The sequence below is a fragment of the Lacerta agilis genome, chromosome 4 (genome assembly GCF_009819535.1).
Source record: "Lacerta agilis isolate rLacAgi1 chromosome 4, rLacAgi1.pri, whole genome shotgun sequence".
NCBI classification, from domain to species: domain Eukaryota; kingdom Metazoa; phylum Chordata; class Lepidosauria; order Squamata; family Lacertidae; genus Lacerta; species Lacerta agilis.
The window spans coordinates 8,242,838-8,306,885 of record NC_046315.1 but is presented as its reverse complement, the minus strand read 5'-3'; the positions used below and the strand labels follow the sequence as shown (position 1 = coordinate 8,306,885).

Below are 64,048 nucleotides of genomic sequence, written 5' to 3'. Positions count from 1 at the left end.
TGTATGTGTGCCCTGGGTGATTGTTGGGAAGTTGTGCTTGTGCAGATGTCTGTATTCTCCAGGGACAGTCCTGGATTTACAGAAGCTGTCCCAGTTTCTGATTTGATTCTGGAATGTCCCGCTTTTCCTTAGGGCATCCCTTTAGAAGACATCTGTTTGCAAAAGAGAGGCAGGACAGATTTACCAATTTATTCTTTCCTCCCGCCAAAAAATAATCAGGTGAACTTGACAAAAAAAAAACAACATGACTCAACCTTGAGCTGAAAACAGGATGCAGCTGTTAAACGATGAATTTGAAGCACCTTATTTCCCCCAAAGATTCCTGGGAACTGTGGCTTGTTAAGTGTGCTGGGAATTGTAGCTCAATTAGGGGATAAACTACAGTTCCCAGGATCCTTTGTTGGAAAACAAGGTGCTTTAAATGTACGGCATATGCTCTCTGGCATAAGCTTAGTCCATGGGTCGGCAAACTAAGGGCTGCGGGCTGGATCAGGCCCAATTGCCTTCTAGATCCGGCTTGCGGACGGTCCAGGAATCCAGGCAGCCGGCACAGCGCGTGTGTGCGATGGGTTTTTGCGACTCAGCCAGGCTTGGTGGTCAAAAGTGAGGCGGGCGGCTGCTCGTGGCAAGCCCCTTCTCCGTCCGTCGCATGTGCGCAGCAATCTTTTCTTCCGGGGTGGGGGAAGAGGAAAAAGAAGCCACAGTTCGGATTTCCACCAGGAGGGGAAATCCATCTCCCCGCTCCACCTTTGCACGGCCGCTGCCACAACTGGGAAACAACAGGCGAGGAGCTTGGAGGGTTCTGCGCGAGAGTTGTGGGGAGGCCAGGAGAGGGACGGCTCCAGAGGTATTCCTCTCCCCCCCTCCCCGCACACACCCCTTCTCACCATTTGGACATGCACATTGCACACTATGTACCCCATGGGGAACCTTTCCTAAAAATGGTCAACAGCTTTGGGGGTCCCCTCACCTAAAAAAGGGGCGCCGGAGGGATCTTCGCACCACGGCGCCGGATATGCTTAAGACAGCCCTGGGGGCCGACCTGACTTAGCGCGGGCAACAGCTTTTTCCTTCACCCACGCATGCGCAATGCTCTCCAAGGCACCCACGCAAGCGCAATGCTCTCAACCCACCCCCCACCCCGCTTTACAATATATAAATAATAACTGTCAACACGTAAAACGCAAAGGAAGCAGCGTGGGTGTATGGGGTGTCATGAAACTTCCCGGGGGGGGGGGCAAGTTGTTAGACTGACCCCCAGGCAGGAACGAAGCCTCTGTGCCTTCCTAGCTACTCGAGTCCAGGGGCACATCAGTAATATGTGATTGTTCCCAGCTTGAAAACAACACACACAAGCCAGTGAAGGCTAAAACCTACTTTATTGTAGATAAAGTGCAGAATATGTCTCTGCGTAGCCAGCTCAGATATTCAGAGCTGTGCATAATACGTCTAGCATCTCTCAAGCCAGAACAGAAAGTAAAGAATACAACAGTACATTACAATAACATCACATGTGTGGGAAGGCTGGTATGACCAGTGGTTTTCCCACAGTATGAAACACATGACTCATAGTCAAGCTGACCTCGCTGCTGCAGCGTTCGCAGCTCGGCATGTAATAATATCACAACATCGGGGACCCCCCAAAAAAATCACATCTAGGCAACGTTGGGGTTCCCAGAAGGGCTTTTGCCGAAAATGCGGGTCATAATCATGGCAACATATAGTCCGGCCCCCCACAAGGTCTGATGGACAGTGGACCGGCCCCCTGCTGAAAACGTTTGCTGACCCCTGGTTTAGCCCTCTGTGGTTACTGATTCCGGTGCTGAATAGTCATATATTGCTTGTGAATAGATGCGTGTGTCAGAGAGAGAAAATGAACAGAGAGAAATTAAGTTATATACACGTACAAATTTATGCCGTTCTTATTTCTTTATGTCTGCAGGAGAAATTCAGGAATGAAAATTCTCTACTTGTGGCCACAGATCTATCACTATATCACCTATACCGTATGTGGCTCCGTCGGCACGCATGACCATTTTAAAATTAACCCACACAACAAGGAGCTCTAGCAGAATTCCTACTCCCCTGCCCCAGAGGAAAAAAAATAGAAACCAATAATGTTCCTTGGACTGTGCCACGATGCAGCTCTGAGCCTCCCAACACACTAAAAACATAAAATTAAATTTGAGTGTACATCTGGAAAGCTCTTTAGAAAAAACATACAGCAAATGCATATTTGAATGCTGATGGTTTCAAAGACAGAGACATACTAATATTAACAGTATACACGTAGAGGGATTTTTTTTTGAAATGTAAAGGGGGATTTTCTCAGTTAATATAAAGCACACATATACTTAAAAACTCATTACCAAACAGGAAAAAAATCTTTTTAATGGATCAGCTCTGGATATTTTATTATACAAGAGCCATTTCCAGGACACTTGGGGTGAGTGAGTGTGAATGTCTGGAAGCTTTATCACAAAGGAGTTTTTTGTTGTTGTTTTTTAAAGTTGGGTTTTGCCTTGGTCTCTTTGCTAAAACAATGGGTTGGAGCCTGCAATGGAACAAATCCTTAAAAAAAATAAAAATGAAATAAATCAAGGCTGGCTGGGTGTAATGGGAATAAATAAATATGAGGCAATAACCTCCAGAGCAGATTTCTGAAGGAGTTCAGCTCACCACACACTCTCAGTAATCAAACTGCCTTCCATCAGGAAAAGCAGGACTGCTATGACTTCCTCAAATTAGCCTAAGTATTCAGTGGATTATTATTATAATACATTTATTTATATGCCTTTTTCCCTGTCCAAGGACAAGGTGGGGCTTACAGATAAGATCATAACCAATCCCCTTTCTTACCATCCTCTAAAAAAAAAAATCAATCAATAAAAATCAATAATTATTTATTAAATTTGTATACCACCCTATTATATCAGCAGAATATGAAAAACATTATCAAAATGAAAACACAAAATCAATATCCCTTCCTCTCTCACTTCCCAGTGTAGATGTTGGTGTTCTCAGCCCCCTAAGTGTCCAGGATGAGCTTGCTGCGTCCCAAACTTCTTCTTAATTAAATTTCTATACTTCCTTTCATCCAAGGACCACAAGGCAGTTTACAAAATAAAAATATTGGTGAGAGCCTGTTGCGCTTTTGCACATTTTATCGCTCCTCTGCAATGTGGTAGTAGGATGTACGAAGCAAGGCACTGCAAAAGTCCATCACCTTTCTGCTGTCTTCGATCTCGTCTTACTATTGTGTTATTCCTCCCGCTCCGATCATTCATGTCTGGTTTGCCTTTAAAAATCACGGTATTTTCTAGCTCTCCCCCTTTTTCGCCGAACCCTCTCCTTGCGCTTGCGCAAAACCTTCCCGCTTCAGGCTCCTCCAAGGCGCAGGCGCATTTGAATGTCCCGCGACAGAAGAGGGGGTTGGACTCCTTCTATTTGCATAGAAGAAAGCGCGCAGGCGCAGGAGCTCTGCATCCGGGTATCCCGCGGGAGACCTGAGTCCGCACACTTCAAGAGAGACAGACGGAAAGCTCCACAGGCAAAGGGCACCAGGGGTTATGGGAATCATGAGATAATTCCGATTGCTAGTAAACAACGCAAGTGGCTGTACCATATCCTGTCTGCAGTGCTTGCTTTCCTCTTCCCTCCCCGTTCGTTTTTCCTTTTATGCGGTGTTTCTTAGGTTCCTTCACATCTGGTCTCCCTTTTCGTTTCCTTTAAAGATAAAATAAAATCATCGAGTTATGCAGAGCTAAAGAAATATAACTGTGTGGTGGGCATAAAACCTTTATGGTCCAAGGGTTTCAAGGTGGGTGTACATGGTTCTCCTAACCATTTCATACCCACAACAACCCTATGAGGTAGGCTAGGCTGGAGCAAGCTCATTCAGTGAGCACACAAAATCCATTTTTTGAAAAAATAAAACCAACCAATCAAACGCCGGCAGAATTGAAACCATACGCGTTATATATTTATTCGTAATTATTATTCAGCGCCCCTCACATGGCGGCGCTCCGAAAGGAATCCGGAAGTCTGGTTCGCCTTAACCTCTGAAAAGGGCGACTACGAGCGGGGCAGGGGAGGCGTGGCTTGTGTGGAGAAAGGGTAAGTTCTTTCGAGCGCAGTATGGTTTTCGTTGTGCGCACGCGCGAGCGCCTCACCGCACCTGCGCGGCAGCCTCGATGGTGGTTGGTTCCCCGGAGGGGGCGGCGCGGTGCATGGTGGGAAGGAGGCGGGCGGGCGGGCGGCATCGGCGGCAGGGTTCCCTCGCTCTCTTCAGTCAGGGCCGAGGGCCGCGCTCGCGGGGCGTCCGGAGGAGCCGCCTCCGAGGATGCCGAATTTCTGCGCCGCCCCGAACTGCACCCGCAAGAGCACCCAGAGCGACCTGGCCTTCTTTCGTTTCCCGCGGGACCCCGCCCGGTCAGTTTCCTTTTGGGGGGGGCAGGAGAATGGACATCATATGGGGGTGGTGGTCCCACGGCAAAGTAGAGGGAAGAAACCGCGGGCCTGGGTTGGCGGGAAAGCGCGTTCACACGTTACGCAGTGGCGGACACGTGTTCGTCGTGGAACACGTGTGTGCGAGAACGGTAAATCCCAGTCCCTGGGTGAACCCCGCGCATTCTAGCCGTATGCATGTGTTCGCCGCGAACCTGAAGGTTGTGATGCGTTTAGGCGTCAGAGGCGGGTTCACACGTTACGCAGCGGCAGACCCGTGTTCGTCGTGGAACGCGTTCGTGCGAGAAGGTGGAATCCCAGTCCCTGGGTGAGCCCCGCACATTCTTTTTTTAAAAAAAAATCCTTTATTGCAAAATAATTTACACATAGAACATAAAAAACAACACAAACGAACCAGTACAGTACCAACATACAAGCTAGACACTAACAACACATCATTTAACATCAGACACACTTTTGACTTCCGATTCACCTCCTTGTGCTTTTTACACATTATTGGTATTATATACGCACTATTTCTAGCTGTATGTGTGTGTTTGCTGCGACCTGAAGGTGGGGATGCATTTGGGCATCAGAGGGGTGTTCACGCATTTATTCAGCAGCGGACATGGGTTTGCGTTGGGCGAGGGTGAAATTTAGCTCCCCCTCCCCCATACTTCTTATTTTCACATAATTCCTCTGGGTGCAGTTGTTTTGCTTCGGATCTTCTCAGAAGGTGAAGATACAAGTATAGATTTTATTGTTATCACTTTATGCCCCCTCAGCTCAGCACCCTATGAGGGGGAACTGTCCACAACGCCCTAGACCCAGTGCTGCTTCTTCACACATGTGATGGCCATGCTCTCAAATGCAGCTTCCCAGATGTGTGTGCAGCTCTTTGCGTCCAAGAGTAGGTTCACACGTATGTGGCTGGTTGTGGGGTGCATGGTCCTTGATTACTTAAGGACGGAAGAAACCTGCAGCCCCCTCTGTAAAGTTAAAGGTAAAGGGACCCCTGACCTGACCATTAGGTCCAGTCATGGACGACTCTGGGGTTGTGGCGCTCATCTTGCTTAATGGGCCGAGGGAGCTGGCATACAGCTTCAGGGTCACGTGGCCAGCATGACTAAGCCGCTTCTGGCGAACCAGAGCAGCGCATGGAAATGCCGTTTACCTTCCCGCCGGAGCGGTACCTATTTATCTACTTGCACTTTGATGTGCTTTCGAACTGCTAGGTTGGCAGGAGCTGGGACTGAGCAACGGGAGCTCATCCCGTTGCGGGGATTCGAACCGCCGACCTTCTGATTAGCAAGCCCTAGGCTCAGTGGTTTAGACCACAGCACCACCCATGTCCCATCTGTAAAGTTGATGGACTGCAAAAAAAACCAACAAAAACTCACCTTCTGTGACCACTGGTCATGCTAGCTGGGACTGCACCTATGACTTCAGATTAAAACTGCAGAGTGGAAGGAAAGGAGGGCCTTTTTCAGCCTCCCCACTTCCAGCTACTCTCTGAAGACTGGGGAAGAGATCCTCTTAAGACTATTAGGGGCATGGGCAGGGGAAGGACTAGACCATGTGAAAAATGAACATAATATTTTATCTGCAGTTCATTCATTTTCAGCTTTGTATATTATAAAAAAGTGCGGCTAGGCATTCCGTTGTTGCGCCCGTAACCTCGGTTTAAAGTGCCATTTAAGCTCCTAGCTTTCATAATCTCAGTTTCTAACACTGCCTTAGGGACATGTTTTGCTCATGACAGTACTTCTGTCACTTGAGCAATCATATTAATTGTCTATATATAATTAATTCATCTTTATTTATACCCTACCATTTTCCCTGACAGAGAGTCAACGCGGCTTACAGTTAAAATAAAAGCAGTTGTCTTTCTGTACCACTTTGTCCAGCATCCCTTGACTCAAACCCACAACCCTGGGATTAAGAGTCCCGTGCTCTACTAACTGAGCTATCCCAGGATACACATGGATATATTGCTGTTCATTTGAGAATAGCTTCATGGGTGTCTGTGTGTATGCTTCTAGACGCTCGTGGGCAAGTTCACACATACAAATATGCACCCCACCTGCTCGATTACTGCATACCTGAAGGACACATTCACACATATAGGTGTACACAGATTGATTACCGTGCTCCTGCAGATAGGTTTTCCTGTACTCGTACGGCTGTATGCTTAAGGGCAAGCTCATAGATACGGTGATACAACGCAGAATAAATATGCACCTAAGGGCAGGTGTCCCACATGTACAGAGAATCATACCGGACCCTGCTTAGCTTTGCAAATGTGCCAGTGGTTTCACTGCTGCAACACTACTCCGCACAGATTAGTTTCTTTTGGTTGTGTCCATTGTTGTGCTATGGAACATTTTTCATCAGCGCAGGGGTTTTTGCTTTCGCAATGTAAGTACCCCGTCCTTCCCCCTCCCTGTGCATCCCCCTAAATCTGTTAAGAGTTCCCCCAATCCTCTGGAGCAAATTTGGATTGGGGGGGAATCGGATCCATGTGCTGAAGGGACACAGTCATTGGGTCCCCATTTAGGAGTGAGTTGATTCCTCTATATCCCATAGATGCCAGAAGTGTTATTATATATCCCCCCCCAAAAAAATGGCAATTTGTATTTTAGCTGCTGTGAATATTGTGTGTGTGTGTTGTTGTTTTTTAAGACAAAGCAATAATTGATTTTTGGTTCTCTTTCCAGTCAAGAATATTTTGAAACCATTTAAACACATTTATCAGGAGACACTTCATGAATTAGAGGTTGAATAATTGGTTGTAAAGGTTCACTTTGGTTTCTCAAACCACCTTATAGTGTCATGGTCTTTAAGACAAAAAGAATTTCCACAGCTGTACAAAATAGCAGGTGTGGTTTAGTACAAAAATCATATATGTAGTTCGTTTTACACAGATTTAGTTTCACAGTCGAACCTTTCCGAGATGTGGGCAATCGTCCAAAACATCCGTGCTGAGCTGGCTCCTTAGAATATGTTGTGCATGTTTCATAATTGCTTTTGTTTGAAAATTTCAAAATCTGTCAATCCAGAAATGGCATAATATGTGTGACTTCATTAGGATTTGAAAAACTGCACAGGTACACCTGGATCTTCTTCTGATTTACCCCCCACTCGCCTCAAAAACGTATTGATCATTCTTGTTATTGGATCTACTGTTCAGAAATTATAAAATTGTTCCTTAGAGGGCCATTTGGCAACAAGAAAATAATTGAAAATGTCATGTCAGCATCATAGTTCTCTGGGATACCTTCCTGCCATTAAGCCATTGCTCATTCATCAGCAGGTGCAAGATGGAAATAAATTCTCTCTTGAGATGCTTTCCTATTTCTATACTTTTCTCACAGGAGGAAGGAACATTATTTGAGGCAATGAACAATGAGACCGAAGCCTGTTTGTTTATTCATTCATACATATGTTCCACCATTCATTCCAGTGAGAGCTTTTTGCCCCAGTGGTGTGAGGTTTTAAGCAAGGGTTGGTTTGTGCTTCATTCCTCTTTCACGAAATTCAGGTGGTTAAAGCTGACTGAACAACAGAGCTAATTCCAGACATTGACTTTGAAAGTGCATTTTTACCCTGACCGTCTTAACGGAGATTTTTGTTTAAAAAATGAAGTTGGTGTTTCCTAAATTTCTGATACCCGTGGCACTACTTTCTGCATTAAGAATGAAGCGAATCTCCAATTTTAACCCTTCCCAAAAGGTTTACTTTTATATCAGCCTTGTAAACAAGCTGCCAAAAGTTACTGTCCCAGAAAATGGACTCATTTCTGCCTTGGGCCTGGGGTTCCTCTGCCTTACCTTCATGCAATTCCTTGTTCCCTCTGGCTACCAGGTGAATGCATAGGTCAGGCATAGGCAAACTCCGGCCCTCCAGATGTTTGGGACTACAGTTCCCATCAGGACCAGTGGTCAGGGATTATGGGAATTGTAGTCTCAAACCAGAGGGCCAGAGTTTGCCTGTGCCTGGCATAGGTATTCTCTTGAGTGCATTAGAGGAAGAATTACCTATCTGACCTGTGAGAAGTCCATACCTTGTGTTTCCGCACCATTCACTGACCTGACCTGATTTATGCGGAGAGGCAACAGGTAGCCTCACCTGAGCCCAGGTAATCCCACTGCTTGCCTGCACCAAACGATCCAGTCATTCCCACTGGAAAAAAAATCACAAGCAACACGCGGCTAATAATGTTTTAACCAAATATTTGTAACATGTATTATTTCACAATTCTTAAACAGAAAATATATAATGGAGTCACAGAGGCAAACGAGCCTTTCAACAGTCACAGTCCTGTAGCTGTGCAATAATGGAAGCTCCAAGCGTAGTAATTCTTAAACAGAAATTATGTAATAGAATCACAGATAATGGAAGTCTGTCACTGTTGCATGCCCAACATAAGGCAATACAGTGGTACCTCTGGTTGCAAACAGGATCCGTTCCAGAGCCCCGTTTGCAACATGAGCAACACGTAACATGAAGCGCTGAATCTGCGCATGTGCGCGGTGCAATTTGTCGCTTCTGCACATGTGTGAATTGCCGAATCCAGAAGTAACCCGTTCCGGTGCTTCTGGGTTCGGCACGTTCGTATCCTGTGACGAACGCAACATGAAGCAATCGCAACCAGAGGTACGACTGTATAGTCCATAAGTGTAAAGAGATAAGCCTTTCAACAGTCACAGTCCTGTGACAATGGATGCTCCAGAACGTGGAGAACGGAACAGTTCTTCCGGATGACGAACTGTTTCGATAGTAACTCTTCATCAGCAGTTAAAGCAGGAAGAACTTCCTGACAGTGAGAGCTGTTTGACAGTGGAATTTGCTGCCAAGGAGTGTGGTGGAGTCTCCTTCTTTGGAGGTCTTTAAGCGGAGGCTTGACAGCCATCTGTCAGGAATGCTTTGATGGTGTTTCCTGCTTGGCAGGGGGTTGGACTGGATGGCCCTTGTGGTCTCTTCCAACTCGTATGATTCTATGATTCTATAAAATGGTACTAACAGGTACATCAAGTAGTAGCACAGGATCAGCACTCACTAAGAAGTGTAGAAAGCAATATAAAGGAGTGGCAGAGTCCTAGTTCCTGCAGAGACTTGGTCGGACTTTTTCTCTCCCCAGAGCCATCATGCATAAATGCAGCAGGTGCTCTTTCGTGGCTTACAGGCACCTCTGAATGACTTTTATCTGTTTGATGGAGGAGCAGCGCCTTCTCTGGGAACTATTGTTTTGGGAGCTGATGACCTGTTATCTCTCGCAGGTGTCAGCGTTGGGTTGAGAACTGCCGAAGGGCCGATTTGGAAGACAAGACGCCGGACCAATTGAACAAGCATTACAGGCTGTGCGCGAAGCACTTTGAAACCTCGATGATATGTAGGAGCGTAAGTAAAAAGGAATCAGTCGGCAGTAATAGTCTCCGGCTTACTATGCGACGTGCAACTGGATTCCTCCTTCCTCCCGCGATAACTTGTGTTGGAAGCAGGAGTTTCGTCCCGGGAACGTCTTATCAAACAAAATGCTTTTTTGTGGCTTGATTTACTGCCTGTTGCTAATTGACAGGCTCTTCCTGCCAGCTGGAATGCGTGGGTTGCCTTCTGCCCTCTCCTGTGCGTGCCTAACCTGTGTGCTTTCAGTGCTTTTAAGCCTTTGCAGGATTACTTAAATAAGAAAAAAATGCAGGGGTGTACTGGTGTTCTGGGAATCGGCACGGTGTGTGTCGGAGAAAAGCAGCGATTGGGCTCTCCCTTTGAAAATACTGGGTTTCCTTGAAGAGCTTTGCCTGGAACTCTGCTGGGGAGAATTCCATCTCTAAAATCAAAATGTGTTTTATGGCCTCAAAAATGTTTTTAAAGTAATATTTTAAATAGCCAAGTGGATCAACTTGCTCATGGGATGCAGAAGCAGCTGGCTTCACTTTTGCTACGTTTGTGTAGAATTTTACTTTAAAACATCAGATGCCTCTCCCCCCCCCCGCCCCTTGTTGGCAGGTAGCCTTTTGAGGAAGGGCTTGCACGAGAATCACATATGCATTCATAAAATTCCCTGCGAGCAGCTGTTTTCCCCCCATGTAAAAATATCCACTAGTTGCCTTTTAAAATCCTCTCTTCAAGAGTGCTGGGTGTGGGGAGGGGAATTCAAAGTATAAATATGGCAAAAGTTTGCTCGCCCCCTTCCTTGTTGTCTCAGAACTCCAGCACAACAAACACATAAATGAAACTGGGACCAGAAACCTTAGCTATTCATCACTTGCTCGTCTGAGAACGCTAGTCCAGGGGTAGGCAACATAAGGCCCGTGGGCCAGATGCAGCCCAATCGCCTTCTCAATCCGGCCCGTGGACGATACAGGGAATCAGCGTGTTTTTACATGAGTACAATGTGTCCTTTTATTTAAAATGCACCTTCTGCTCATGTAAAAACACCAGGCTGGCCCCACAAATAACCCAGAGGTGCATTTTAAATAAAAGCACACATTCTGCTCATGTAAAAACACCAGGCAGGCCCCACAAATAACCCAGAGGTGCATTTTAAATAAAAGCCCACATTCTACTCATGCAAAAACACCAGGCAGGCCCCACAAATAACCCAGAGATGCATTTTAAATAAAAGGACACATTCTACCCATGTAAAAACATGTTGATTCCTGGACTGTCTGTGGGCCAGATTTAGAAGGCGATTGGGCCGGATCCGGCCCTCGGGCCTTAGTTTGCCTACCCATGGTCTACAGCAGGCATGTCCAACAGGTAGATCGTGATCTACCGGTAGATCACTGTACGTCTGCGGTAGATCACTGGTAGATCATTGGTTCCCCCCCCAAGAAGCTGAACAACTGTGGCTCCCCTGAAAAAAGCTCAACATTTTTCCTCCTCCCTGAAAAAACTCAACAATTTTGATCCGAACCCCCTAAAATGGGCCTTCCTCCTCCTTAAAAAAAGCTCAACAACTTTGACCTGGTAGATCACTGCCAGTTTTTAACTCTGTGAGTAGATCGCAGTCTCTTGGGGTATAAATGCCATAAACGAATTTATTTGTCTCCGTGGCCTGGCAGTTCTGAGAATTGAGCAGAATCATACTTAACTGTACTTGGCAGGGATGGATAAGAGTTAACGTAAATCCAAATGCTAAGGTATATAAAAGCAGATTCGCCACATGCTCTCTTGGTGGTTTGCCGTTTTCCAGAGGGCTCCCTCCTGATTCTAAATGAAGGATAGTAACCTGGGGCAAGAAATCCCTCTGCAACTTCCCCGGGAGCTTATTTTTCCCCACTTAAAAGAAACATGCTGTGAAACAATGAGAGACGAAGACTTTTGCTTTTCTCTTTGCAGAGTCCCTACAGGACTGTTTTACGAGACAACGCCGTGCCAACAATTTTCGACCTCACGAGCCATTTGAACAACCCACATAGCAGACACAGGAAAAGAATTAAAGAGCTGGTAGGTCTGCCTTGGACTGAGATGCTACAAATAAGCTGACCAGTCAGTCTTGATGTTTTCTGTTGTGGCTTGAGGTCGAAACAAGTAAGAAAGGAATTATAACAAGACGATATACCCACAGTAGCAGTAAAATATTACTTATTTATTTACCATACTACTGAGGAGGCAGAAAACTGGCTCAAACTTCACATGCTGCCAAGATGAATCCCACCACTGCTAATAGCATCACCCTATTATGTGAAAAGGCGTCAGAAATTTGTTTTGGGTTTGTTTGTTTTGCAATTCAGATTAATTTGCTTTTACCTCCACAACTGTGTCTAAAAAATGGGGGAAATTTGCAGAAGAAAAATAAGGCGACAGATTGAAAAATGACGTACGTCCTCTACATAACCGCAGCCACAAAGACGGAGTCTAAAGTCGTAAAGCATTTTGGCACCTGTTAACATCCTGAGAGAAGTTAGCACCGTTAAGTAATTTTAGAGATGCTAGTTAAGCCCAAAGGGTATATAGTTCAGTACAAGAGGAATGGGAATAGCCCAGGTTTTCTTCTCAGAGTACAGCTTCACTGTATGTTTTGCCGTGTCTCCGGTTGCGAATCTCTTGTTCGTTTTAGCATCCTCGGTCTTGTGAGAAATTGACGGTTTGATGGGTCTCTTCCAAATGAGGGGTTGAATATTTATTTATCGGAATATATATATATATAAAGGCAACAGAGGAGAGCTCTCGTTTCCTCCACCGCCACCTGGGCTGGTGGTGCTCTTAAGGGGCGCACAAGACTTTGCTGAGTTGCCTGTCACTACTGTGGTTGGCACTGACAACGTCCCGTCTCCCAAACTCTTGGGGGTGCTTGCAGAGTGCAGACCGGTTTCTTAGTTTGTGGAAGGAAGGCAGAAGTAGATCAAGTCTCTCTTGCCATTTCTCCAAAACCCAGCATAATATGAGGCACGACCCCCCTCTCAGCACTACCTAACCCCCTGTGGACTTGGAGGGTGGAGCAGGGTTGGGTTTTTGTGCTTTGCAGTGTGAAATATTCCTCCTCCTCTGTGCAGTTCTCTGAACACTTCCAGGAGGTACTGCTATGAAATAAAACCCCATTTTTTTTCTGTAGGCTTCCGAAGCCACGTAAGCAGTTTTATCCCTAATTGACTGGAATATACATTTGGATTCAAAAGACTCCTGCTTATAAAATTAGTAGATTTCTAGTGACTTGTCAGTGGCTCATAGAATGCCTTGTTTTCTCTCTCTCTCCAGAGTGAAGAAGAAATAAGAACATTAAAGCAACAAAAGAGTAAGTTGATTGGACATTTGAAAGAGCGATAACCTCTGGAGGCAATAAGCTTAGCATTGGAAAATATCATATTTTGGTCCTGTTCCTTCAGGAAGCCGCTTCCTCCTTGGGTAAAAGGCTGAATGCAAATGTCCCACATCAATACAATGACTCAATGGCATTGAACACTGTCTGAACTCCTGGGATTGCGACTTGTGCACAATCCAGCCAAGCCCTGTTGGTATCAGTGGAAGAATTTATGATTTTTAAGTCTCCTCTCCCCCTTTAAATCAATGGGATTTTGGCTGAATCGTGTCTGTTGCGCAGTGAACGGTGAAGTGGTCCAAAGCTTTCATACGCTGCATTCTTAGCCATACACCAAGAGTAGTCCTTGGACGACCATGTGGTTGCAAACACATGCAGCCTACAGCAGCCTTTGCAAACCATATATTTGGGACTGCAGTCCCAAAGCATATGGAGGGTACCAGGTTAACATACAGAGACACTCACCAGCCGTGTTAGAAATTCAGATATATAAGCTAGGTGCCAAATGGCTCCTTAAACCAGGGTTACAGTCTCCAAAACAAAGTGTCTAGTTGCTATTTTGGGGCCAGATGGCTCAAAGGTCGTATTTTTCAGTTACGACTTTTGGATTCCTGAAATTCATTCTGATCATGCAGATAAAATATAACGGGTGGAATTCTGCAGGTTGTGTTGTTAGTATGTGAAAACGTTCCAGATCCAATGATCCTCAGCTATACGCCTCCAGATGGTGGACATGTCAGGTTTGCCCTGTCTTAAAGTGTGCAATGGGGCGTGGGTGGCGCTGTGGGTTAAACCACTGAGCCTAGGGCTTGCCGATCAGAAGGTTGGCGGTTCGAATCCCCGCGATGGGGTGAGCTCCTGTTGCTCGGTCCCTGCTCCTGCCCACCTAGCAGTTCGAAAGCACATCAAAGTGCAAGTAGATAAATAGGTACCGCTCCAGCGGGAAGGTAAACGGCGTTTCCTTGCGTTGCCCTGGTTCGCCAGAAGCGGCTTAGTCATGCTGGCCACATGACCCGGAAGCTGTACGCCGGCTCCCTCGGCCAGTAAAGCAAGATGAGCGCCGCAACCCCAGAGTCGGACACGACTGGACCTAATGGTCAGGGGTCCCTTTAAAGACCTTTACCTAAAGTGTGCAATGGGCTTGAGTCCTTCATTGGGATAAGAGAAATTTATTACATGTGTATTTGTGTTCTTCCTAGAAAGCTCAGGACAGTTAATAGGCCCTCCACCGTTGAGTGATTTACAGTTGGCAATCTAAAATAGCCATTAAACATGCAAATAAAAAGAAACAAGTTACATGTATGTGTATACCAAAATCACGTTGCAATATTAATTGAAAAGTATGTGCAGCTGTTAATATTGTTACATATGCAGTGCAGTCAATTGGCTAAGGCAGTACATATTTCTCAGCCATTGTTGGGCTACAGCTCCCATCATCCCTGACCACTGGTCCTGCTAGCTAGGGATGATGGGAGTTGTAGTCCAACAACATCTGGGGGCCCATGTTTGAGAAACAACTATCCAAGGGGTCACCAGCATAGTGCGCTTTCGGTGTTTCGATCTCCAACTCCCAGCAGCCCCTGTCAATCTGGCCAGTTGCCAGGAATGATGGGAGTTGTAGTCTACGTCATCAACGTAAGACAACTGTATGAGCACCACCTAAACCACCCAGCTATCTATCTAAAGACGTTAGAAAACCCGAGACACCGATGGGCCTTTACTAGGGCTTGTTTTAATGCATTACCCTCGGCGTTACTAACTGGTAGATATCTTCTGATCCCAATAGAACAGAGGCTATGTCCTTGTGATCCCAAGGAAATCGAATCTATTAGCCACGTTCTTCTACACTGCACTCTGTATCGAGATTTGAGGAAGGAGTTAATCAAACCCCTGTTAAAAAAATCTACCAGGCCGTTCAATTGAAATGCTGACTAGATATTTAATTGAGGACACCAACCCAGAGCGAACTATGACTGTAGCTAAATTTTGCTATCATGCGGCAAGACTGAGACGCGTCATGACATCAACTAACAACAGCGATAAAGCCGTCCACCAAGCCATAGCAGATAATACTTAAATGGAATTTTCTCCCATTAAATTTTAGCTTAATTTTAATCTAACATGGGATCTGAAATATTTATACTATGTACTATTGTTTTATTTTCTCTTTTGCTGGTCTATGACCATAATAAAGTTTTATTATTATTATTATTATTATCTGGAGGGGGCACCATTGTTGACTGGAGCTCCGATAATGATGAATTGGGTGTTGCTGGCGTTTCCATATTAAATATACCATTATCTCCTCTCCTAGTTGATGAAGCTTTTGAGCAGGAGAAGATGAACCAAGAATCTGTCGACAACGACATGCGGAACCCAGCCTCCGAGGAAGGAGGCGACGAGCCGGTCGACGACGATGTCCCTTTAACGCAAGAGGAGAGGGAAAACAAAGATTACCTTAAATCTCTGTTTGAGATTTTAATCCTGATGGGGAAACAGAACATCCCTTTGGACGGCCACAGCGCTGACGAACTCCCCGAAGGGATCTTTACCCCAGACAACTTCCAGTCTCTCTTGGAATTCAGGATAAATTCCGGAGATGAGGTTCTGAGGAAGCGGTTTGAGACCACGGCTGTGAACCTCGCCTACTGCTCCAAAGCCCAGCAAAAGCAAATGCTGGAGATCTGCGAGAGCTGCGTTCGGGAAGAGACCCTCCGCGAGGTCAGAGACTCTCACTTCTTCTCCATCATCACAGAAGAGGTGGTGGATCTCGCCGGCGAAGAGCACTTGCCGGTTCTGGTGAGATTTGTGGACGATTCTCACAACCTGAAGGAGGAATTCATAGGGTTCTTGCCGTACGAGGCGGACCCCGAAATCCTGTCCGTTAAGTTCCACACGACCATTACCGAAAAGTGGGGCTTGAACATGGAGTACTGTCGGGGCCAAGCCTATATCGTCTCCAGCGGGTTTGCCTCGAAAATGAAGACTGTGGCTACAAGGATCTTAGAGAAGTACCCTCAAGCTGTTTATACCCTGTCGTCCTCCTGTGCCTTGAACATTTGGCTCGCCAAATCTATTCCAGTCCTGGGCATTTCCATTGCCCTCGGAAAGATAGAGGAGGTGTGCACGTTTTTTCATCAGTCGCCCCAGTTGCTAGCCGATTTGGACAACGTCATCTCCGTTCTCTTTCCGAACAGCGAAGAAAGGGGGAACGAGCTGAAGGAGGTCGTGCGCTCCCACTGGACGGGCCGCCACGACACCTTTGAGATTGTCGTGGACCTCATGCAAGCCCTCGTGCTGTGCCTGGACTCCATCAACGACACCTCCGTCCGGTGGAACAGCTCTGTTGCCAGCCGGGCGTGCACGCTTTCCACCGCCCTGTCGGATTTCGACTTTGTGGTCACGGTCGTGGTCATCAAAAACATTCTCTCTTTCACCAGGGCCTTTGGCAAGAACCTCCAGGGCCAGACCTCGGACGTCTTCTTTGCGGCCAGCAGTTTGACGGCGGTGTTGCATTCCCTGAACGAGGTGATGGAGAACATCGAGGTGTACCACGAGTTCTGGTTTGAGGAAGCCACCACCCTGGCCACCAAGCTGGACCTGCCCGTCAAGCTGCCCGGGAAATTCAGCCGTGCCCAGCAAGGCAGCTTGGACTCCGAAATCACCCCGGAAAACTACTACAAGGAAGCGCTTAGCATCCCGACCATGGAGCACATAATTCAGGAGCTGAAAGACATCTTCTCCGAGCAGCACCTGAGGGCTCTGAAGTGCTTGTCCCTGGTGCCCTCGGTCATGGGGCAGCTCAAGTTCAACACGTCGGAGGAGCACCACGCCGACATGCACAAAAACGACCTCCCCAACCCGGACACGCTCTCCGCGGAGCTTCATTGCTGGAGGATAAAGTGGAAGCACAGAGGGAAGGACATCGAGCTCCCCACGACCATTTACGAAGCCCTCCATTTGCCCGACATCAAGTTTTTCCCCAACGTGTACGCCTTGCTCAAGGTCCTCTCCATCCTGCCGATAATGAAGGTGGAGAACGAGAAATTTGAAGTGGGCCGGAGGCGCTTGAAGGCCTACCTAAGGAACACGTTGACCGAGCAGCGGTCGAGCCACCTGGCCCTGCTCAACATCAACTTTGACATTAAGCACGACTTGGATATGATGGTCGACACCTACATCAAGCAGTACCCCGAGAAAGCAGAGGAGGATTTCCCTCCCCCTAACAGTTCAGAAGCGACGGAAGAGACTTAACACAGGAACGGGGCAGTTCTCTGTTGTCTGTTCTGGATATTTGGCAGTTGGGGGGGTACATAACTGAAAGAGGAGTAGCTGGGTCACAGCAAGCATATTTCTGTTTAATTGCTCAGGATTTGTTGCTTCTAGACCCACCCAACCCCGCCCCGATTTACCGTTCCGTAAAGCTTTTATTATTTAAAAGTGCACAGTGTCTGCAGTTGCCGCGACTGCGTCTGCTTTCTCTTCCCCTCCTGCCGTCCCTTACAATACGATGCAGTTTAATCTCTTCGCTTTAGGGAAGCCCAGTTCATGGGTTGCCATACTTCCGCCCAGATAACCAGAAACGCCCTTTGAAAATGAACAAAATTTTATTGGGTTGTTGCTGTTTCGGCTTACGGATCTCCCTGAACCCGACAGGAAAATCTTTTAAAATGGTCTACGTTTAAATGAACTATTTGAGCAGTTTGAGTTGGGTCTAATCCAGGGGTCGGCAATGTGCGGCCCATGGGCCTGGGTGTGGCCCACGAAGACCGTTTTACTGGCCCAGGAGCCATCCCTGAACCGAGCTGCGCACTGTGCTAAACCATCGCGGTGCGGGGACTCGCCGAGCGGCGCCAGAAATTGCATCTGTGCATGTCCAGACGCCGAAAATCGCTTCTGCGCAGGTGAGATTTTTGGCGCCTGGGCATGCACAGAAGCAGTTTCTGGCGCTGCGGACATGCACGGACGCAATGTCCGGCGCTGTGCCAGTCCGGCCCATGGACAATCTCCGTGGGAGTGATTGGGCCCATGGCCGGTAAACCTTGCCTACCCCTGGTCTAATCCATGCCCTCCTAATGTTGCTGGACTCCAGCTCCCATCATCCTTGACATTTGGCCTTGCTGGCTGGGGTTGATAGGCATTGGAGTCTGCGGTACCAGGAGAACCCCGTGATGGCTACCCCTGCCCTAAACTAATCTGTTGTCGAAATTCTTTTATGTGTCTGGAGTTCAGTTCCCCTGAGACTTGTGGGACTTGCCACAACACTGCACAGAGGATTTTGGACAAGGGCTTTTGGCCCCTTCTCATTTCGGTGATCCTATTCTTGCCGTTCCGGAGGAATGTGTCTTTTTTCCAAGGGGTGTGTTAACTTCATCTGGCTGCCCTTGTTTCCCTTATGTTGCATTGACTGTTTGATGGCCCTCTTTGACCTCTCCTCTACTTTTAGGACTGGAAGAGAGCTCTTCACCCCCCAGAAATGAAGCTGTTTTGTAAAAGGAAAAACAACAGAAAACTATATTCCAAGAGCATCTAAGACTGTGCATCGGCCAGACTTGTATCTATAAGTTTTTACTAGCCTCCAGAATATGAATTGCAAGCCTAGTTAGGCAGCAGAGCAAAGAGGAGGATGTGTTCTGTTTTGGTTTGGGGGTTTGTTTGTTTTTTTAAAAGAAAAATGTAGAAGTCATATGGAGATTTTTTTCCTGCTGGTATTTTTTTGGCAAACAAAGGAGACGTTTTTGTATAGTTTTATTTCCATCCAGAATAAAATGTGAATTTGCTATTTTGGTATTATCTGTGTGCTGCAGCTATAGAGCAGGCTCCCTCTCTCTCTGTGTACACAAATGATTGGTCTGTATAGCCGGTTTTATGGGGGCCAGAATAGAGATTCTGCTGATGAAGCAGTGGTTTTTCAAACTCTCCCATCCAGGAACTCTTTGTGTTGGTTCACCTGCCAAGCAAACCCTGAGTGTCTGCCACGGAACTTGTGTGCAGAGAGGATTCTGGTACTTGAGGTTGTGCATTTGATTCATAGGGAGGTACTAGCAAGGCCTGTTAAAAACCTGTGAAGAGCCTTCCTGGATCAGGCCAATGGCCCGTCTAGTCCAGCATCTATGACCAGATCGTAGAATTGTACAGTCATACCTCGGAGGTTGATCAGAATCCGTACCGGAAGTCCGTTTCACTTCTGAAACGTTTGGAAACCCAAGAGCGGCTTCTGATTGGCTGCAGGAAGCCCCGTCGGACATTCGGCTTCCGAAAGAACGTTCAAAAGCTGGAACGCTCACTTCCGGTTTTCGATGGTTCGGAAGCCGGAACGTTCGACTCCCAAGGCGTTTGGGAGCCAAGATACGACTGTACAGTTTAAAAATAAAAAGTGTGATTCTGAAGTAGCTTCTGGGGAGATAAAATTTGGACAGAAGCATTCCCAGAAAATGGGGATTCCCATAAACAGCTTGTCAGAAGATGCCAGAGGGTGTCAGAGGCATCTTAAAATCTTTCTCCAGAGTCTGGAATCTGGCACTGGGATCTTTGGAAGCACTTTAAAAGAGTTTCTTTGGCATGGGAAACACTCGGCATAAAATCCAAAAGCAACCTGAATGCTTGTGTCACACACACACGCACACATATAGTGTTTATAGATTGCTTTTCAGGTGGACCTCCCAAAGCGGTATGCATAAGATTATTACAACCAGAAACATTTAATTTTTAAAACGGCTGTAGAAGAATGGTAACAGGAAGTTTTGCACCCCCAAAGTGCAACGGCAGCGACGTCCCATTTTGTTTTGTTTTTAAATTCCCGGAGGGGTTGGAAAGAGTTGCTCTCAGCGGTGCAGGTGCTGTTACGTTTTGAAAGTGCTTAGCATAAATCCGAGGATCAGTTTCCAATGTTCTCTGCGTGCTAATTTCCTCCTGCTCCTGAGCTGAATTGAGTGCCATAACCGATTCTCCAGATGCTGCAGAGAGAGTGTTTGGATTTGGATTTGAGTGATCGTCTTGTAAGGTTCTGCTGAATGGGATGGCTCTTTTCACAAGCTGCAGAAATTGTACAGTGGACGAGAAGACACATTTTATTAATTGAGCTATTTCTGGAGCTTACGTGGAGGTATCGTGGGGTAAAGCTCTGGATGGCTGCTAAGTGGCTCCGTGGATGTTTGACAACAGAACAACCTCCAATAGAGAGACTCTGCGAAAATGGAGTTGCGGACAGACAGTTGGAATACCAGAACAGTGCAGTATATTTAGTAGGGTGGACCATCTTTTGTGTGGCAAATGCTATATATATAAGCTAGGGGCCAAATGGCTCCTTAAAGCAAGGTTGCAGTCACCAAAACGGAATGTCTAGTTGCCATTTTGGGTTAAGACTGCTCTAAAGTCTTTTTTTAAAGTTAAATATCTCGCTAGTTCAGAGGACAACCTTGAGCTAGAACTCTGAGAACTTAAAAGTCACTTCATCCGGAGACAGCCCACATATATATTGGCCTATTCCAACCTCTTTTTCTTAAAGGTGACATGGACCGTTCATAACATAAGAATATTATTCACAATTGTGAGCAGGGAAGTGTAGTGGGGGGGGGGTAGGTGAAGACAAGCGACGACAATTAACTAAAACAAAACAAAATGAAAAATTCCTTCCAGTAGCACCTTAGAGACCAACTAAGTTTGTTCTTGGTATGAGCTTTCGTGTGCATGCACACTTCTTCAGTTAGTGTGCATGCACACGAAAGCTCATACCAAGAACAAACTTAGTTGGTCTCTAAGGTGCTACTGGAAGGAATTTTTTTATTTTATTTTGTTTTGACTATGGCAGACCAACACGGCTACCTACCTGTAACGACAATTAACTATACAGTGGTACCTCAACTTACGAAGTTAATGCGTTCTGAAGGCGCCCTCGTAAGTCGAAATCTTCGTAAGTCGAAGGCGCCATCTCCAAATGGCAAAAAAATTCGGAAGTAAAAAAAAAACCGCATTCAAAACTTCGTAAGTCGAGGTATCGCTTTCCCTTCGCAAGTCGGAAATTTCGGAAGCGGCGGCCATTTCTTCGCTTCCGGAGGTCATCCGGAAGTCGAAAAATGCGGAAGTCCAGGTAACACTGTAATGTTGTTCACTGCCCCTGCTCAGGATGCACAGAAAAAGCATTTTGGTTCTGGAAATGCTTTCCAGTTGTGCAGATAAAATATAACTGATATAATTCTGTAGGATGGGGTATTGGTGTGTGAAAACAGTGGCCCTCAGGCATGCGCCTTCAGATAGCGGAGATGTTAGGTGCCGCCATGGCCAATGGAACACTGGGGGGAACCTTTGATCCTCCTGGTGTTGTCAGGCTACAACTCCCATCAGCAAGCATGGCCAATGGACATTGGGAGTTGTAGTTCAAGAACATCTGGAGGGCCAAAGGCTCCCCACACCTGCCACAAGACTTTGCATAAAAGAATAAAAACATTGACCGAATCTGGCAGTTTAAAGCTAAACAGGAGGTAATGTTGGCATCTGAGAGCCAGCATGGTGTAGTGGTTAAGAGAGATAGACTTGTAATCTGGTGAACCAGGTTCGCGTCTCTGCTCCTCCACATGCAGCTGCTGGGTGACCTTGGGCTAGTCACACTTCTCTGAAGTCTCTCAGCCCCACTCACCTCGCAGAGTGTTTGTTGTGGGGGAGGAAGGGAAAGGAGAATGTGAGCCGCTTTGAGACTCCTTCGGGTAGTGATAAAGCGGGATATCAAATCCAAACTCTTCTTCTTCCTCTTCATCTGTCTCGGGAGACAATGGAGGAGTTCGCTTTTGGGGGTGAAGTCAAACTCCTGGAAGGTTGCAGCACCTGTGGCTGTAGAGACTGATATGGGAGAGACGTGTTTTGTTGCAGCTGGGGCAGATGAAGGCGTGCGTCCGGTTGTGCTGCTGTAGATGCACCGGGGAGTTTCTTCTCTGCACACCTCCTAGCAGTCATTTCTCCTCTGGTCACTGCTATGAATGGATGACCTGACTGTCTGTCTCCAGGCATTGCGGTCATCTGCAAGGGATTCCAACGTGGTGGGGGTTGATGTTTCCACCCTTTGTGTCTCATTTGCAGACATCTTTGTAGCACAGAGTTGGGTCGGCCAACAGGCCTGGTGCCTGAAGCCAGCTCCTTGTGGAGTACATCCTTGGGAATCCTGCCAACTTCCATTCTGTGGGTGTGACCAAGCCAACATAGACGTCACTGAGACAGGAGCGCAATTGCAGCACTAAGGTGGTGTTGTAGTTCAGTCATGTCCGACTCTTCGTGACCCCATGGACCAGAGCACGCCAGGCACGCCTGTCTTTCACTGCCTCCCGCAGTTTGGTCAGGCTCATGTTGGTAGCCTCGAGAACACCGTTCAAGCATCTCGTCCTCTGTCCTCCCCTTCTCCTTCTGCCCTCAATCTTTCCCAGCATCAGGGTCTTTTCTAGGGAGTGTTCTCTTCTCATGAGGTGGCCAAAGTATTGGAGCTTCAGCTTCAGGATCTGTCCATGAGCACTCATGGCTGATTTCCATCAGAATGGATAGGTTTGATCTTCTTGCAGTCCATGGGACTCTCAAGAGTCTCCTCCAGCACCAGAATTCAGAAGCATGAATTCTTTGGCAATCAGCCTTCTTTATTGTCCAGCTCTCACTTCCATACATCACTACTGGGAAAACCATAGCTTTAACTATACGGACCTTTGTCGGCAAGGTGATGTCTCTGCTTTTTAAGATGCTGTCTAGGTTTGTCATTTCTTTTCTCCCAAGAAGCAGGCGTCTTCTAATTTCGTGACTGCTGTCACCATCTGCAGTGATCATGGAACCCAAGAAAGTAAATCTCTCACTGCCTCCATTTCTTCCCCTTCTATTTGCAGGGAGGTGATGGGATCAGTGGCCATGATCTTAGTTTTTTTGATGGTGAGCTTCAGACCATATTTTGCGCTCTCTTTCACCCCCATTAAAAGGTTCTTTAATTCCTCCTCACTTTCTGCCATCAAGGTTGTCTCATCAGCATAGCTGAGGTTGTTGATATTTCTTCTGGCAATCTTAATTCCGGCTTGGGATTCATCCAGTCCAGCCTTTCACATGATGAATTCTGCATATAAGTTAAATAAGCAGGGAGACAATATACAGCCTTGTCGCACTCCTTTCCCAATTTTGAAGCAAGGTACTGGGGTTATATTCCAGGCAGCCAAAGTGGGTTGCAGCAGGCGGGGTTAATTTCTTTTGCCATTTTGTTAAGTTCGTAAGCTCCTCTCGTTTCCCCTCAAACAAAACAAAACCCCACCCTAAACTGGTTTGCAACCAGCAACGCATGGGGGGTTAGAAATTAAAGTGGAACAGCTACCTCTGGCGCAATGGGTAATGCAAAACGAGAAGGGAATGCCAAGCACCATCGAAGCGCAATCTGAAAAGCTCCTAACGAAAACCATATTGGCACAGGGCAACTGAGGAGGGAGGAAAACCTGTTTTGGAGTGGAAGAAGAACATCCCATCAATCAACAAGGAATAGATGCATGTGGCCAAAACCTAAGTGGATGCAGGCCTGAAACAGGCAGCTCTAAAACCCTCGACAACGAAATCCCATAAAGATTGGGATGGGAAGCCTGTGACTCACTAGACCAGCCTATCTCAACCTTGGGTCCCCAGATGTTGTTGGACTACAACTCCCATCATCCCTGAACCCTGGTCCTGCTACCTAGGGATGATGGGATGAGACCAACTAAGTTTGTTCTTCGTATGAGCTTTCGTGTGCGTGCACACTTCTCCAGAAACCACTTCTTCAGGTATCTGAAGAAGTGTGCATGCACACAAAAGCTTATACCAAGAACAAACTTAGTTGGTCTCTAAGGTGCTACTGGAAGGAATTTTTTTATTTTTTATTTTGTTTTGACTATGGCAGACCAACACGGCTACCTACCCAGGGCCGTCTCATCCATAGGGGCTAGTGGCATGGTGCGCCAGGGCGCTGGGCCCCCCAGGGGCGACCCCCTCCCCAACCTGCCCCCGCCCCCATGGGCGGGCTGGCGGCCGGGCGCTCGTGTGCCGGCAGCACAGCCACTGCCACCCATGCCACCCTCGCCTCCCGTCCCAGGAGCACTGGAAGGGCGTGCAGAGCCCCGCGCCGCTCCAGCGCCACGCCCCTCATCCCCCGCTCGCCCGCCACCAGGGAGAAGGATGAAAGCAGGAGGAGGCGATTGGTGGCGGCGAGCTGGGCGTGCAGTGATCAGCCCTCACTCCCAATGTCTGCCCCTCTTCGGCTGGTGTGCGCGCCCCGCCTGGCAGGCGGGCGTGATCCCTGGCGGCCGCCCCTCCTCTCAGCGCCGCAATTGGTCGTCGGGGCACTTCTCCAGCCTGCCGCTGCACAGGACTGGAGTAGGGCGCAGGGCGGTGGGAAGGAACCCGAGGGGTCCCGAGCGGGCACTGTTTGCCAAAGGATGGGGGGGCGTGGGGGCGCTGGAGAGATCCCTGCACCACGGCGCCAGATAGGCTTAAGACAGCCCTGTACCTACCTATAACTGGAACTTTTGGGTGCTGTTTCAGTCCTAACAATAGCCTCCCACCCACCACTCCCCAACTGCGGGGATCTTGGAAGCATTATTTTGGCATCGGAAGGAGCCCACCCCTCTGCCTCTCTCCGATCACCGCCGCTTTCCCCCTCTCCATTGACCTGCTCCTTTGTCGGGACACCTCTTGGCCTGCCGGAAAGCGATGGATGGATTTGCCAGCTCTCCTGCTGGGCTCTGCTCAGCCCAGAGCCTCCAGAGACACCTCTCAGCATTATAACTTGCTCTCCAAGACGGAGGATCCGGGCCAACAGAAATTGAAGCTGTTTGATCCAGTTGCGCCGGCTCCAGGAAGGGTTCCCTATAAGATAATTAACTGTGATAATCCAACAGCCCTTGCATTTTATAGGTTTAGTTGCTGGGCAGAAAGTCTGCAGGAGAAACCTATGTTAAAAGCTCCCCTCGGGCGCGTATATATTTTCTGGTCCTCTGCTGGTTCTTGGCCCAGCTAGTGCATGGTTTGTTTAAGCAATCAACCCCCACCCATAATTTATCTCCAGCTCCACTTGTCACTAACATCTCGCCTTCGGTTCTGTTGTACTTTTAGCCAACTTGACTTTGGCTAAAACCATGAGGACAAGTGGTCTATCTGGTCGGTCTGCAATTTATCCGCAACTCCGCAGCTTGGCTCAGTTTAGACGTGGTTGGCACTGTGGTCTAAACCACTGAGCCTCTTGGGCTTGCCGATCAGAAGGTCGGCGGTTCGAATCCCCGCGATGGGATGAGCTCCCGTTGCTCTGTCCCAGCTCCTGCCAACCTAGCAGTTCGAAAGCACACCAGTGCAAGTAGATAAATAGGTACTGCTCTGGCGGGAAGGTAAACGGCGTTTCCGTGCGCTCTAGTTTCTGTCACGGTGTCCCGTTGAGCTAGAAGCAGTTTAAGTCCTGCTGGCCACATGACCCAGAAAGCTGTCTGTGGACAAATGCTGGCTCCCTCGGCCTGAAAGCGAGATGAGCGCTGCAACCTCATAGTCGCCTTTGACTGGACTTAACCATCCAGGGTCCTTTACCTTTACCTTTACCTTTTACACCTGTTAGGTCTCATAACTCTTCAGTATGGACCATAAATTATCTATCTATCTATCTATCTATCATCTATCTATCTATCTATATCTATCTATCTATCTATCTATCTATCTATCTATCTATCTATCTATCTATCTATCTATCTATCTATCATCTATATCTATCTATCTATCTATCTATCTATCTATCTATCTATCTATCTACCTATCTACCTATCTACCTATCTACCTATCCATCCATCACATGGACTGCAAGAAGATCAAACCTATCCATTCTGTAGGAAATCAGCCCTGAGTGCTCACTGGAAGGACAGATCCTGAAGCTGAGGCTCCAAGACTTTGGCCACCTCATGAGAAGAGAAGACTCTCCTGGAGAAGACCCTGATGTTGGGAAAGATGGAGGGCACAAGGAGAAGGGGACGACAGAGGATGAGATGGTTGGACAGTGTTCTCGAAGCTACTAACATGAGTCTGACCAAACTGCGGGAGGCAGTGGAAGACAGGAGTGCCTGGCGTGCTCTGGTCCATGGGGTCACGAAGAGTCGGACATGACTAAACAACAACAACATCTATCTGTCTATATCATCTATCTATCATCTATACCATTCCATTCCATATCACAAGGGTGGGGAATCTGTTGACCTTCCATATAATGCTGGACTCCCATCATCCCTGACCACTGGCCAGGCTGACTGGGACTGATGGGAGTTGGAGTCCAACAGTCACTGGAAGGCCATAGATTCCCCCCCCCCCGACTTGTGCCCTGCAGTTTTCCAGCTTGCTACCCCTTTCGTCTGTGTCAGGAGTTGCTGCAATGGACGTGTGGCTACCCTGTGAGCCTGGACATCTGTTTGGGGGGGGGCAGAGGCCTAGTGACCACCCCCAGATGAACCATAATCCTGCAATTCACAGCTTTTCTTATAAGTTTCTAGCATTTGCAGAACCCACATAATACACATTTTCATGCAGAGAATTTTTTTTTTTTAATCAGACAGATGTGAAACTGGGGAGAAGTCTGGAACGAAGCTGAGATCGACAGCTTTGCCCATTGTTCGGGAGTGTGCATGCCACACCTTTCAAAGCACATTTGAAGCACATTTGTCTGCTTAACAAATTCTGAGCACTGTAGTTTGCCCCTCACAGAGCTACACTTCCCACCAACCCTTAACCAGCCAGGATCTAGAGTCCCCCTGCTACTGCCATCTTAAAAGCACTTCTGTAATGCATCATAGAATTGTAGAGTTGGAAGGGACCCCAAGAGTCATCTAGTCCAACCCTCTGCAATGCAGGACTCTCAACTGAAGCATCCATGGCAGATGGCCATCCAACCTCTGCTTAAAAACCTCCAAGGAGGGAGAGCCCACTATCTTCTGAGGGAGTCCGTTTGTTCCACTGTCAAACGGCTCTTACCATCGGAAAGTTTTTGATGTTTAGTCGGAATCTCCTTTCTTGTAACTCGAAGCCACGGGTTCAAGTCCTACCCTCCAGAGCAGGAGAAAAGAAGCTTGCTCCCTCCTCCATGTGAGATCCCTTTAGATATTTGAAGATGGTTACCATATTTCCTCTCAGTCTCCTCTTTCCCAGGCTAAGCATACCCAGTGTCCTTACAGTTTCAGTGGTTGCTCATGAGAAATCAGCCAAACGCAGAACTTCTAAAAACTAAGTTCTTTATTGTGCAGATATTTACAGTGGAGCTAAAATAAAGACATCCTGCTCATCCCTCTACAGAGTCTGGGAATGTCCGTTTCCGGTTCTTTCTCCAGCATAAAAGGCGCGGGATCCTGAACCCCCTCCTCCCCCCTCTACGTCCTTCCTCCCTGTGAAAACGGGGTGACGGAAAGGGTTCTCCTCCTCTATCCGCTTGGTGCAGAGACTCTCCATCCCTGCCACAGCCCCTGCTCCGACTTCCTGTCTCCATCTCCCCCTCCCCGCTGGAAGAGCGGTCGCTTCCCCCATTGGAGGAGGATGACGAACTGCTCAATGGAGATGGGGGTTCCCTGTACTGCAACCGCCCCGGGAACTCTTCCCGCTGCAGCGAAGGTGGTTTCCTGACACCCAGCTCCTTCAACCGTTCCTCATCAGGCTTGGTTTCCAGACCCTTGATCATCTCGGTTGCCCTCCTCTGCACACGTTCCAGCTTGCCAACATCCTTCTTAAATTGTGGTACCCAGAATTGGACACAGTATTCCAAAGTGTGGTCTAAGGCAGAATAGAATAGAGTGGTACTATGACTTCCCTTGACCTGGACACTAGACTTCTGTTGATGCAGCCTAGAATAGCATTAGCTTTAATTTTAAGAGAAAAGGAAAACTGACTTCAGATAGATTGTATGCCCTTAGGAAAATGCAGTGAAAACCATGTAACAAGGGCACGGTTAAATCTGGTTTTATTAAAACCTGGTTTTCTCCAGGATGGAGCACATAAAAGTGAATCTCGTGCCACCCTTTTTGGTGCCTATTTCAATGCCTCCTATTTTCAAGTCCAAGGGATGCGGGCGGCGCTGTGGTCTAAACCACTGAGCCTCTTGGGCTTGCCGATCAGAAGGTCGACGGTTCGAATCCCCACGACGGGGTGAGCTCCCGTTGCTTGGTCCCAGCTCCTGCCCACCTAGAAGTTTGAAAGCAGGTCAAAACTGCAAGTAGATAAATAGGTACCACTCTGGTGGGAAGGTAAACAATGTTTCCGTGCGCTGCTCTGGTTCACCAGAAGCGGCTTAGTCATGCTGGCCACATGACCCAGAAGCTGTACGCTGGCTCCCTCGGCCAGTAAAGTGAGATGAGCGCCACAACCCCAGAGTCGGACACGACAGGACCTAACAGTCAGGCGTCCCTTTACCTTTATTAGCAAGTCCTCCCGGAAGATCGAAGAAGAATGACTTCATAGTGAAATTTATAGGGGCATTACCTCCACCCCAGAACTGCTAAAGAATAAATACATTTTGCACAAGTTTATTAGGGAAGGGAAAGTGATCTTTCCAAAAGAGAAAGATTTTTTATTTTTTTTACTGTACCGATTAGTGGCTCAATTTCTTTCTTTTCGGAGCCTTCAGAACTCCGTTGAACGCTTTTTATGGTCTCTGGAGGCGAATCGGACACAAGCTCAGCTCGGGAATAAAAAAAACCCTGTGATTTCATTATTATGGCTCTGGAAAGTGCATTCACGTTACCTGAGCCTGAATATATACGTCCTTGTGCAGGAGTTATCTGCATGAAGGATTTAATGGAAAACTTTTTTTCTAAATGGGGTTGAAAAGCCCCACCAGGAAGGTTTAAGATTTTATGAAGAAAGGGTGGTTTATTATTTGCAGCAAAATATTGCTGGTATTAGTATCTGCTAATGGAAACTCAATCGCCCTTTGCCAATATTTCCTGCTTAGCATCGCTGCTATAGTTTCCCTAAAATTCCAAACTATGGGCTTGAAATAGATGGGCCATCAGTATGATTATCAGTGGCGTGCGGCGAATTTTTTCCTGGGGGTACAGTTTGGGCCAGAGGTGCCAGGTTGCAAAGGGCAGAGGGTGGGTGCCCCCCATGTGATGTCTTGATGTCACTTGTGAACACCACACCTTCCTAAGCTGGGCAGGAGGAGGCAGTGTGGTGTAGTGGTTAAGAGCAATCCCATCCAGACTCTCCTACCTGCTCCTAAATCACCTGCAGAGCACCCACAATCTGGTTTTACCGTTTGCCTGGGTCAGGTTTCCACGGTGCAGATGTCCAGTATCGATTCCCTGCCAGCTGCGAAGTTCAGAAGTGTCAGAATTGTGCAGTAACTCTTTGGCACTGTTTGCAGCTGAAGTTTGGAGAGGGAGGAAGAGATTGATTTCAAGATGCAATTGGTTGGGGGATGGATGGCGGCTAACAGATCGAGGTTGAATCCTGACAAGACAGAAGTACTGTTTTGGGGGGACAGGTGGCGGGCAGGTGTGGGGGACTCCCTGGTCCTGAATGGGGTAACTGTGCCCCTGAAGGACCTGGTGTGTAGCCTGGGAGTCATTTTGGACTCACCGCTGTCCATGGAGGCACAGGTTAATTCTGTGTCCAGGGCGGCTGTCTACCAGCTCCATCTGGCATGCAGGCTGACACAATACCTTCCCGTGGACTGTCTTGCCAGAGTGGTGCATGCTCTAGTTATCTCTCGCTTGGATTACTGCAATGCGCTCTACGTGGGGCTACCTTTGAAGGTGACCCGGAAACTACAACTAATCCAGAATGTGGCAGCTAGACTGGTGACTGGGAGCGGCCGCTGAGACCACATAACACCCGTCTTGAAAGATCTACATTGGCTCCCAGTATGTTTCCGAGCACAATTCAAAGTGTTGGTGCTGACCTTTAAAGCCCTAAACGGCCTTGGTCCTGTATACCTGAAGGAGCGTCTCCACCCCCATCATTCTGCCCGGACACAGGTCCAGTGCCGAGGGCCTTCTGGCAGTTCCCTCACTACGAGAAGCCAAGTTACAGGGAACCAGGCAGAGGGCCTTCTCGGTTGTGGCACCCGCCCTGTAGAACGCCCTCCCACCAGATGTCAAAGAGAAAAACAAATACCAGACCTTTAGAAGACATCAGAAGGCAGCCCTGTTTAGGGAGGCTTTTAATGTTTAATAGATTATTGCATTTTAATGTTCTGTTGGAAGCCGCCCAGAGTGGCTGGGGAAACCCAGCCAGATGGGCGGGGTATAAATAAATTATTATTATTATTGAGAAAGTTTGTTTTGTTTCACCGATCTTCAAATCAAATTTTATTAAACGGTCACAGACCAAATCGATCTTAGCTTTCACCGATCTTAGCTTTAAACACAAGAGAACTATTTTTTAATAATAATAATAATAATAATTGTACAGTTCTTCTCTCATAGCACTAGAACTCATGGCCCTCCCATGAAATGGAATAATACTAATGTTTTTATTTTCTACTTAATATTATACAATATACTTTTATTATCTATATAATTTTATTATCTGTTATCTATTTTATAATCTATATGGTGGACTCTTCTTCCTTGTGGGTTTTTAAGCAGAGGTTGGATGGCCATCCATCTCATTTAGCTGAGATTCCTGCATTGCAGAGGGTTGGACTAGATGACTCTTGGGGTCCCTTCCAACTCTAAGGTGCTATGATTCTATGTTGTTCATCTGACTGGGTTTCCCCAGCCAAGTGTTGGAAGATTCAAGAAAGATTAAACAAAGCCCTTCTTCATGCAGCACATAATTAAACCACGGAACTCCCCGCCACTTGGATGGCTTTTAAGGAGGATTAGACCATGGGTAGGTACCTGAGAGTCCCATGGACTGCAAGAAGATCAAACCTATCCATTCTGAAGGAAATCAGCCTTGAGTGCTCACTGGAAGGACAGATCCTGAAGCTGAGGCTCCAATACTTTGGCCACCTCATGAGAAGAGAAGACTCCCTGGAAAAGACCCTGATGTTGGGAAAGATGGAGGGCACAAGGAGAAGGGGACGACAGAGGATGAGATGGCTGGACAGTGTTCTCGAGGCGACTGGCATGAGTTTGGCCAAACTGCGAGAGGCAGTGAAGGATAGGCGTGCCTGGCGTGCTCTGGTCCATGGGGTCACAAAGAGTCGGACACGACTGAACGACTGAACAACAACAACAACATGCACAAGAAAATGACGATAACAATCTTTCAAAGCAAGCAGACATAATAAAATTACCAAACTATAGATAAAACACACAGACTCTCCAAACAAGCAGACATAATAAAATGATCAGGATGCAGATAAAATCAAGGAACTTTGAAGGCAAACAGACATAATAAAGTTACGTGTCTGGTTAGGCGTGTCTAGATGGAGGAGTTTTTCGTAGGGGTCAAAAATGATACGTTGAAGGGGCTTGACCAATATTAATATTAATGTCTTGTTGTTTATATATTTCATTTATGAACTGCTTTCTGTGATGCCTCTTGAAGCAATTTCACAATACGGTAAAAAAAAAACCCCATTGACAAAACAATTGCATGCATACTGTATAAGAAAACAATTGCACATCTGTGAATAAAATTATGCCCATTGCATACCTCAAAACAAATGTATGTATCAGAACAATTTGAAAAATTTCCAGATACTGGCTGGGATAAAATAATAATAATCTCCACTTATTGAAAGAGAAAAATGGAAGAGAAACTCAGGACCTTTAGTTTCTCCTTTTCAGCAAGCGTTGTGGATTGCATAAATTGATTTCCGCCCCATAGAACCATGAGGTGGCAGAATACTCCTAGTTATCGGCTAGGAGTAAACGACTGAGCAAACCAAAGCCCTCAAGATACCTGCATGCTCCTGTCCCTGAGGAAACACCCCAACATATCTCCCTAGTTTTGTGCCCTCCTCTCCAACGCCGGTTGCTTAAAATCTCAAAATCTCAAAGTGGGATCTACAGGTGAAACTCAAAAATTTAGAATATCGGGGAAAAGTCCATTTATGTAAGCAATTGTTTTCATTAGCTACTGGAGTTTAATATATGAGATAGACTCATGACATGCAAAGCGAGATATGTTAAGCCTTTATTTGTTATAATTGTGGTGATTATGGCGTACAGCTGATGAAAAGCCCAAAGTTGAAATTGTTAATTTGGGGTTCTCACCAGCTGTACGCCATAATCATCACAATTATAAGACATAAAGGCTTGACATATCTCGCTTTGCATGTCACGAGGCTATTTTGTATATTAGTTTCACCTTTTAATTTATCTGAAGAAGTGTGCATGCACACGAAAGCTCATACCAAGAACAAACTTAGTTGGTCTCTAAGGTGCTACTGGAAGGAATTTTTTAATTTAATTTAATTTAATTGTTTTTAAAAAAATTTAAAATAGCTTTATTTAATTTCAGACTTCTAAAATACAACCATATCAAATCAACCAATAGAAACAAACAAACAAACAAACAAACCCCCTAAGAAACATATAATCTAGACATTATAATCCACAAAAAATAATATTTGAAAAAACAATCAATCATTGTATAAGGTATAGCAAGTTTTGTTTCATTATTAAGGGAAGCGATATACAGACAATTGGAAGTCAATTTTTAATTGTTATTTATAATTCTTTGCTTTTTTCTGTGTGTTTGGAATATTTTTATTTTATTTTGTTTTGACTATGGCAGACCAACACGGCTACCTACCTGTAACTGGAACTTTTAATTTGAATTACTGAAAGAAACGAACCTTTCCACAATATTCTAATTTTTCGAGTTTCACCTGTATAACGACCATTGCAAGAAGCTTCAAGCCAGAATGTCCCTGAGGGTTAATTCCCATCTTTCGGCTTTCAGTTCTGCCTCAGGTCACAAGAGCCATGGCCGGCTCACCCATGGAGCAAGGGGAGGCGAACACCTAGGGTGGTAGGAGGCACAGGGGCGCCAGATCCAGCCTCCAAGGAATGCATCGCGGCAGCAATGGCTGTGGCACACTTCTTGGACACAGGATCTGCAGCCTAGGGTAACCAAAGGCAAAAGGTAAAGGACTCGTGGACGATTAAGTCATGCCAAAGATACATTATTTCTGGTCCATACTAAAGAGTTGATGAGACCTTACAGATAGTGCTGGATTTACGTATAAACTAAACAAGCTATAGCTTAGGGCCCCACTCTCTTGGGGTCCCCCCAAAAAATGAAAGGAAAAAAAACCCTGGATGTACATTTCCAAAATATAAGATAAAAAACAAATAAAATAAAACCTACACGCAGCAACAGTGTTTTGTGTTGTGTAGGCCAGTGTTTTTCAACCACTGTTCCGCGGCACACTAGTGTGCCGTGAGATGTTGCCTGGTGTGCCGTGGGAAAAATTGTGTTTATTTGATTCCTATTCAAGAGAATTGCTTTATATATAGTCAATATAGGCACAGAGTTAAATTTTTTAACATTTTCTAATGGTAGTGTGCCTCGTGATTTTTTTCATGAAACAAGTGTGCCTTTGCCCAAAAAAGGTTGAAAAACACTGGTGTAGGCTCCTATCATGGGCCCCGCCTGCTAGCCTGCTCCCTAAAATATCACTGGTTTGCTCATTTCTATATATAGGGTGCCTACATTCTGCATGGACTGCTGGCAAGGCAACATGTGCAAATGGCATTAGATACCTATTCGGTCCATAAATTACCATATAGCATATATTCAACAAAAAAAAAAAACCAGTGACCATTTGTTGTTGACAAAGGACAGCTGGACATATAAAGGGCGCCATTACCTTCAGTAGCTTAGGGCCTCATGAAACCCAAATCCAGCCCTGCTTACAGGTCTAAAAGGTAAGGGTAAAGGACCCCCGGACGGTCAAGTCCAATCAAAGGCAACTATGGGTTTGCGGCGCTCATCTCGCTTCCAGGCCGAGGGAGCCGGCATTACTCCACAGACAGCTTTCCAGGTCATGCGGCCAGCATGACTAAACTGCTTCTGGCGCAACAGGACACCATGACGGAAACCAGAGTGCACGGAAACACCGTTCACCTTCCCACTTCAGCGGTACCTATTTATCTACTTGTGCTGGTGTGCTTTTGAACTGCTAGGTTGGCAGGAGCTGGGACAGAGCAACGGGAGCAGGGCCGTCTTAAGTAAATCTGGCGCCCTGGCGCGAAGATCCCTCTGGAGCCCCTTGCACTCCGCCGGGCAGGGCCAGGCGCAGCGGGCAGCCAGAGGGGCAGGGTGGGATGCTGCCAGCTGTGCTCCACCTCTGCCTCTGCCTGCTTGGCTGAAGCGGCGGCGCGGTGCTGCCAACCAGGAGCCCTGACTGCAGCGCCGATGGGAGGCTCGACGATGGCCTCCCTGTGTCCGCAGCCCGAGAAGAGGTGGGTGAGAGCGGTGCTGCCAGCGGGGCTGGAGGGTGCAGGTGCCCTCCTCAGGCCATGGTGCCTTGCGCCAGTAGCCTCAATGGCTCAGACGTCCCTGAACGAGAGCTCACTCCTTCAGAGGGATTCGAACCGCCTACCTTCTGATTGGCAAGCCTAAGAGAGAGGGAGGGAATAATGGTGGCTTCCCTCGGGGTCTCCTGGGCTCTGTACCCACCCGGTGCAATTTTAGAGTGGGTCCCTCCACACCCTGCAATGGCTTTTGTAGTAACCTTGATATGATTTCCCACTTGCTCCCAATGGAGATCTTCATTCCTTGTTCCTGATATAAATTTTCACGCACCCCTTCTTCCCTGGTGGAGAGCGGGATGTGCATTTTGTGGTTTGCCTCAGGTGCCAAAATGTCCATGGCAAGAGCTATGGGCAAACGGCCTCTCGGCATTCCTCCCCCTTGCTTCCTTTTCTGAGGTAAAAACCCCACCACCACATTCTGGGGAGGCAAATTGCCTCAAAGCATTACTGAATAATAATATTCAGAAGGATCCGTCCAATTAAGCCAAACATTGGAAGATACAGGGCAGCCCAAAGAAAACACTCAACAAACACTCTGTGAGGTGAGCGGTACTGAGTTAAACTGTGGAACTCACTGCCACAAGGCGCAGTGGCAGCCACCAACTTGGATGCGTTTAAAAGAGGTTTGGGCAAATTCATGGAAGAGGAGAGGGCTATTGCGGGCTGATAGGCAAGATTGTGGTGCTCAGACTCCACAGTGGGGGGGGGGGGCAGCAGTGCTTCTGAATCCCAGTTGCTGGAAACCACAGGTGGTGAGAGTAGCTCTTGTGCTCAGAGAGCCAGTGTGGTGTAGTGGTTAAGAGTGGTAGACTCGTAATCTGGTGAACCGGGTTCGCGTCTCCGCTCCTCCACATGCCGCTGCTGGGTGACCTTGGGCTAGTCATATAGCATCTAGATCAAGGGAAGTAATAGTACCACTGTATTCTGCTCTGGTCAGACCTCACCTGGAATACTGTGTCCAGTTCTGGGCACCACAGTTCAAGAAGGATACTGACAAGCTGTAAGGTGTCCAGAGGAGGGCAACCAAAATGGTCAAAGGCCTGGAAACGATGCCTTAGGAGGAACGGCTTAGGGAGCTGGGTATGTTTAGCCTGGAGAAGAGAAGGTTAAGGGGTGATATGATAGCCATGTTCAAATATATCAAAGGATGTCATATAGAGGAGGGAGAAAGGTTGTTTTCTGCTGCTCCAGAGAAGCGGACACGGGGCAATGGATTCAAACTACAAGAAAGAAGATTCCACCTAAACATTAGGAAGAACTTCCTGACAGTGAGAGCTGTTCGACAGTGGAATTTGCTGCCAAGGAGTGTGGTGGAGTCTCCTTCTTTGGAGGTCTTTAAGCGGAGGCTTGACAGCCATCTGTCAGGAATGCTTTGGTGGTGTTTCCTGCTTGGCAGGGGGTTGGACTGGATGGCCCTTGTGGTCTCTGCCAACTCTAGGATTCTATGATTCTAGTCACACTTCTCTGAAGTCTCTCAGCCCCACTCACCTCACAGAGTGTTTGTTGTGAGGGAGGAAGGGAAAGGAGAATGTGAGCAGCTTTGAGACTCCTTCGGGTAGTGATAAAGCGGGATATCAAATCCAAACTCCTCCTCCTCCTCCTCTTCTTCTTCTTCTTCTTCTTCTTCTTCTTCTTCTTCTTCTTCTTCTTCTCAGATCCTGCTTGCAGATTTCCCACAGGTATCTGGTTGACCACTGTGAGAACAGGATGCTGGACTAGACGGGCCTTTGGCCAGATCCGGAAAGGCTTTTTTGATGTCCTTCCTGCCTCCAGCTGTGGAGTCAGAGCAGAAGACAGCTTCCAAGGCTCCTAATCCGAGATGGAAGTCCCACGATGTGCGACGTGGGCAGCAGAGACCACCCAGTTTTGCACGCTCCATTGACAAGATGCCCTTTGCTGATGCACGCGAGCCGAAATGAGGGACATGTTGGAACGTACGTAAACATAAGTTTCAGCCCGTCCATTCCCAGCCTCCTTGTGCACCCGAGCTCTCAATGGCGTCACGCTCACTGGCAGAACCCCCGGCAATTAGCGGTGTTTGTCTGAGGAAACTCATAACTCTTCACTTGCCAATGATTTATGAGTTCCCCCTGGTTCCGGCCTTGGCTGGAAAGCAAGAGAGGTTTCCCAGGCAAATTTCCAGTCCGTCGTCCTTTGCTGGGGCTGGGGTGGCGCAGCGGGGGGAACCGTGGACCAGGGAGGCTGTGACTCTCTTCTCCAGCTCTGACAGCCTGGTCTTCAGCCCGGAGAAGCCCGGGGCGCTGTACTTGAAGCCAATTTATTGCCGTGGAAGTCGGAGGGGATGAGATCGACTTAAATCCAAGACCTCTGGCTTCGAGAGATTAGGGAGGCGGTCGTGAAAAGCCCAGAAATCTGCAGTGATGACAGACGGCTAGGCTGAATGTTGTTTTGTCTTAGGAAAATAACAGCAAGAGAAGCGTTTGGTGTGAGGTTTTAGGGGGAAGATCAGCAGCAAGGCTCCCTCAAGTGGAGCAGATGTTGGTTTTGGAGCTGATGACATACCTGCCGTGGAAGAGGAATATATTTTGGGCAGCTGGGTGGTGACCAGGAACACCTCTGTTCAGGACTTCTTGGCCAGAGTTTGATGGCCACCTCCTTTGATTAAGAACATGAGAGGAGCCCTATAGGAACGCGCCAATGGCCCATCTAGTCCAACCTCCTGCTCTCACAGTGACCCATCAGATGCTCCTAAAAAGCCTGCAACCTTGGGCCCACCTGCCAAAACTGACCTTCCCAGCCTCTCCATCTGGTTCTTAGGACCTTCCAAGAACAGGCCTCCTCCCCAGGCTGCATCCCTCACTTGCCCAGCTCTGCAGTCTGTGGGATAACCAGCTTCATATAACCATCATGCTTAAGTCTAGTTGATACATGAAGGGGTTAAGACCATAGAGTAAGTTCTCCTGCCAGGCTTGGCTCACCTTCAGAAGAACTAGGTAAGCAAGTTGTTGTTCCCCCTTCCAGTCTACTTGTGAAGCTCAGCATGTGAAGAAGCTAAGCTGGTTGCTCCAGCCCGGCTGCATGGCTTTCACAAGCCATTCTTTAGTTCCTAGACCAATAATTTAGGAACTTTCACTACTCTAACTAAGCCTAGTTTTACTGCCTGTGCAACGTTTTCCGAATGCTGTATGGAAAAGCACATGAATCTGACCTTTGGAGATTTTGTAAGTAAACCGTTTTAAACTTACTGAATGTGTGGTCTTTTTCTACGCTAAGGGAAGAGGGAAGTTTTGGAGCTCACAAGGGCATATTTTAAAGATCTAGCAGCGTATATTTCCAGGCTTTACTTTGTTGCCTATTTTGTGATTTTAAATCTCTGCTGAGGTTCTCTCACCAAAGAGGACTTGCCCCAAATGCAGATCTTGGCAGCCAGGAATTCTCTTTTCTCCTTCTCTATTTTCCCCTCCCCCCTTGCACCAACCTTCTGGGCCAACTGCAACTTCCAAATAGTTTTCAAAGTTAGCCCCACACAGAACACGTTGCAGAATGAATTTGGACTTGCAAAACTTTCCTTAATGGCAAACTTTTTGTTCTCTCTCTCTCTCCCCCCCCGGCTTCTGGAAAGAGGTGAAGCGAGGCACGGAGGGGCGCTCCTCTTTTAATTCTGCCACTTGTTGGGATTTGCTCTTTCTAAGCAGAAGAAAAAGACACGTGCTCTGTGGGCGTACGTGTTTAGATGTCTCGATGCGGCTTCAGAGGGGCAATTTCTTTCCATAAATGCTAATAAAAGCACAACCTCCTTGGCTGGGGAACTGTCAAACTGCAGCCACTCCGAGGAAATTTACCTGGGGGGAATTGGCTGAGGTAAAAGGAGTGTGGAGTCTTTTTAATTGGGGCCTATTACCACCTCTCTCGGAGCCTGCGAGGAGAATGGAGCGTGCTGAAGTAATTAATGGGGTGTCAAGTCGCTACCATGCCAAAACTTGCTTGCTCAGAAGGAAACCCACAAGACATCTCAACCGGGAATCTACCTTCAAGGCCGGTCAGATGTCTGCAAATGTGACATGAAGGCTGTCCGCAGTGGTGGGAATCCCTTGCAGATGTCCGCAGTGCCAGGAGACAGACAGACAGGTCTTGCACCCACAGCAGTGACCAGAGGAGGAATGACCGCTGGGAGGAACACAGAGAGAAGAAGCGCCGTGGTGCATCTGTAGGAAGAAGAAGAAGAAGAAGAAGAAGAAGAAGAAGAAGAAGAAGAAGAATCATAGAATCATCGAGTTGGAAGAGACCACAAGGGCCATCCAACCCCCTGCCAAGCAGGAAACACCATCAAAGCATTCCTGACAGATGGCTGTCAAGCCTCTGCTTAAAGATCTCCAAAGAAGGAGACTCCACCACACTCCTTGGCAGCAAATTCCACTGTCGAACAGCTCTTACTGTCAGGAAGTTCTTCCTAATGTTTAGGTGGAATCTTCTTTCTTGTAGTTTGAATCCATTGCCCCGTGTCCGCTTCTCTGGAGCAGCAGAAAACAACCTTTTACCCTCCTCTATATGACATCCTTTTATATATTTGAACATGGCTATCATATCCCCCCTTAACCTTCTCTTCTCCAGGCTAAACATACCCAGCTCCCTAAGCCGTTCCTCATAAGGAATCGTTTCCAGGCCTTTGACCATTTTGGTTGCCCTCCTCTGGAAGAAGAAGAGTTTGGATTTGATATCCCGCTTTATCAGTACCCAAAGGAGTCTCAAAGCGGCTCACATTCTCCTTGAGGTGAGTGGGGCTGAGAGACTTCAGAGAAGTGTGACTAGCCCAAGGTCACCCAGCAGCTGCATGTGGAAGAGCGGAGACGCGAACCCGGTTCACCAGATTACGAGTCTGTCGCTCTTAACCACTACACCACACTGGCTCTCACCTGCCGGATGCTTTCATCTGCCCCAGCTGCAACAAAACATGTCTCTCCTGCGTCAGGTTCTACAGCCACAGCAGGTGCTGTAACTCTCCCATGGTTTGACTCCATCCCAGAAGGTTCAATCCTCCATTGTCTCTCGAGACAGATGGATGCCACACACACACACACCCGCCCAAACATTACCGTCTCTCTCAGAGCCTGCGAGGAGAACTGAGTGTGCTGAAGTAATTAATAGGGTGTCAAGTTGCTACCATGCCAAAGCCTGCTTACTCAAAACGATGATTCTTCAACATCAACTTTGTTGGGCTGGTCATGTTGTGCGGATGCCTGATTGTCATTTTCCAAAGCAACCGCTCTATTCCGAACTTAAAAATGGAAAGCGTAATGCTGGTGGTCAACAAAAGAGGTTTAAAGACTGTCTCAAGGCAAATCTACAAAAAATGTAGTAAAACACCGACAACTGGGAGATACTGGCCTGCGAGCGCTCCAATTGGAGAACAGCCTTGACCAAAGGTGTCATGGGCTTTGAAGACGCTCGAATTCAGGACGCAAGGGAGAAACTGTTGTGATATTATTACATGCCAAGCTGCGAACACCTCAGCAGCGAGGTCACATGACTATTGTGTCTGTTTTCATCCTGTGGGAAAGCCACTGGTCATACCAGCTTTCACACACACGTGATGTTTGTACTGTACTATTGTACTCTTTTACTTTCAGTTCTGGCTCAAGAGATGCTGGACGTATTATGCACAGCTCTGACTATCTGAGCTGGCACGCAGAGACATACTCTGCACTTTATCTACAATAAAGTAGGTTTTAGCCTTTACTAGCTTGTGTGTGTTGTTCTTGCAAGCTGGGGAACAATCACATATTATCGATGTGCCCCTGGACTCCAGTAGCCAGGAGTGCACAGAGGCTTCGTCCCGCCCTGGGGGTCAGTCTCACAACTTGCCCCCGCGGGAAGTCTCATAACAGAAACGTGGTAAGAGGAAGGCACGCTTGGTAAACCCTCACCGTGATCAACTTCTGCCCAGAAACCTATGTCCTCACTGTGGAAGGACGTGTGGATCCAGAACTGGCCTCCACAGTCACTTTCGGACTCAGTGTTAAGACCGTGTTCATGGAAGACAATCTTGGCTACGAGTGATCACTAAAGAAGAAGACACAAGACATCTCGACTGGGAATCTTCCTGCTAGATTATTCAGATAGGCCTTTTTGCTTTAGGAGAATACAAGGTGAGCCTGACCGCTAGATCAGGCCAAACCCTCTTCTTCCCACCATGACCAACCAGATGCCCATGGGAAACCCTCTAGAATGAGAGGTATGTATGTATGTCAGGTGTGGAGGACCACAGGCCAGGTGGTCAAAGGTGGCCCTTGATGTCTCTCTCTGTGGCCCTCAGGCTTCTCCCTCAGGCCACGCCCCCTCTCCCTAGACCACACCCCTCACCAGCCCTGCTTGGCTCCCTCCTTCAGTGTATCTGCCTGGCTGGGATGTGCCCTTGAATGCTGATCCTAAGCACCAGCCCTGCCGGCTGGGGCTGACGGGACTCAGAATCCAACCACCTCTGGGCTGCCACAGGCTCTCGATCCCTGCCGCGTCTTGCTCTCGATTGCAGTCGGGGCAGGAGAGACCTCCCCTCCGTGAGCACTTCGCCATCACAGCTCGACAAAAAGCTTTCTGAGTTATTATCCGAGTTTTGGATCAGACCCTTGAGCAGCTGTTAGGCTGGGCGTAGATTTCTACCAGATGTGGAGGAGCTTAAAAAGGGGGGGGGGAGTCCACATGCAGCGCTGAAAATGGAGGTAAGCGGAGATAAGATTTATGGATTGAATTATCCTGGAACCGAGCTATTGTATGGGCTGGGCGAGAGGGATTTAATATAGAAATATTGCCCATAATGTTAAACTTCTGTTCCTCTCACTCCATGAGACCCGGCTGGGTACATTGGGGTTATCTCAGAGGGCTTGGCGTTAAACTTTTTTTTTGGCGGGGGGCTCTTCCATCTTGCCCTGGCTCCTCCACCAACCAGCCCACCTCCCCCAAACAGAGGCTCCCTTGCTCCCATCACCACCAAGTGAGCCCTGGGTTTCTGCAACCATTGCTTTAGCAGCAAATACTTGCATGGCTGCAGGTAAATATTAGCCACCTTTAGCAGAGAAAAAACGAGAGGAGCATTTGCAACGGCGAACTTTGTTTGGGACTTCCTAAATGATTGAAAGATTACTCCTAGGTATTTATAGGAGGTAACCTGCTCGGTTTGGTGTCCATTCACCTGCCAACGATGCTCGGTTCTCGTTTTGTTGAAAACCAAGGCCTTAGTTTTGGTGTAATTTATATGTCAGCAGTTCATTGTTGCAGGAGGAAGCTAGGGAACTTCGAGGACATCTCAGGCCTGTGCTTGGCAATGAAAGGAGCACCACATTGTCTTCATAGGTAAAAGGTAAAGGTAAAGGACCCCTGGACGGTTAAGTCCAGTCAAAGGCGACTATCGGGTTGCGGCGCTCATCTCGCTTTCAGGCCAAGGGAGCCGGCGTTTGTCCACAGACAGCTTTCCGGGTCATGTGGCCAGCAGGACTAAACCGCTTCTGGCGCAACGGGACACCGTGACGGAAACCAGAGTGCACGGAAACACCGTTCACCTACCCGTTTCAGCGGTACCTATTTATCTACTTGTGCTGGTGTGCTTTTGAACTGCTAGGTTGGCAGGAGCTGGGACAGAGCAACGGGAGCTCACCCCGTCGCGGGGATTAGAACCGCTGACCTTCCGATCGGCAAGCCCAAGAGGCTCAGTGGTTTAGACTACAGCGCCATCTGTGTGCCTGTAGGAGGATTGACAGCGGTCTATTTGCCAGTCTGGGAGGATGTGAGTTTATCTTTTTCAAGGACTGGACCAGGGAACTGATATAAAAACTGAACCAAGTGGGAGCCAGGGGACACCCCTGTCTTATAAGTGGGTATTAACAGTGGCGTCGCAGTGATGCGGTACGGTGCGCCCCGGGTGCCATGTCTGGGGTGTGTGTGTGTGTGACAAGAAGGCACCCCACAGGGGCTTGTGGCAGCACAAGCGCCATCGCGCCACCGCAGCCGCATGTGGACGATCCTCCGTTCATGGCTGCAGCTGCGAGCAGAGGATCCTGTCACCGCCAGAAGGCAGAGGATCCTGACGCCTTCGTTCGCCCCTGGGTATTAATCCTGTTAAATGACCAGCACGATTGCATCTGACTCTCAGGTGTGTGTTTTCATAGAGACTCCACTTGAGGGTGAGCAATCGCCTATCGATGTCAGCAGCCTCAAACGTTTCCCATAACCTGCTTCTGGGAATTGAACCAAAGGCTGATTCAAAGTTGATAAATGCAGCGTGCAGGCTTTCTTTGGTTGTTGACGCAAACTTTTCAGCAATAGCTGCAGCCATTTGGGGTCCCACAAGAGCAAGTCACCATGCTGACGAAGGTCCGTCTAGTTAAAGCTCTGGTTTTCCCAGCAGTGATGTATGGAAGTGAGAGCTGGACCATAAAGAAGGCTGATCGCCGAAGAATTGATGCTTTTGAATTATGGTGCTGGAGGAGACTCTTGAGAGTCCCATGGACTGCAAGAAGATCAAACAGATCCATTCTTATAGAAATCAGCCCTGAGTGCTCCCTGGAAGGGCAGATCCTGAAGTTGAGGCTCCAATATTTTGGCCACCTCATGAGAAGAGAAGACTCCCTGGAAAAGACCCTGATGTTGGGAAAGATGGAGGGCACAAGGAGAAGGGGATGACAGAGGATGAGATGGTTGGACAGTGTTCTCGAAGCGACTGGCATGAGTTTGGCCAAACTGAGAGAGGCAGTGGAAGACAGGAGTGCCTGGCGTGCTCTGGTCCATGGGGTCACGAAGAGTCGGATACGACTGAACGACTGAAGAAAAAGAGCAAGTCACACAATCATGTTTTTGACAGTGTATCCCTCCTGGCCTTGGGTGGCTGCACTGCGACCAAAGCTAAGAAGAGCAAAGGTCTGTTTAGTCCAGCATGTGTATTGGAAGTCAATAATAATAATAATAATAATAATACATACATACATACCCTGCCCATCTGGCTGCTTTCAACAAAATATTAAAAAATACATTAAAACATCAGTCATTAAATACTTCCCTAAACAGGGCTGCCTTCAGATGTCTTCTAAATGTCAAAAAGTTGTTTATTTCCTTGACACCTGATGGGAGCGCGTTCCACAGGGCGGGCGCCACCACCGAGAAGGCCCTCTGCCTGGTTCCCTGTAGCTGCACTTCTTGCAGGGAGGGAACCACCAGAAGGCCCTCAGAGCTGGACCTCAGTGTCTGGGCAGAATGATGAGGCTGGAGATGCTTCTTCAGGTATACTGGACTGACGCTGTTTAGGGTTTACAAGGTCAGCAACAACACTTTGACATGTGCTTGGAATTGTGCTGTAAGCTAGACATGAGGGTAACAGGCTTTTGGGGACGGAGCGCTTTAAAGAAAGGGCCGAGGCCATGTTGTTTCTACTGCAATCATTATTACTATTTATTATTTACAAATTTTTCATAACCCCCCTTCATCCGTAGAACACAGGGCAGTTCACAACATTAAAATACAATACCACCGTAACTTGGAAGTTGAACGGAATCCGTTCCGGTAGTCCGTTCAACTTCCAAAACGTTCGGAAACCAAAGCGTGGCTTCTGATTGGCTGCAGGAAGCTCCTGTAGCCAATTGGAAGCCGCACCGGACATTCAGGTTCCAAATAACGTTCGCAAACTGGAACACTCACTTCCGGGTTTGCGGCGTTCGTCAGCCAAAACGTCCGAGTACCAAGGCATTCGGGATCCAAGGTACGACTGTACAAAAACCCACAAAATTCACAATAAAAATAAGAACAGAAACAAACCAATAACCCCCACCCTCCCTTCCACAACACATTTAAAAGGGTATTGGATATTAATCAGCCAAATGCCTGGTTGAAGAGGAATGTTTTTGCTTGGCGCCTAAAAATATGTAATGCAGGCACCAAATGAGACTCTTTGGAGAGAGTGTTCCACAAATGGGGAGCCACTGCCGAAAAGGCCACGCTCCAGACCTCTCTTGGAGAGAGCACACAAAGAAGGGCCTCAGTGATGATTCCAGGGTCCAGGTAGGTTCATAATTATTTGTATGGTTTAAACAGATTTTTAATGTGTATATAGATAGATAGAATTAAAAAGATATCAATGGTTAATTGTCTTGTAACGATTGTTTCCCCCCTCCTGTCTTAATTTTATCTGTAACCCACCTTGAGTCCCCATCAGGTAAAAAGGTGGGGGTGTAAATGAAATAATAATAATAATAATAATAATAATAATAATAATAATAATAATAATAATAATAATAATAATAATAGGATGCGGGTGGCACTGTGGGTTAAACCACAGAGCCTAGGGCTTGCTGATCAGAAGGTCAGCGGTTTGAATCCCCGCGACGGGGTGAGCTCCAGTTGCTCAGTCCCAGCTCCTGCCCACCTAGCAGTTCGAAAGCACGTCAAAGTGCAAGTAGATAAATAGGTGTTTCCGTGCGCTGCTCTGGTTCGCCAGAAGCGGCTTAGTCATGCTGGCCACATGACCCAGAAGCTGTACGCCGGCTCCCTCGGCCAGTAAAGCAAGATGAGCGCCGCAACCCCAGAGTCGTCCGCGACTGGACCTAATGGTCAGGGGTCCCTTTACCAATAATAATAACAATAATAATAATAATAATAATAATAATAATAATAATGTTGTCAACTGATATTTCCTTTGCAGTTGGAAGAGGGAATAAGCATGTATTTTAATATGATGGCATGTTTCCAAAGCACAGCAACTCCTGTTTCATACATATACGCCTGTATATGTAAGGAAACGAGGAGAGCAAAAATGTCAAGTATTGCAGGCAGATTTAAATGAAGAGAATTCCTGTCCTTTAAAAAAAAAAAGTTTCCCCTGACTCATTTCAGCTCTGAAGATGATCGGGGCCTACAACAAACACTCTGTGAGGTGAGTGGGGCTGAGAGACTTCAGAGAAGTGTGACTAGCCCAAGGTCACCCAGCAGCTGCATGTGGAGGAGTGGAGATGCGAACCCGGTTCACCAGATTACAAGTCCACCACTCTTAACCACTACACCACACTGGCTCTCAAGAAATGGGGAAACTCCCAGCAGCCCAGCGAACATGGCTTTTGGTCAGGTATGATGGGAGTTGTAGTCCAGCAACTTCTGAAGGGTTTCTCGTTCAGGGCTGGATTTAGGCTTGATGAGGCCCTAAGCTACTGAAGGTAATGGGGCCCTTTATAAGCCCAGATGTCCTTTGTCAACAACAAATGGTCACTTTTTTGTTTGTTGAATATATGTCCTATGGCAATTTATGGACCTAATAGGTATCTAAAGCCATTTGCACATAACAAATAGAAGCCTGCACAACCCAAAACACTGTTGCTGTATGTAGGTTTTATTTTATTTGTTTTTTATCTTATATTTTGGAAATGTACATCCAGTTTCGTTTTTTTTCATTTTGGGGGGGGGGGGCAAGAGAGTGGGGCCCTAAGCTATAGCTTGTTTAGCTTATATGTAAATCCGGCACTGGTCATCTTGACTGCTCCCTGGGTTTTGATGGAAGGATGGTTTTTTTGTATGTTTTTCCAATTGTTGCGTTGCTGGTAGGGATGGACGGACGGACCTGTCAAATCTGGTTTCTTTCAGTTCCTCGTTTTTGCCGCCAGCGGATTCACCTTCTTGTTCTTTTCAGGTTTTTATTGAAATTTGTAAATTATGACAAGAAAGGGAAAACGTTCCGTGCAAATGAAAGAAAGCAACAAAGAAAGCACTAAAGTCAGATGGAATCTAAGATCCAGCAGGAGAAGACAAAACAATTGCAATATTTTCCTTGCAAGTAGGCATTTCCTTAAACTAAGGAATTCATATACAGACTTGCCAAATGAAGGAATGAAGAGCTAACATCATTGTTTCCCTTTTCCCCCAATTACCAATAGTCCAACATAAATATAAAGAGCCCATGTCTGCCTCTACATGCTTTCACAAGATCCAAATCAGTTTGCAACACTTCAATTGGCATTTTAAAAACAGAAACGAAAAAGGCTTCATAAAAAACCACCAGCATTTCTCCTAAGAGCCACATTTTTGTAAGCCATTTTCCCTAACTGAATGCATTTTCACACACACAAACTTTCCTGTCACACACCTGCTTTTTGCTGGCTGTTTTTGGCTGGGGGGAACGGCATCGCGAAATTTGCAGCAATGTGAATTTCAAGGCGCACCTGCGTCTTGGCTCACCTATTGTTCTCTGAACTGTGAATTGGCTTGTTGTTGTTCAGTCGTTCAGTCATGTCCGACTCTTCGTGACCCCATGGACCAGAGCACGCCAGGCAACCCTATCCTCCACTGCCTCCCGCAGTTTGGCCAAACTCATGCTAGTCGCTTCGAGAACGCTGTCCAACCATCTCATCCTCTGTCGTCCCCTTCTCCTTGTGCCCTCCATCTTTCCCAACATCAGGGTCTTTTCCAGGGAGTCTTCTCTTCTCATGAGGTGGCCAAAGTATTGCAAAGCCAAACCAAATTCCTGCCCGATATCTCCTTGCAGGGAAGATCAGGCAAACCGCTTTTTGGTCCTTAAGGACAACTGTAGAAAGGTTTTGACTGTGTACAGCAGGCATAGGCAAACTCAGCCCTCCAGATGTTTTGGGACTACAACTCCCATGATCCCTAGCTAACAGGACCAGTGGTTAGGGATGATGGGAATTGTAGTCCCCAAAAAGCTGGAGGGCTGAGTTTGCTTATGCCTGGTGTACACGATACACTTCAGAAGCACATTCAGAGCACATTCTTCCCCTCTGGGCACTGTAGTTTGCCCGTCACAGAGTTGCAGTTCCCAGCAGCCCTTGATGAACTACAGTACCCAGAATTCTTTGAGGTGAGGAATGTGCCTTGAATGGGCTTTAAAGGTATAGTGTATAGGATTAAAGCAAATGGAATAAACCATAGTCAGTTATTGGTTGCACAAGGAGACCAGCTACAAACACATTTACAAGGTGGGACCGGAAAGTTCGGTGAATGGTCACAGAAACCAGACAGCGAGAAATATTCGAACATACAATCAGCATCGGAAACCCACGAAATGCTCCCAATTGTGTACGGAGATGAAGCTGTAACTCAAACGACAGCGTATGAGTGGTTTAAGAGTTTCCGTGAAGGGTGGCAAACCATCGAAGATGGCCCTCGGTCTGGCAGACTGTCGACGAGCAGAACGGCAGCAAATGTTGACAGAGTTTGTGAGTTACTGATGTGGGATTGGCGTTTGTTCGTCCGAATGATGGCAGAATAATGGCACATCCCACGTGAAATCGTTACTGAGGTTGCTGAGTTGTCCCACCCTCCATATTCTCCCGATCTGGCCCCACCCGATTTCTTTCTTTTTCCTAAACTGAAATCCGCACTGAAAGGGCACAGATTTCCCAACATTTCACACATCGAAGCTGCTGTGACGAGGGAACTGAAAGCAGTACAAAAAGAGGACTTCTCTAGAAGTTTCCAACAGTTCTGCGAACATTGTCAGTGGCACATTGTATCAGAGGGGGCCTAGAAGTCTTGAAAGGTAAGCTAAAGGTAAAGGGACCCCTGACCATTAGGTCCAGTCGCGGAAGACTCTGGGGTTTCGGCGTTCATCTCACTTTATTGGCCAAGGGAGCTGGCATACAGCTTCTGGGTCATGTGGCCAGCATGACTAAGCCGCTTCTGGCAAACCAGAGCAGCACATGGAAATGCCGTTTACCTTCCTGCTGGAGTGGTACCTATTTATCTACTTGCACTTTGATGTGCTTTCGAACTGCTAGGTGGGCAGGAGCAGGGACTGAGCAACAGGAGCTCACCCCGTCGCGGGGATTCGAATTGCCAACCTTCTGATCAGCAAGCGCCACCCGCGTTCCTTCTAAGGTATGTATGTTCAAATACTTTTCGCTGTCCGATTTCTGTGACCATTCACCGACCATTCACTTGTGTATCCAAGCCCATGATAATCGGCCATTCCTTTCCACACCTCGGCCAGGTTTAAAGCTACCAAGGGAACTTTCCCATCAGATGACTAACGCTGACCTTGGGTGATCTCTTCCCTCTGTTGCAAACCTCATTATGCCTGATGGGTCCCTTTTGATTAGCTCATGGAAACTGAGACGCAGATCGCCTCCTTCTGCGCAGGACAGTCTTGTCAGCACCTTCTTCAGCCGGGATGGTTCTCAGGCACTCGGCGGCCCTCGCTAACACTCGCTCCCAGGATGCCAACAGGAGTTTAAACCGTCTGCCGATAAGCAGACAGCATCTGGGGCATCCTTTTGGCCTCCTCCCTCGGAGAGAGACCAGCATCTTAGGTGGGTAAAATGACAGAGCTCCACCCCACCCCCCCAAGATGCAAACGGTGCACGGGAAATTGTGTGTTTTCGAGGATGCGGAGGCATGCCAAAAATTTGCAAGGTCGGCCTGCAGCGAGCCGGATTCCTTCCAGCCTCCGTAAATTAAAACTCAATCAGGTCCGAACATCCCCTTGCGTTCCCCAACCCACAATCTCTGGAGGGGGTCCCCCCCCCCGCCCTCTGCATGTGCTGTTTTGTCAGAGGGAAGATGTTGGTCCATAATTATAAACCAATTCTGATGAGCACCCCAGGCCTTCAGCTCAGTTCCTGTTCCTTGTTGTAATGCTTGCCGATTCCAGAACAGCCCGGTCCAAAGAAAACAAGCAACTGTTAGCACTTAGCCGCCTGCAAAGAGCAACTTTCCGCTCCTCTCTTGCTTTTGTCAGCTCAGATCCATCCTAGCGTAGATCGGGGTGACGGGGAGTTTATAATGCTCCCCGGTCTCCACTTTCCCCAGGCGTCCAGAAGTTTCTGACTGCTCCCCGGTGAGGAGAAGTCCTGAAGCCCACAATAATAATCTGTATTGATGGATGCTCAGGCTGAGCACCTATGATGTGCAAAGGCCATAGCTGTCAAGTCTCCCTTTTTTGCGGGAAACTCCCTTATTCCAAGCTGTTTCCCGCTGCTATCCCTTATTGTTGATATCCCTTAAATTTCCCTTATTTCCGGGAAGGAGAGTTGGAGTCCGGGGACTCCTTGGGTCCCTGCCTTTCTCAGCCCTGCCTGCCTGCCTGACTCACAGGACTGTTGTGGGGATTAAATGAGGACTAGGACCAGGGAGCTCCTTGGAGAAAAAGGTGGAATATAAATACCTAATAACAAACAAACAGACAGACAGATATATAAAGAAGAAGATAAAATAGATGAATGTTTCTCGGCAACAGGTGCTCAGATTAAGCATTGCTGCCCCTAACTGGAGGCAGAGCAGAGCCAACCTGGTCAGAAGCCATCAGTGGTCCACTCCTCCTGCATGAATTTGCCTAATCCTTTTCCAAAGCCATCCAAGTTGGTGGCCATCGCTGCTCCCTGTGGCAGGGAGTTCCAGAGGTTAACCGTGTGCTGCGTGAATAAGTGCTTTCTTTTCTCTGCCCTGATTTCTCTTTCCTGGGAGCTCTTTCCTGCTGTAAATTAATTTGTAGCCTGGGGGGGATTACCACAGCGTGGACTGTCCCTGAGAACCGTAGACTGTCCCCGGGACAGGTGAGGGTGCTGATCCCTTACTTTCAAATCTGAAACTTGACAGCTATGGCAAAGGCGCAAGCTGGCAACCAGAGATTTTCTAAGAAGTAAATAGTTTTATTGAGTTTCAGAGCAAGCACACGGAATTTGCAGCATAAAACCATGCTGTATCTAGAACTAAACCTCCCCCAGGCCTCCTGAGTATTCACTGAACCTCCCGCCACCCCTTCCCAAGAGAACATAATGTCTTCGGCATACCCAAAGCATATTTGGTTACAGCAAGAGCAGACAGATTAAAATAAAGGAAACTCAATATATACATACATGCCAAACAGATTTCCACAGGGTTGGAACTAGACGGTTACTGTCTTGTGTATTCACATATCCCATAAAGGTCCCCACAAATGGATCTCGCGTTCTTTTACCTTTAACTACTCTCATCTTATAGGGATGCGGGTGGCGCTGTGGGTTAAACCACAAAGCCTAGGGCTTGCCAATCAGAAGGTCGGGGGTTTGAATCCCCACAACAGGGTGAGCTCCCGTTGCTCAGTCCCTGCTCCTGCCAACCTAGCAGTTCAAAAGCACGTCAAAAGTGCAAGTAGATAAATAGGTACCGATCTGGCGGGAAGGTAAACGAGGTTTCCGTGCGCTGCTCTGGTTCGCCAGAAGTGGCTTAGTCATGCTGGCCAGTAAAGCGAGATGAGCTCCGCAACCCCAGAGTCGTCCATGACTGGACCTAATGGTCAGGGGTCCCTTTACCTTTTCTCCCATCTTATAGGTGAGGTTTTCAAATAATGCCACGCTTCAATCGCTTTGGGTATCAGTAATTCAAATCAGGAAAATTAAGTTCTTCCAGAATTTGGCCGGGGTAGATGAGGGCAAGTCTGCAATACCAATCCTAAATCAGTATCAGTCCAACGCCCTATTACACCAGAAAGTACCTCTGCCAGCGAAATTAATCTCTTAGCAAACTAGCCGCTGCCAAATCCCACAGAACCATAGAGTTGGAAGGGACCCCAAGGGTCTTCTAGTCTAACCTCTTGCAATGCAGGAATCTCAGATGAAGCACCCGTGACAATGGCCACCCAACCTCTCTTTAGAAACGTCCAAAGGAAGGAGAGTCCACAACCTCCTACGGGAGACCGTCCCGCTATCAAACAGCTCTTGCCGTCAGAAAGTTCTTCCTATGTTTAGTTGGAATCTCCTTTCTTGTAACTTGAAGCCATTGGTTTACGTCCACCCTTCCAGAGCAGGAGAAAATAAGCTTGCTCCAGCCAGTGTGGTGTAGTGGTTAAGAGCAGTGGACTCGTAATCTGGTAAACCGGGTTCGTGTCTCCGCTCCTCCACATGCAGCTGCTGGGTGACCTTGGGCTTGTCACACTTCTCTGAAGTCTCTCAGCCCCACTCACCTCACAGAGTGTTTGTTGTGGGGGAGGAAGGGAAAGGAGAATGTGAGCCGCTTTGAGACTCCTTTGGGTAGTGATAAAGCGGGATATCAAATCCAAACTCCTCCTCCTCCTCCTCCTCCTCCTCCTCCTCCTCTGAGTATGTTTAGCCTGGAGAAGAGAAGGTTAAGGGGAGATATGATAGCCATGTTCAAATATATAAAAGGATGTCATATAGAGGAGGGTGAAAGGTTGTTTTCTGCTGCTCCAGAGAAGCGGACACGGAGAAATGGATTCAAACTACAAGAAAGAAGATTCCACCTAAACATTAGGAAGAACTTCCTGACAGTAAGAGCTGTTCGACAGTGGAATTTGCTGCAAAGGAGTGTGGTGGAGTCTCCTTCTTTGGAGGTCTTTAAGCGGAGGCTTGACAGCCATCTGTCAGGAATGCTTTGATGGCGTTTCCTGCTTGGCAGGGGGTTGGACTGGATGGCCCTTGTGGTCTCTTCCAACTCTAGGATTCTTCTTCTTCTTCTTCTTCTTCTTCTTCTTCTTCTTCTTCTTCTTCTTCTTCTTCTTCTTCTATCTGACAGCCCTTTAGATATCTGAAACATCCTTCATCGAATGTTCTGAATCAGCGGTTGGGTGGCCATCTGTCATGGATGCTTAGTTGAGATTTCTGCATTGCAGAGGGATGACCCTTCCAACTCTACAAATCTACGATTCTACGATGGTTAAACCCTTCTGAGAATCATAGCTCTGTGAGAGGAAATGAGGGTCTCCTGTTAACTCAATTCAATTCAACACCTTTATTGGCATATCTTCAGCACTCCCAGCAAACTACGACTCCCAGATTTATTTCGGGGGGAAGGCCAGGACTGTTTAAAACGGCATTGTACCGTTTCAATGTTTCGTGTGAATATGGTCTGGGTTTTCCTCTGACCGCAAGGCCTTATCATCCGCTGGGCATCTGCCACGAAACTGTGTCCTGCAACTTCTATCGCACACTAAGCAAACACCTTTGGAAATGTGGAATTATCTTCAAGAAGGCAGCAAATGTGCTGGGTTAAGAGCCTCCAAAGTGGGCGAGAAAACTCCCAGCGCATTCTCAAAATAGTGCCGTATTTATTTATTTTTTTAAGGCCAGAAGGGCCTGTTACATTCTTCTGGTCTGATCTTCTACATAACCCAAAGGCGAGGGGGGATTTTGCCCAGGAGATTCTTGCATCCAGCCTTGATGCCCCACTGAGCAAGATTTTAACACTCCCCTCGCACCCAGCCTGATTCCCCCAGTCCCTCAATGATTTTAACATCTCAGGGATTCATGAATCACCAGAGGGATCGATGGTTTTCAAAGCCAGAGCTGAGGAGCGGAATATGCAGAAGAGTTACTCAGGAGTAAGTATACTGCCTCGGTACAATTCACAAGTTCTCTGCGTGCATAAATCCAGCCAAGGCCTCACGTTAGCCATCTGGATTGGTAGCCATCACTGCTTCTTGTGGCGGTGAGTTCCATAGTTTAACTATGTGCTGCATGAATAAGTCCTTTTTAAAAATCTGTCCCTCCTCTAGATGACATCCTTTTATATATTTGAACATGGCTATCATATCACCCCTTAAGCTTCTCTTCTCCAGGCTAAACATACCCAGCTCCCTAAGCCGTTCCTCATAAGGCATCGTTTCCAGGCCTTTGACCATTTTGGTTGCCCTCTTCTGGACACGTTCCAGCTTGTCAGTATCCTTCTTGAACTGTGGTGCCCAGAACTGGACACAGTATTCCAGGTGAGGTCTGACCAGAGTGGAATACAGTGGTACTATTACTTCCCTTGAAGCGTTTGTAACCCGAGGTACCACTGTATGCTGTATTCTTGCATCCCATCCTGGATTTGGGTAAGCAACGTTATAAAGAAAGAAAGAATAATCTGCACTTCTTGAAACAGCACGCAAGCCGAAAGGCAGCTACTCTTAAAAATTCACACCTTGCGATGCTGTTTGTCAGCCGACCGCAACAAAACTGCATGCATTTGGCGGGAGCGCACACACACACACACACACACACACACACATATTAGCGAAAGTAGCATGCAGAAGAGCATTGGGTTATGGAAAATGGATTTTGGAATTGTGTACACAAAATTGCACACAAAAAATATGTGTCTTTGGATAAATGTGCATGAAAATGAAGAGGTAATTTCATGTAGAGTTTTTTCTTTGCTGGGGTGGCAGAGGGGAAATTGCACGCACGCCTAAATGGGATGAGCTCAATTTAAGATTGGAAAAAGGAGAAGCTGAGAGACACTGTAAGTGACAGATCCTTCCAGCCTCACTCCTCCTCTTACTCTTAATAAAATCTTCTTTTAATTTGACTCTGTGCTTTCGAGTGCCAAACTCAAGGGGCCATGTTCTCCTCCTGTGCTTAGGCTAATGGATTTACCACTCCCTCGTTGTGCTTATGAGGCTTCCGAGGAACAAACACTGTCCTAGTCTTGTCCGGATATGGATCCACTAGTTGGATGTTCCCTTGTCCAGATATTAAGTCGGCCGTAGCTCTGAAATTCCTCTCGGATCACAGTTGGAGGAAATTTATTTTATTATTTAGTAAAGAAAAAAATTGTGATAGCCGGCACAGCTCTGTCGGCAGTTCATTAGGCTCTTAAACTAACACCTGAGAAATCTGGGTTCAGAGCCCACTTGGCCATGAAGCTTTCTGGGTGCTCCTGGGCGACTCACTGCCACTCAGCCTATCCTACCTCACAAGGTTGTTGTTGGGGATTAAAGGAGGAGGGGTGAGAACCATGCACACCAAAATCTCCATCTTAATCCCCTTGCTCCCTTATCATGTGTGCACAGGTGTGTTATATCTTGCGAACTTTATTTTCATGTAACCCAGATTTTAGCACAGGCTGGAAGAACCATATGCCTTATTCGTAAATGATATGAAATTGCATATTGCAAAAAACCCCTATTTTTGCAACTAGACAGTCCCTGCCCCCCCCCCCCCGAGACTTTCAGTTTATGGGATTTTTTTTTCCTAAGAAGGCTGTCTCTGCCAGACCCTTAAGTACCAATAGAAACAAACAAACAAACAAACAATTAAAAAAAAAAACTTATACCCCGCCCATCTGGCTGGGTTTCCCCAGCCACTCTGGGTGGCTTCCAACAGAATATTAAAATACAATAGTCTATTAAACGTGCTCTGGTCCATGGGGTCACGAAGAGTCGGACACGACTGAACGACTGAACAACAACAACAACAATTAAACATTAAAAGCTTCTCTAAACAGATGTCTTCTAAAAGTCTGGTAGTTGTTTTTCTCTTTGACATCTGGTGGGAGGGCGTTCCACAGGGCAGGTGCCACCACCGAGAAGGCCCTCTGCCTGGTTCCCTGTAGCTTCACTTCTCGCAGTGAGGGAACTGCCAGAAGGTCCTCAGAGCAGGACCTCAGTGTCTGGGCTGGACGATGGGGGGTGGAGACGCTCCTTCAGGTATACTGGTCCGAGGCTGTTTAGGGCTTTAAAGGTCAGCACCAACACTTTGAACTGTGCTCGGATTAGTTGTAGTTTCCGGGTCACCTTCAAAGGTAGCCCCACATAGAGCGCATTGCAGTAATCCAAGCGAGAGATAACTAGAGCATGCACCACAATGGCGAGACAGTCTGCGGGCAGGTAGGGTCTCGGTCTGCGTACCAGATGGATCAGGTAGACAGCTGCCCTGGGCACAGAATTGACCTGCGCCTGCATGGACAGCTGCAAGTCCAAAATGACTCCCAGGCTGCACACCTGGTCCTTCAGGGGCACAGTTACCCCATTCAGGACAAGGGAGTCCTCCACACCTGCCCGCCTGTCCCCCCAAAACAGTACTTCTGTCTTGTCAGGATTCAACCTCAATCTGTTATCCGCTATAGTGCAAATTATCTAAATGAAACATTTCCCGAATCCTTCTATAGCCTTTGGGTTGGTTTCAGTTTAACCCTGATGTTTTGTTCTTTTGTTGTGATTGGTGGGCTACTTAAAAATGAGGCTACAGTTTAGATTTAATTTTAAATTGTATTTTAATCTGTATTTTAATGAACTGTTTTATGTTTTTGTTGTGATTTTATTGGTGTTAGCCGCCCTGAGCCCGGTTTGGCGGGAAAGGGCGGGGTATAAATTATTATTATTATTATTATTATTATTATTATTATTATTATTACTACTGTACTTAGATATGTTGCATGTTTGCACTGAGGCGGCAGAATGCTTTGGTTTTCTGGTCTCTCTCTCTCTCTCTCTCTTTTTCCTTCTGTTCGTTTTTCTCTTTCTTTTCATTTTTAAACTTCACACACACAGAGAAACCTGGCATCCCTCAAGAACTGAGGAAGTGACCTATATTGATGCAAGGAAATGAGGGTTTCTCCTCTGAAAGGTCTGGACGCCTCTAGCGCAAAGGAAATCAGGAGGAAGCAGGCGAGAGAAGGCATGAAGAGATGCTTGCTAATGAGGATGGGTGTGCGGGATTGGCCGCTGACAAATGAGGTGTTGACGGGCAGCGCTGCCCAGTGGTTATGTGAGACGATACCTTGGAAGATCAGGAAATTAACTCCATGCTGCCGTGACTGATTGTGAAGGGACAGAATCCTGAGAGTGGAGGGTTCCCCCCCCCCTTTACAATCATTTGGAAGGTGATATATACTGCATACAGGAGTGGGGCCGGTCCATCAGGGCAAATGGGACAGTGCCCACCAACCCCAGTCTCCATTCCTTCAAGCCTTGTTGTTTTCTTAGTCATGCCTAATAATAATAATAATAGTAATAGTAATAATTTAATTATTTATTTATACCCCACCCATCTGGCTGGGTTTCCCCAGTCACTCTGGGCAGCTTCCAATAGAATATTAAAAACATGAAAAAACATCAACCTTCAGAGGTCTTCTAAAAGTCATACAGTGGTACCTCTGGTTTCGTACTTAGTTCATTCCGGAGGTCCGTTCTTAACCTGAAACTGTTCTTAACCCAAAGCAACACTTTAGCTAATGGGGCCTCCCGCTGCCGCTGCGCCGCCAGAGCACGATTTCTGTTCTTATCCTGAAGCAAAGTTCTTAACCTGAAGCGTTATTTCTGGGTTAGCGGAGTATGTAACCTGAAGCGTATGTAACCCGAGGTACCACTGTATATTTGTTGATTTCCTTGACATCTGGTGGGAGGGTGTTCCACAGGGCAGGCACCACCACCGAGAAGGCCCACTGCCTGGTTCCCTGTAGCTTCACTTCTCGCAGTGAGGGAACCGCCATAAGGCCCTCGGAGTTGGACCTCAGTGTCCGGGCTGGACGATGGGTGTGACAGTGGCGTAGGGAGGGGGGCGAAGGGGGCGGGGAGCCTCGGGTACCATCCTGGAGAGGGGGGCACTTTGGGCGCCCCTCCCTGACTTGCCTGCAGCACGTCGCTATGGAGCGCTGTGCACTGCCGGCAGACCCCAAGCAAGCCCATCCCAGCATGGGTCATATGCTGTGCCTGCACACTGGGAGTGGTGCGCTGCCGGCGGGCGAGGCCTAGACCGGCTTGCCCGCCGGCAGTGTGCCGCTACAGAGTGCTGCGCACCGCCGGTGGCCCCCGAGCAAGCCGCAGAGCGAGGCCACCTCGCCTGGGGCTTGCTGCCCCCAACACGCATGTGCAGCGTGCACCTGACAGTGGAGGAGCGCGCCTTTTGGGGGTGAAGTCAAACCATTGGACAACTATAGAGCCTGCTGTGGCTGTAGAGACTGATATGGAAGAGACATGTTTTGTTGCAGCTGGGGCAGACGAAGGGGTCCAATGCGGGGGGTTTGGACTTGATGACCCTTGGGGGCCCTTCCAATTCTGCGATTCTATGATTCTCTGACTAGATGGGCCATTGACCAATTCCAGTGTCAAGGAGCTGTCAATAAGCCAGGCCATCCACAGGGCAGGCGCACACATTGAAGGTAGTTAGTGTTTTATTAGCATCTTTGGTGTCACCTCAGAGTCCTTCCTGGGGGGCCGTTGGGGGGCAGACTTTGAGCTGGCGGCTCCCAGCTCTCCTCATCCAACCAGGCCCTGACATCCAGCAGAACTCTTCTGTTGTTGTTGTTGTTGTTGTTGTTGTTGTTGTTAGAATTAGTATTGGTATTATTAGTATTAGTAGTAATAATTAATACCTATTATAATTATCAGAAGGCTGATCGCCGAAGAATTGATGCTTTTGAATTATGGTGCTGGAGGAGACTCTTGAGAGTCCCATGGACTGCAAGAAGATCAAACTTATCCATCCTTAAAGAAATCAGCCCTGAGTGCTCACTGGAAGGACAGATCCTGAAGCTGAGGTTCGAAGACTTTGGCCACCTCATGAGAAGAGAAGACTCCCTGGAAAAGACCTTGATGTTGGGAAAGATGGAGGGCACAAGGAGAAGGGGACGACAGAGGATGAGATGGTTGGACAGTGTTCTCGAAGCGACTGGCATGAGTTTGGCCAAACTGCGGGAGGCAGTGGAGGATAGGGGTGCCTGGTGTGCTCTGGTCCATGGGGTCATGAAGAGGTGGACACGACTGAGCGACTGAACAACATCATTATTATTATTATTATTATTATTATTATTATTATTATTATGTGTACAGTACTATCCTATACCTATAGATCTTAGGGTGGTTCACAATATAAAATTACAATATATATATATATATATACAAAAGAGATGCAGTTTCTGAGCCTGAAAGCCCCCTATAACCACCACAACCACCAGATTTCTCGATTCGAAATTCTTGATTCCAAACTTCAAACCCTTCCAGAGGCGTGTGAAGTTTCACCTGGGCTCTGACGACCTGAAATATCAACCTCTCCTCTTCTCATTTATCCCCGACGTGTTTCCGCCCCGCTTAAATCCTCTGCCAGAGGGAAACGAAAGCAGGAGCCAACATAAGTAAATAACGCAAATTAGCCCCTCGGTGTTTCCAAAGACTTGTGATAGTGTTTGTCGATCTCCTCCCACATCATTAATCGGCACGGTGTAGCTGTTAAAACAGTTCCTTCCATCCAGCCCCAGACAGAGGTTGTGTTTCAATGACGTGTGAAGCGATTTGGCCCTCTGTCGTGTACTTTATCGCAGGTTGTTAAACTTGCAACTTGGAGGCTGTTCGGGCTGACAGGTCCCGGCAAGAAACACGAGTCGCCACGAGAAAGGGAGAGTCTTGAAAATTTTGCAGCAGAAGGGAAGACGTCCCTTTCCGTCCTTCTCCAGGGGCGTACCCAGGATCAAAACTGGGGGGGGGGGCAAGCCATGGTCGTTCAGGTTGTGACATTTCAGCACGGAAAGGCGAATGAAACCAAAATTTTAGGAAAATTATATATAATTATAGCCGTGCTTTATTATGGTAGTTATTACAATTATTTGCTTGAATTTTTTTTCTAGTTACTTGTCTTATCCCAGGGGTGGCAAACTCCCAAGAGACTGTGATCTACTTTCAGCAGTGATCTACCCCCGTTTTTTGGGGTTCAGCTCAAAGGTGTTGACCTTTTTGGGGGATGAGGAATGCCCCGTTTTTTAGGGGTTCGGTTCGTTTTTAGATTACTGACCACATTATGTAAACAGCCAACAAAAACAGCTTCAAAAAACAGAAAAACTTTCCCCCCCAAACAGAAAGCCCCAAATGGCTGAAAAACTCAGTTTCCCAGGTTCCTCAGCCCTCGCAAAGGAACTACTCACCATGCAAGGGAACTCAGTTTCCAAAGCTCCCTTGCAACGATCAGCATAGCTGTCACCCTTCCCTGCTGTTTCCCAATGCTATAATAAGGGAATTCCCATCAAAAAAAGGGGGAAGGTTGGCAGCTATGCTAATTTGCACGTTGTAAAAGAAGGTGCAAGCCGAAACTCAGCGACCTGTTGAACTTTCGCAACGCGGTTCTCCAGCCAAGGAGTGCGGATACAAAATGCACATGCTTGATTGAAGAGTGCCTGGAAATGCAACTTTTGGCATGCTTAGGGGAGCTCAGTCGGATTATCTAGGGGCAAAGGGGTGGCAGCAGGGGCGTAGCAAGGTAAATTGGTAACTGGGGGCAAAAAAATTTTTGTCCCCCCCCCCGAGGCATGGGAAGGTCAGGTGGTACCCGGTGCAGAAAATTTCTTATCAACCCCCCCATTGATTCCCCCCCCCGCAAAAATGGTTTTACGTTATTTCATATTTTCTTACAAAGGAATAATAACAAGTAATAATAATAAAAAACTTTTATTTCTATTCCGCCCTCCCCGGCCGAAGTCGGGCTCAGGGTGGCTAACATCAGATACATAACATTGGTATAAAATCAAACAATAATTAAATGACCTCCTAAAAACATCTCAAAATCAAATTAAAGTCTAATTAGATGGCTTTCCACAGGGTTAGGGTTGGGAACAGTAAGTGCTCCACTGAACTGAAATTTCAGCCTTCATGACATAGGAAAACAGCCAAGTGAACAGCTATTTTAGTGGAGGAGGGTCAAGATATTAACTGATATGCATGAAATTTCATATATAGCTATATAATCCCTAGTATAGTAAGATAAGACCTTCGGAGAAGGCATTTAAAAAAAATATCATTTTTTTTTTGTTCCTTCATAATTTGTCACCCCCTCCATTATGGAACCCGGGGCGGCCCGCCCCCTGCCCCCTTGCTATACCCCTGGGTGGCGGGGGGTGGTGGTGCTGGAAGTGTGAATGGCAACCAGACTTTGAAACGCTGGTATCGCTGGATCAAGTGCCTTAGTTTTATTGAATTAATTAAACTAAATAATTCCAAGGGGATTTGTAATAAACGTGCAATTAATTGTTCATGCTTTGTTTCATTATTGTCCTTAGTGGGTCATGCAAACCACTATTCTGAATAATACTCTGTATAGGATAGGGGCCCCTGGGGGTGAGTTTATGGAACCGCCAAAAATTTGGGAACCCCTGATCTAGTGATATGCAGAAGTGTGAAGAAGTTTTTCCTTTTGCCTGTGCTGAATCTTCAAACATTCAACCTTCTGCAAAGGCCTAATAATCTTTGGAGTTATTCCGAGGGTGGAGTAAAGACAGTTTAAAATTAGATGTGGAATGAATGTTTATCTCTAGACGTGTCCGGCAGCCTTATCCCACTAAACTGCACCCCTGTGATAATCCTCCTCTTCAACCTCTTGAATTGCCCTCTCCGAACAGGGGGGAGGAAAATGGCGTGCTGAATTATTTTTCTGTGGGAACAGTGGAAAGGAGATTGTCGAATCCACGTCTTCTCCTCCTTCTTACCTTTTGCCCCTCGTCCCATTTCCCTTTCCTCTCCCCCCCCCCACCCAGCCCCTGTTTTTGCACAGCAGGTAATTATTACAAGCTTCAACAATTAGTTTCACTCCACTTCTTCCAGGAATAAAAATAATAACACACACACACAAAACCACACACACCCAGAAAAGCGCCTTTAAGTCCACCTAGGAGCACATTATATAGATTACTTCAAAGAAGTCATTGATGCCGCAAGAATTGGTTCCCGCCTCGGGCTCCTGTTCTTTCAAGTCCATTTGTAGCCATCCTTAAATGTTCGACTTCAAGGTAGGAGGGGGGTGCCTTTGAAGCCCTGCCAACAATGAGGCAAAAGGCTATCCGCGTCCCAGGTTTCACGAGGGCTTATGGGAAGGTTGTGTGGGAGGCAGAGGCAGAGAGAGAGAGGGAGAGAGAGAACGGAGGAAAAGCTCAGGTGTCGCATCAGGTGAAATGGACCATCTTGCCCAGAATCCGGTTCTTACACATTGAGGTTGAATCCTGACAAGGCAGAAGTACTGTTTTGGGAGGGCAGGTGTGGAGGACTCCCGGGTTCTGAATGGGACAACTGTGCCCCTGAAGGACCAGGTGCGCAGCCTGGGAGTCATTTTGGACTCACAGCTGTCCATGGAGGTGCAGGTTAATTCTGTGTCCAGGGCGGCTGTCTACCAGCTCCATCTGGTATGCAGGCTGAGACCCCCCCTGCCCGCAGACTGTCTTGCCAGAGTGGTGCATGCTCTAGTTATCTCCCACTTGGACTACTGCAATGCGTTCTACATGGGGCTACCTTTGAAGGTGACCCAGAAATTACAACTAATCCAGAATGCTGCAGCTAGACTGGTGACTGGGAGTGGCCGCCGAGACCATATACCACCAGTCTGGAAAGACCTACATTGGATCCCAGTACATTTCTGAGCACGATTCAGAGAGTTGGTGCTGACCTTGAAAGCCCTAAATGGCCTTGGCCTAGTATACCTGAAGGAGCGTCTCCACCCCCCATCATTTAGCCCAGACACTGAGGTCCAGCTCCGAGGGTCTTCTGGCAGTTCCCTCCCTGCGAGAAGTGAGGTTACAGGGAACCAGGCAGAAGAGGGCCTTCTTGGTAGTGGCGCCCACCCTGTGGAATGCCCTCCTGTTGCGCTGGCAAAGAACGACGCGGCGGACAGGATGGTTTTAACGGGAAGGCAACCACAAGCAGCGCCCGCGGGCTCCATTTTATTGTCAATTTCACACAGGTTAATGATTAGTTAAACAGAAACAGTTTCACGGACCAAATAAGGAAACCCCTCTCCCAAAGGTGTGACATCCACTCCATATAAGGAAATGCTCCTGCCCTGGGTTCCTTTGGTGACACCTCCAACTTCTCCATTGTGTATGTGCTTTTCCTCCATGCTGCTCCCTCATGTGCGCCCCTCCCGCGGCTCATCTTATGACCCTCCAGTACTTTTCCAGCCACTCCAGTGAAGGGGTTAATTAGCTAACCTGTATATATTTACCTGAATGTATTGTTAGTCCAGAAGTATAAAAGAACTCTTTAAGCTTTTCTTTATGAAACCTCTCTGTAAAGCTGTGAACTTTGATCTGCAATGCACTTCTTTCTGGCAAGCTATGACTAAGAGCCTGTAGATAACAGTAGAACCTTGCACAGAGAGGAATTGGTTGGTTAGAGACAGATAGGATGGCCTTGCTGGAGTGCGCATGAACCAACTCAGGGCTAAATGTCCTTTTGCCTTATATGTACAACAGGAAATGTACAACAGGAAATGTTCCTTATATGGACAAGAGGAAGATTCCTGGGGTGGGAACATGAGCCAGGGAACTGTCTATAAGAACTGTCTGAAAATTGGCCTTTTTTGTACTTGCTTGGCTGCCTGAACACCGCAAGTGCCTCTGCATTCAGAAAATAAATCTTTCTCTCTCTGAAGCCAGCAGCCTCAGGTGTCTTTTCTGCTTCCATGTTTTCTCACCGGGCGCAACCGTGGGAACCCGTAGGGGCAAATAAGGCTCCACCAGCACTATTCCAAACATCCCCTTTGTTCTCCTGACCCTGCCGACACGCGCACCCCCATCCTGGCGCTCTTGTCAGCGTGGCTTGCCAGCGCTGTTTCTCTAACCTTTGCAGAATTGACGTGGCTTGCCAGCGCCAATCTGACCACAATCCCCCACATCCTCCCATCAGATGTCAAGGAAATAAACAACTACCTGACGTTTAGAAGACATATGAAGACACCTGAAGGCAGGGAAGTTTTTAAGGACTGGTGTTTTAATGTGTTTTTAATCTTCTGTTGGAAGCCGCCCAGAGTGGCTGGGGAGACCCAGCCGCATGGGCGGGGTATAAATAAATAAATAAATAAACATCATCATCATCATCATCATCATCATTTGGTCACTGCTGCAGATGCATGACCTGACTGTCTGTCTCCAGGCACGGCAGTTGTCTTCAAGGGATTCCCACACAGCAGGGTTGATGTTGCCAGTCTTCTTTCACACAGCTGCGCATAGTCAAACCATGCAACCCACTCCCAGAGGAGTCAGTGACGGCCACCGACTTGGATGCCTTTAAAAGAGGACTAGAAGCGGGTGGTGCTGTGGGTTACACCACAGAGCCTAGGGCTTGCCGATCAGAAGGTCGGTGGTTCGAATCCCCTGCGACGGGGTGAGCTCCCGTTGCTCGGTCCCTGCTCCTGCCAACCTAGCAGTTCGAAAGCATGTCAAAGTGCAAGTAGATAAATAGGTACCGCTCCGGCGGGAAGGTAAACGGCGTTTCCGTGCGCTGCTCTGGTTCGCCAGAAGCGGCTTAGTCTTGCTGGCCACATGACCCGGAAGCTGTACGCCGGCTTCCTCGGCCAGTAAAGCGAGATGAGCGCCGCAACCCCAGAGTCGTCCGCGACTGGACCTAACAGTCAGGGGTCCCTTTAGACAAATTCACAGAGGAGGAGAGGAATGTCTCTAAATGCTAGGCGCTGGAAACCACGGATGCTCCGGCAATTGAGTCCTGCTTTGCTGGTTTCCCATGGGCATCAGCCACTGTGAGAACAGGATGCTGGACTAGATGGCCCATTGGCCTGATCCTGCAGGCTCCTCTTATGTCCTTACAAGGCCCTGAGAATAATCCTTCAAAGGGGAATGTCAGAGTCCGTTCTAGCAACCTTACCTTTCTCTGCTTTGTCTGTGGGGATGAAGGAACCCAAGGCAGTTCCTCTTGCCTTTGTGAGGATGGAGAGAGGGAAGAAGGCAAGGGTCATACCCATTTGAAACAGTCTTCCCTTATTCCATTACCGGCCTATAA

The 64,048-nt window shown here is 47.5% G+C and overlaps 1 protein-coding gene across 1 annotated transcript; it reads left to right on the top strand.

Annotated features, from left to right (window-relative positions):
- The first annotated feature begins 4,249 nt into the window (after positions 1-4,249).
- On the top strand, positions 4,250-17,511 carry THAP12 (THAP domain containing 12). Its single transcript, XM_033145985.1, has 5 exons — positions 4,250-4,431; positions 9,726-9,846; positions 11,788-11,895; positions 13,147-13,183; positions 15,522-17,511. Exons 1-5 carry the CDS (start codon positions 4,343-4,345, stop codon positions 17,459-17,461), a joined length of 2,295 nt encoding a protein of 764 aa, XP_033001876.1. The 5' UTR covers positions 4,250-4,342; the 3' UTR covers positions 17,462-17,511.
- The last annotated feature ends 46,537 nt before the right edge of the window (positions 17,512-64,048 follow it).

What these genes read in the sequence shown, in the direction of transcription:
- THAP12 (XM_033145985.1), top strand. Translation starts at nt 4,343, where the DNA reads ATGCCGAATTTCTGCGCCGCCCCGAACTGCACCCGCAAGAGCACCCAG. An exon ending in TTCCCGCGGGACCCCGCCCG is followed by an intron (nt 4,432 to 9,725) that starts GTCAGTTTCCTT and finishes TATCTCTCGCAG; the next exon opens with GTGTCAGCGTTGGGTTGAGA. An exon ending in AACATTAAAGCAACAAAAGA is followed by an intron (nt 13,184 to 15,521) that starts GTAAGTTGATTG and finishes CTCCTCTCCTAG; the next exon opens with TTGATGAAGCTTTTGAGCAG.